The following is a 72,089-nucleotide window of genomic DNA, read 5'->3' as shown; positions in this document are numbered from 1 at the left end:
ATGAGGTAGATTCAGCTGACTGGCTTGGTTTCTGAAAGATTTGATGGGACCAATGCACAACTCTCAAAGCCTGGACTGCGTACTCTTAATTCTGGGGGACTTGGATTGGGTCCCGACTTTGTTCTCTGGCTCCTTGAGATTAGGAATACACTGCACTGGGATGCAAGGTGCAGTAGCTGTGGCAGAGTTCTAGCAGGTTCCAGGGTACCTGCCTCCCTGCAGGCATTCAATACAGTGGCAGAAGCAAGGCAGCTAGGGAAGGGACAGGGAGCTACTGCTGGCAACTGTGTGAGCAGTGTGCTGAAGGTGGTGTTGGCTCAGCTGTGGGGTGCTGAGCCAGTCTGGATGCTTTCTTTGTACCCTGCAAGCAGGAGTGATCACTCAGGGTGGGAGATGATCTGCTCTTCTCTGTGCAGTGTTAGCACAAGGGTGGGGTGCTGGTGGGGGAAGGGCTAGCTGGCTCTTTGGCCAGGGGTGGGGGGCTGGACTGTACTCCTGCACATTAGCCAGACAAGAAAAGCAAAACTCGCCCATGCAAACAGGTGCCAGCAAAGTGATGTGGGGAGTTGCTGTGGTCATGGGGGAAGCTGCTGTATGGGGAGGGAGTAGGTGGGCTGTTGTGTGCCTGTAGGGGCTGCCCTGCTGGAGTTGGAGCTCTCCACCAGTCAGGCATGGTCCACCAGTGCAGAAGCTATTGTGTGGGCCCCCACAGCACCCGAGACTGCACGCAAGCTGGAATGGCCAGGCTGGGGTCCCAGGAGAGGCCAGCAAACCAAGGGGTGCTCAGGTCAGACCAGACTTGTCTGATGGGCAAGACCACCCTGCAGAGTTCAGGTCTGACAGTTCCCCTAGGTCTAGAGTTTCCTATAGGAAGCAATTCAAGCTTAGGGTAATGGCCATCTCTGGCCACACTCTGCTACAGACACTTCCGCACCAAACCCTGTGAGCTCCACGTCTTCTAGTTTGCTGCCCCTACCACTTCTCTATTAGCTTTCCCTGCTAACTCTAGTGTCTCTGGTGGTTGAAGGGTCTCCTCCCGCTGGGTTCCAGAGGCCCGTGGTGAAAGTGGGTTGCTCCTTGCCAGTTCAACTCACCCAATTCCCCTCAAGCCATTGTGGGCCAGGAATGAGTCCCAGTGAGGGGTAGTCCCATGTAGGGTTCCCAGCTTTCTCCCCCTTCAGCCCAGCTTCTCTGTCTTCCCTCCATCCACTCTCAGTGCCTTCCCTCTGAAGATCTGTTAGGAGCACACCAATCATCTGGGTCCCTCAGTGGGAGCCGTTCCACCTGGCTGCATCCAGTTGGCCATCTTGCCCTCCTCACCTCTTTTCTTTATAAATTACTCAGTCTCAGGTATTCTTTTATAGCAACATGAGACAGATTAAGACACCAAGTAAAAAGTTTCACCTGAAAGTTTGTTGAAGCTTTATTTGTGATACCCCTAAACTGGAAATAACATAACTGCCCATTAACTGACGAATGGTTAGTTGTGGCATAGTCATACTATGGAATATTAGTAATAAGAATGAAGGAAGTATTGATACATGCAATATGGATAAATCTCAGAATAATTATCTGAGTGAAAGAAGCAAGAAATAAATACATAGTGTATCTGATTCCATTTACATAAAACTCTAGGAAGTGCAAATTAATAAGAAAATAACAGAAGTCAGTTCAATGGTTGCATGGGTTTAAGGAGTGGTGGGCAGAGTGTTAAGTATGAATTACAAAGGGTCAAAAGAAAAACTTTTAGGGGTAATGAATACATTCATTGTCTTGAATGTATGGATGGTTTTACAAATCTATACGTATGTCAAAACTTCAAATTGTACAATTTTAACACACAAGACTTCTTATATGACAATTATATCACAAAAAAAGCTGTTAAAAATGGCCATGAGGGAAAATTTATGGATAACAAAAGTATTCTTGAACTGGATTGTTGTGATGTATATGCAACTGTAAACATTTCCTAATAAGTTATCTCAATTTAGGGTTACAATGGATGATCCTTTTGGTATATTAACTATAATGTAGTAAAACAATTTAAAAATTACTAGATATTTTCCCTTTCCTTGGTGATTTGGTAGGCAGGATTTTATGCTGTGATTGGGTATGGTGAGAGATAAAAGGTGAGAGGACTGGTCTGATGAGAAGTAAGAGATTTTGAAAAGGCTGTGTGCAGAATGAGAGCGAGTACTTACTGAAGAAATACGGAAAGCTTTTCAGGCAGCACATATGGCCCAGGTAAAGCACATATTAAGTACTCCAAAATACCAATTAAAGGAGAAAATAATGCATAAAGTTACTTATACAACTAATATTTATTGAGCACCCACCATGTAACAGGCAGTCTGTTAGAGACAATGTTTAATTTCAATCACTAATTTCTGCTTCATTCACTTAATATACTACAATGTTCACTTTGTAAGACCCCAATGGCTTTTCTAGTATTAATTACTGCTAAAGTGAGTATCTCTTTTTATTTAAGTATCTGCCTACAAACAAATGGAAGAACATTCCATGCTCATGGGTAGGAAGAATCAATATCAAGAAAATGGCCATACTGCCCAAGGTAATTTATAGATTCAATGCCATCCCCATCAAGCTACCAATGACTTTCTTCACAGAATTGGAAAAAACTACTTTAAAGTTCATATGGAACCAACAAAGAGCCCACATTGCCAAGTCAATCCTAAGCCAAAAGAACAAAGCTGGAGGCATCACGCTACCTGACTTCAAACTATACTACAAGGCTACAGTAACCAAAACAGCATGGTACTGGTACCAAAACAGAGATATAGACCAATGGAACAGAACAGAGCCCTCAGAAATAATGCCACATATCTACAACCATCTGGTCTTTGACAAACCTGACAAAAACAAGAAATGGGGAAACGATTCCCTATTTAATAAATGGTGCTGGGAAAACTGGCTAGACATATGTAGAAAGCTGAAACTGGATCCCTTCCTTACACCTTATACAAAAATTAATTCAAGATGGATTAAAGACTTAAATGTTAGACCTAAAACCGTAAAAACCCTAGAAGAAAACCTAGGCAATACCATTCAGGACCTAGGCATAGACAAAGACTTCATGTCTAAAACACCAAAAGCAATGGCAACAAAAGCCAAAATTGACAAATGGGATCTAATTAAACTAAAGAGCTTCTGCACAGCAAAAGAAACTACCATCAGAGTGAACAGGCAACCTACAGAATGGGAGAAAATTTTCACAACCTACTCATCTGACAAAGGGCTAATATCCAGAATCTACAATGAACTCAAACAAATTTACAAGAAAAAAACAAACAACCCCATCAAAAAGTGGGCAAAGGATATGAACAGACACTTCTCAAAAGAAGACATTTATGCAGCCAAAAGACACATGAAAAAATGTTCATCATCACGGGCCATCAGAGAAATGCAAATCAAAACCATAATGAGATACCATATCACACCAGTTAGAATGGCGATCATTAAAAAGTCAGGAAACAACAGGTGCTGGAGAGGATGTGGAGAAATAGGAACACTTTTACACTGTTGGTGGGACTGGAAACTAGTTCAACCATTTTGGAAGTTAGTGTGGCGATTCTTCAGGGATCTAGAACTAGAAATATCATTTGACCCAGCCATCCCATTACTGGGTATATACCCAAAGGATTATAAATCATGCTGCTATAAAGACACATGCACACGTATGTTGACTGCGGCACTATTCACAATAGCAAAGACTTGGAACCAACCCAAATGTCCAACAATGATAGACTGGATTAAGAAAATGTGGCACATATACACCTGGAATACTATACAGCCATAAAAAAATGATGAGTTCATGTCCTTCATAGGGACATGGATGAAGCTGGAAACCATCATTCTCAGCAAACTATCGCAAGGACAAAAAACCAAATACTGCATGTTCTCACTCATAGGTGGGAATTAAACAATGAGAACACATGGACACAGGAAGGGGAACATCACACACTGGGGGCTGTTGTGGGGTGGGGGGAGGGGGGAAGGATAGCATTAGCAGATATACCTAATGTTAACGAGTTAATGGGTGCAGCACACCAACATGGCACATGTATACATATGTAACAAACCTGCACGTTGTGCACATGTACCCTAAAAGTATAATAATAAAATTTTAAAAGTACAGCTCAAATAAAAAGAATTCTATAAATGCTATGCTAAGTAATTTTCATAACTGCCTTGTAAATGTTGACCACTCAACTCATCTTGGTCACTACCAGTTGCCTGTTTCTGATTCTGGAAGCACAAAGTTGTGAAAAAGAACAAGGGTTTTGAAATTTGACAGACTGGACATGGGCTTCAATCCTAATACCTGGAATCTATTGCTATCCAACCTTATAAAATATAAAAACCCTAACTACTTTTCATTGCAGTGGATGAAATTAACATGGAAAGCAACTAGCATACTGCCTAACAGCAAGCCTTCAAAAGTACCAGCTGCTATTATTGTTCAGTAAATGAGCTGAATAACATTAATGTTTTCAGATTTGAGCTTTACACTACATTTTTACACATGAACTCAGATGTCTGAATCCTTGTTTTCCAAGTAAAAACACTTAGTCTCAAAGTTAAGTGGCTCATTTTCTTGTGGATTCTACTTTCTAATTTCTCACTTCAACTCCCAGCCTATATCCTGTTCTAACTCCAGACACAACAAACTCCTCCAGGTCCTCTGAACTTAGCAACCCTCCTCTCACCTCCATATCCACTCTCTCCTCCAAACATACGCATGCTGTATAATTTTCTATTTGTTAATCAAGCTTTACTTTCTTTAGCATCTTAAGTTTTCTGTATCCCCTTATTTTCTGTCTCTGTGCACCAGAATGGAATATCAATGAGAGGAGGTTATCCATCTGATGTACTCACTGATGTATCTCCAGAACCTATAAGGCCTATAGCAAGTGATCAATAAATAGTTGTTGAATTCATTACTGAACGCTTGAACCAGTCTTGCATACATAGTTTGGCACATATGGGACTCCCATAGGACTCTGGGAAACATGGAAATTGGACAAGTTAATCTTACTGGGAAGGCTCAGCATCTAGAGAGACCAATACACCCAAAGCTACTAGAGTCAGATCAGGATGGAATTCTACCTCACTCTCTCTTACTATAATAGTTGTATAACCTTGGGCACGCTTCCTTACTTCTCTGGGTCTCAGTTTCCTTCTCTCACTAATTATCCTCATGAGACATTTGAAATTATTCAATACTTTCATTCATCCCTTCAGCAAACATTTATTGAATGTCTCTTATCTGACAGGCACCATTTCAGGCATTGGGGTAAGTTGGTAAATAAGTCACATCTATCAGCCCTCAGTCTAATGGAGGACACAGACAAATAATTGTTTATAGAACACTGGATTTGTTGCTATGATAGGGGAAATACAGGGTTCTGGTAGCAAGGGTTGTAGGAGTAGTTGCTGCTCTTTGCTTAATCTTTTTTATTTCCTCATGAATACTGGTGAAGTCTCACCAGTCATCAAGGCCTAAGGCCTGCCTGCTTCTGGAATCATTCCTCCATATTTGTACTTTCACAAGCTCTGTGATTCTGTGGATCTTACTTTGGCTTGACAAGGCTGTAAGTGTCAACTTGAAATTTTTCACAGGGCAAAACTTATTCACTGACAAGAGTATTTGACAGTAACAAAATGATGATAAAATAGCTACCACTTATTTTCAAATGGCCTTATGGATTCTGGTTTTATTCACTGGGTCACAACCCATTATTATTATTATTATTATTACTCATTCTAATGTTCAAATCATCAAATTACAAAAATTACTTTTGTGCCATGTTCTTTGCTAAATGCTTTCAATAACTTATTTTAAATCTCACAACACACCTAGACAAAAATCCTATTTTTATGTGCATTTACATATTGGGTAAATAGAATCAAGGAAAGTTTGGAGGGTTTCAAAGTCATAATGTCAGTAGATAGGTGATTTAGAGTGCAGACTTGCTTGTAAAAATCATTCCACACTAAAACAAACAGAGGCGCTTTAGAGAAATGTCTGACTCAAGGGCTGGAACAGGGAAAGTACAAACAGCCAGGAACATCTTGTTGCACTAGAAGGTAAAGAAAGTGTTCCAGCTAAGATAAAGATAGGACAAAAACATACAGGAAGTTTCAAGCTTTGACTAGCCCAATCTGGGCCAATTTGAGTATCAAAATAAATTTTGATGATAATCTATTAGTACCCAGTGATTAAATATACACCCATGAGCTCATAATGATGTAAGTAAATACATAAGTAAGTTAATAAATGAGGAAGATGTGTGTGATATTGAGTGTGAACTTGATTGGATAGAAGGATGCAAAGTATTGTTCCTGGGTGTGTCTGTGAGGGTGTTGCCAAAGGCGATTAACATTTGAGTCAGTGGGCTGGGAAAGGCAGACCCACCCTCAATCTGGGTGGGCACCATCTAGTCAGCTGCCAGTATGGCTATAATAAAGCAGGCAGGAGAAGATGCAAGAGCAGACTTGCTGAGTCTTCCGGCCTTCATCTTTCTCTCGTGCTGGAAGCTTCCTGCCCTGGAACGTCAAACTCCAAGTTCTTCAGCTTTTGGACTCTTGGACTTACACCTGTCATCTTACACCAGTCGTCTGCCAGGGGCTCTCCGGCCTTTGGCCACAAACTGAAGGCTGCATTGTTGGCTTCCCTACCTTTGAGGTTTTGGGACTCAGACTGATCCACCAGTGGCCTCCTAGCTCCTCAGCTTGCAGACGGCCCATCATGGGACTTTACATTGTGATCGTGTGAGTCAATTCTCCTTATAAACTCCCTTTCATATAGGCATATATCCTATTAGTTCCGTCCCTCTAGAGAACCCTGACTAATGTGATGGGAAAGCTCTTCATGACAGTACAATGCCAACTTATTAAATGTTGAAAGGCTCTTGTCACTCCCATGTTCATTGCAGTACTATTGAAAACAGTTAAGATATGGAATCAAACTAAGTGTCCATCAGCAGATGAATGAATCAAGAAAATGTAGGAGATAATGGAATTCTATTGAGCCTTAAAAAAGAAGGAACTCCTGCCTGAGCACGGTGATGCATGCAACTACTCACAGCACTTTGGGAGGCTGAGGCGGGAGGATTGCTTGAGCCCAGGAATTTGAGAACAGCCTGGGCCACATAGTGAGATCCTGTCTCTACAAAAAAATAAAAAATCATGTGGCATGGTGGCATATGCCTGTTGTCCCAGCTACTCAGGAGGTTGAGTTGAGACAATCCCTTGGGTCCCAGAGGTCAAGGATACAGTGAGCCATGATCGCATCACTGCACTCCAGGCTGGGTGACAGAGTGAGACCCTGTCTCTAAAAAACAAAAACAAAAGACATCCTGTCATTTGCGACAACCTGGATGACATTGTGTAAACGGAATAACCCAGGCAGGGAAATACAAAGACTGCAGGATCTTATTTATGTGTGGAATCTAAAACGGTTGAACTCGTGGAAGGAGAGAGTAGAATCCTAGCTACCAGGAAATTGAAAGGAGGTGGTTGGTGAGCAGTTCATCAAGGATCCAAATTTTCAGTTAGATAGGAGGAATAAGTTCAAGAGACCCACTGTACGTTATGGTGACTACGGTTAATAACACTGTATTGTATTCTCGAAAATCACTGAGAGTAGATTTTGTGTTTTCCCCACAAGAAATGTTAAGTATGACAGGTAGTAATGTACATGTTAATGAGCTCGATTTAGCCATTCCACAATAAATACATACTTCTGAATTCAAAGTTTTTGACCTGTAAGAAAGGATAATCATTGAGCTTACCTACCTCCTAGGGCCATGGTAAGGATTAAACAAGATGATGCACATATGTTTTCAGCAATATCTCGGACAGGGTGAGTACACAGTAAAAGTTAACTCACATTGATTTTTTTATTACTTTTGGTTTTTAGAGGATAACATTTGATTAGACAGTTCTGGTTCCAAGGACTCAGATCTAACCATGTCTCTGAGGTGCCTACCAGAGATAAGATTCTAAGTTTTGAGAGTCATATAATTAATTACTCAACAAAGGATACCTTTCATCCTTATTAAAATTATTGGCCCAAACATTTCTGATCTTAATATCTAGTCTCTTACCATTCCACTTAGCTGCCTATGTGTGTTCCTGGAGCCAAATATCTTCACTTTAACATTTAGTGTGTACTAAGGTCCCTAGGCTTCTATATGTGCTACTTGTATGTTCAGTGGGAATGTAACTATTTTCAGCCTTCCTTCTGACTAGCCCAATGTTCCATAGTAAAAATATCTGCCATTCATTTACAGCCTAAATATACCATGCACAAAAATTCTGGGGAGCAGATTTTAAATCTATCTCCTTTTTCAAAGTGAATACACAGGCTCAGAGAGGTGGAGAGACTTTCCCAGAGTCACAGACCAATAAGATGTGGTACATGGAATGCCTCACTGCAATACCAAGGGCCTTGCTGCATAACTGAGCTGTATTCAGTTCTAACACCATACACTATTATTAGGCACTATCTTCTCAACTAGATTCTAATCTCAGTGAAGGTAGACAGCACAATTTAGCTCTCCTGGATACCCCGGTACCTTCTTCACGCCTAAGCACACAGTAGGTATCCAAGGAATATCTGTTGTCTCTTTAATGTGGAAAAGACGGCTTGCTTTTAAATATTTCTAAAAGCCTCTATAACCAAGTTCAATAAGGTTACTCTTTAAGTGTATTCTAAAAACTCTGAGCAGAAATGTGATTCTGTAAAAATTGCTACAAACTAAACAAGATAGTTTAGAGTTGTTTATACAGGTGGGAAAGCTATAATAAGCAGCAAAGTGGAGATTCTAAACAATGAGCAGGATGGTGGGAACGTCCATTGAGGAAATAGACAGTCGTGGCAGGGAAAGGGACATAAGGGGTTCTAGGGTTTTATCAATATTTCATTTCACTGTTTTGGGTTGTAGTTGCACAGGTTTTTGCTTTATAACTATTCATTATTTATCTTTGTATATCCGTTTTATGTACTTTAAGCTGAAATCAAGAAAAAAGAATAAGATTGATTCTACGTCAAAGAAACACCAAGATTTGAATAAAGGTATTAATATGGCTACATGAAGAATGTATCAGTCAGAAGGGGGTTTGTCAGCCATCCATGAAAGGAAATACTAGAAACGCCCATATAGGCATTGTGTGGGAAAAACAAGTCTCTACATGATTTCTGGTCCCACTGTCAAAGCATTACCTAGTATGAGATGGAAATATTGAATGATGCTAGCCTCATACCATTAACAGACAAAATGCATCCATGCAAGGTGTCAGCTCTTTCCCCATCTTAATTACCTTAATTAAACCGATTAATAACCTTAATGCATTTCTTTTCATTTTGTAACACTTGTGTACCAGAAATTACCTCTTTCTCAGGCTCATAGACACACATACACACACACACATCCAATCACACCAGGGCACTGATGTATTTCAGTGGACATTGTCATTGACTCCCCAACATCCATTCTGTCTCCTGTTTATCTAAGCCAGTCATGGCAATTCCAATATTCTTGACATTCACTGGTTTTCAAACAGGCATGTGACCTAATTCAGTCCCATATGTTGGAGTTGATTGTGGGGATATCTTCTGGAAAATACTATGTCACGGGTCTTGTCTCTTTGAAAGGCCACATTGGAAGATATATTCCTTTCTGTCTGTAAACATTACCATGTCGAAATCAGAGACCTAAAAGTGCTTCAGCCACATTGAGACCAGTACATTAAGGGCACTGAGAGTGGCACAGAAGAGAGGAAAAAAATCTGAACCCTTCAAGGCATCCTTGAGCTGGAGTTCCCCATGTATGGAATCCACCTACTTTTGACCTCATGTCTATTTTGGAAATAGAACAAATATTTAATGAAGAATAACTAACTGCCAGGTACTATGTGGGCTCTAAAAATACTACAGCAAACAAAGCAGACAACTGTGTCTGGCCTCATGAAACTCACATTTTCATGTAATTATGCAAACAGTAAATAAAACAATTACATCCTACCGTATGTCATAAGATTATAATGGTATGGAAAAATTAGAGGAAGTTAAAGATCTGGAAGGCAGAGAAGTTGGATAGGGCTGAGAAGTTGGAGAGGATAGGGCTCTCTCTCAATGTGACATTTGAGCAAAATCTAATGAAGTTGATGAAATGAACCATTAAATATGTGGAGGAAGAATATTTCAGGCAGAGAGAACAGCCAGTAAAAAGCCTTTAGTTGAAAGTACGACTATTGTAGGTAGGGTTGATGTAGTGGGATCTAATGGGGGAGTTGTTGGATTTTAGAGAAGTAACAGAGTATCAGATCTTGCAGTCCCTGCAAATGCTTTGATATTTGTTTTCTCTCAATGAGACCGAGAACAATGACAGAGGAGTGACAGAGGAGTGGCATGATCTGACCCAGGTTTCAAAAGGATACCTCTGGCTGCTGGGATGAGACTAATCATTAGAAACAAAGGTATAGGGAAATGAACCAGTAAAAATGTTATTGCCATAATCCAGGCAAGAAATTGTAGTGGCTTTCAATGAAGTGGTACAGTGGAGGGGGGCAGAATTGCTCACATTCTCAATATATTTAGAATGCAGGCCCAACAGTATTTTCGGATAAATTTAATGCCAAGATTGACACCACTGTTTCTAAGCGAGCATCTAAAAAGATAAGGTTAACTTTAACTGAGATGAGGAAGAATCAAAGTAGATGAAATCAGAGGAATGAAATAAGATATCCAATTTTTACACAGTTAAAATCAAAATGTTTGTTTAACATGCACGTGGACTTGCCAAGTGGGCAACTGGAAATAGACTGTGGAGTTTAGGTCAGCTATCTAAACTGGACAGAGATGAGAGTGTAGATCACATAGGACATCACAATACTGGAAAAGATCACCAAGGTAATCAATGTAGGCAGAGAAGAGAAGGAGACCGAGGACTGACTTCTGAGGCACTTCAATTTCAAGAGATCACGATGAAAGGAGGAGAATCAGCCAAGGAGACTCAGGAGTTACAGCTTAACGAGGTCACAGAAAAACCAAGAGAGTATTGTACTGGAACTCAGGAAAGAACTTCCGGGTAGACGGATTGATCAACTCTATCCAATATATAATATATATATATATATATATATTTTTTTTTTTTGAGACGGGGTTTCACTCTTGTTGCCCAGGCTGGAGTGCAATGGTGCAGTCTCCACTCACTGCAACCTCCACCTCCTGGGTTCAAGTGATTTTTCTGCCTCAGCCTCCCGCACAGCTGGGATTACAGGCCTGTGCCACCACACCCAGCTAATTTTTGTATTTTTAGTAGACACAGGGTTTTCCCATGTTGGCCAGGCTGGTCTCGAACTCCTGACCTCAGGTGATCCACTTTCCTTGGCCTCCCAAAGTGCTGAGATTACAGGCGCACGCCACCACCCACACTAACTCTATGCAAAAGTATAAATAGGTCAATTAAGGAGAAGACTGCGAAATAGCCATTCGATTTAGAAATATTGGTGTCATGGTTACCTTGACAAGAACAGTTTGTTTAGTGGAAGGTGCGTAGGCCTGGCTGAAGTATGATTAAGACAGAATAGGAGGAGAGAAATGGGACACAGTGACCATAGACAATGCTCTGTGGGAAGCCTGCAATTGGGGAACAGATAAATGGCACTAAGCAAGTAAAAGGAGTGAGGTAAACAGGTTTTTGGTGTTTGCATTTTTTTAACTTGGGAAAAATAACACCAGTATGTATGTTGACAGGAATAACATAGTAGAGGGAGAAAAAGTCATGTCACGAGGATGTTACAAATGCTGTGAGATTATGAACTTGCTTTTTGATTTAGCCAATCTAAGTAAGATTTTTCTGTTATGTGTAAGCAAAAAAAAAAAAAAACTGTCACATAGTGAGCAATTGGCTTGATATGTCTGACTTTTTGCCTTGTGCCAATTGTGGAGGCATAATTTTAATATTGCTCTCTTCCACGTGTCTGAATGATAAATTATATGGTCACAATAATTGGATAGGAGGACTGGTTCTACAGTCATAGATTCCAATCCTGGGCCTGCCACCTAAAAGATGTCATTTAGGATAAATTACTTAGCTTCTGTGTGTCATACAAAATGTCTTCCTATGAACATAGGGATAATAAAGGTACTTATGAATCAAATGAGGTAAAGCATTTAAAGAGCTTGTAGAAGAACTTGCTATGTGGTAAAAATTTCATAACTATTAAAAGTCTGCATGCCACATGGTAAAAGTTCCCTTTTGCAATAAAGAACATCAACTGCCTGATTAACTGTTTTGCCTATTCACAGATATAACCTTAAAATTAATAAACATGCAACTAACAAAGTAAAATTATTCATAGCTCCATTTTATAGGTATGAAAACAGGGAAATAGATCATTTAAGATAAAAAGGGAATTAAAATATAATGGTTAATTTACAAGCTGTGTCAAGACGCTTGTTGTTAATTTTATGTGTCAACATGACTGAGCCACGGGGTACCCAGACATTTGAGCAAACATGATCCTGGGTGTGTCTGTGACAGTGACAAGTTGATTTCAGCCTTGCAAGGTCCTAAACGGACAACACAGTTGATCCATGGCAGACTTATGGAAACGGTGAAATGATAAATGTGTGCTGTTTTAAGCCACTAAGTGGGTGGTAATTTTTTATGAAGCAATAGAAAACTAATATACAGGTATTTAAGTTATTACTATATGGAATCTGTTGTGGTTAAAGTGATGCACTGCGTTATCTAAACCACTGCGGAGATGAGGACTAGTATCTGGCTCAGCCATAACCAGAAAAGCTATTTGATCAAAGGAAAAGCTATTTGATCAAAGCTAAAGGGAAAGAATCTAAGAATGTGATGGCTGTTCACTCATAGGATATACTACTGTAGTGTAGGAAAACTGCTAACAGAACTACTGATTTTCAAACTTGCCTCGAAATAAATAACCTGGAAAAAGATTGAAAAGAGGAAAGGGAAGCCTCATATTTTTCCATCTTGCACTCCCAGAGAATGGCTGGCCCAGAGCCCACAGTCAGAAACGCTCTATCATGGTGGAAATCTCTCTAGAACTGGCTGAGTTCATTGGTGGTATGAGATGTTTTACCATGGAACAGGGAATGCAGCCATCTTCCGGATCACAATTTTGATACCAAACATGCATGTGTCTTGTTGCCTTTCTCTAATGAATCGGTGAAGTTTAGAACAGCTTGGTGACCTTGGAAAGCCTGTTCTGCTTCTGACGAAACTGGCCTGAGCCTGTGGGTACACAGTGTCATTGATAAGTAAACTATCTTCCTCGTGGGCTGGCCTGATGTCTTTGTGGAGGGGAAGGCATCCTTCCAAGACCAGAATTCTCTCACACAGGGACTAGCTGTGCATAAAAGACCCTCTTCCAGATCCAGCCTCATCAAAACCTTGAAGCAGCTGTAAGTACCAATCATTTTGTCCCTTCACAAGGACTTGAAACAAACTCCATTCCTCTACCTCTGCAGAAATTAGTGTTGAATTTTCCAGCACTTGGCCAAAGGAGCAGGAGAACAACCTCTAAGATGAGGAGCTTCTGAAAGTGTTAGGAGATGGGAGGAAAATGTTGCAGAGATGTGTGCATGAGAAACGGTGAGGGGAGCAGAGAGAACTCCAGGGGCAAGTTAAGTGGTGGGGGTCTGCCTACACTGCCATCTTTGTGGGGTGTTCTCATCAATGAGCCTGGAAGATTCCATCTCATTCAGATACCTCCTAGCTGTTAGATACTGGGCAAGTTACATAAGGCCTTAGATTTCAATCTTCTCTCTTTTGAAAATGGGAATGACAACATTGTGATTGAAGGGTTTTCATTAGGGTTAAATAAAAAAGGTACATGAACTGCCTACTGTAGCCCATCCATTGTTATGTATCCTATTACAAAACAATAGCTTCTACTTTGTTTTCAACTTTTTTGTAACATCATTCTGCTTGGTGTTTAATTATATAATTATGTTTCTTTCTGAAAGCCACTGTCTTGTGAAAATAAAATGTAATATGTAAATCATAGTATATGTCCTGCCCAGATAAAACCAAAATAATTTAGGCGATGAATGACCGAAATCTGAAAACACCACCTCAAGTCATGCTGTGTGGTAGGAACTGTGCTACTCTGTGAAGATGTCACGGAAAATGAATCAGACTTCTGGTCTTCAGGTATCCTATGGCTGCCTTTCTATGGCATTTGGTACCTATATGGTGCCAGATTCTGCCTATGACATCTGGTACCTGTATGGTGCCGAAACAAATGGCAACTACTGGAATAGCTGCAGACTACAGAGAGAATGTTTTCCCTATAAGTGTCATTTTCAAAAGATTAATTAATTCAACGACTATTCAGTACTGCCCTTCTGGTTGTATCAGAGAGTGTGGATGGTGGGTTCACAAAGACCAACAAAACATGGCCCTTTCCCTCACAAGTCTCCCATCTAGCACAGGACACAAACACATTTACTACATCCACAGGTATTTTCTGAGTGACTCCAGTGTATGCTCATCAGAGATCTGGGCTGCTTGGGATATACCAGTGAGCAAGAGACAAAGATCCCTACCATCAGGAGCTAATACTCTAGCAGGAGGCATCACTGGCTAGCAAAGAAAACAGCAATAATCATCAATAAGTAATTAAGTAGTCTGTTAGATGCAAAATGCTATAACAGAAAGGACACTTGGGCCAAGGAAAAGGGGATCAGAAGTATCAGCCACAGGGTGGCAAGGAAGAGTGGGTTTAGCAGTCCATCATCAGGTGGCCTGGGTAGGCCGCATCCAGAAGGTGAGAAGTGATCAAGGCCTCAAGGTGGGTAAGGAAGTTATCCTTGCAGACAAGGGAGAGGAACATTCCAAGCAGAGGGAATGGCTAGAGCAAAGGCCCTGAGGAGGGAAGGAGCCTGCCTGACACAACCCAGAAGCTGCAGAGTCCAGGTCCACTAGAGATGTGTGGCCCATGGGGAGTGGTAGGGGCAACTTTGAGGAGGAAATGGGCCAGATGTTGTAGGGCCTTGTAGGTTTTGGAAGCATTTAACATTTTACTCTGATGCATAAACACAGGGCCACTAGAAAGGGTTTGGTTTCTGAATTAGAAGTCTCTGCAGTGTAGACAAAAGGGAAAAGGAGGGTGACAGCAGTGAGGCAGGATCAGGTAGTGAGCAAAGAAGCGGAAGAAATCAAGGTGTGCTGCATCTTTATGAGAGAGGCAGCGCTCACTTGGACTTCACAATTCCATTGATCACTGGGACCACATCCATGATCTGTGCACATCTATACCATTACTCGCAAAATCACAAAAGTAGCAGTTCTGTGTGCATCCTGTCATTTGTCTGGGAAACAAAACAATAAGGGAGGTTATTTTGTATTCCATTCATTTTGTATTTAAGACCTTTCTAGGGAACTAGCTAGTATAGACCCAAAATGAAACCGCCTTTGTGTTTGAACAAGAGTGTCCTAGGTACATGAAGGAAGAAAAAATTGGGGAACATATGAAGGTTGATGTGAAAGATACAACTTACCCCACCTTCCCCGGTCCTAGGTTCATTCATATTTCATTTAATATCACTATTAAATAGTTAACAGGTAAAATAACAACTATCCTTTGTGATCCATGTAGATCCTCTCATCATTTCTCATTCAATCAATTTGTTTTAAATCCCTACTGGACACCATATCCCGGGCACTGTCTTGACTCAGAGGGGAACAGACATGTTTCAGGCTGGTTCCCAGTCCTCAAATTTCTCACAAGCTTGCAGAAAGATCATTACAGAACTCCTTAATTAGAGCTATGACAGAATTAAAGTCAAGGAAGCCTGGAAAAACAGAGGGGGGTACCTTAATCCCAATGTAAAGGATGGGCCAGCACATGGTCAGGAAAGCTTTCTTGGGAGAGGTGAAGTTCTGAGTAGGTAATTATCCCTCTTTACACCTGAGAAATACTAAGGTCAAAGATATTAACTTGCCTAAGGCTGCATAGCTACTGAGAGAGCAGGACTTAAATTTTATTTCATTTGCATTTTAAAACACCATATTTTTTTTCTCATGGACTACTATCAAAATCACTTCCCCGACTCTGCGTCCGTTAAGTATCCTGAAAGTTTCTCAGGTATGTTGCAGTCCCTCTTCTGACAGCTGGGTCCAGCTGTGAGTACAGTCAGGCTCTGAGAAGGTCTTTAACATTCCCAATCCCAGGTAACAGCTGTTTTTCAGAGCTCCTCTCTTAGGACTGTACTTCACTTAAAACTCAGTTAGAAATGTCACTTTCCATGGCTTTCTAAGTAAAGCAGCCAACTTCCCCGAGGATGCTTCTACTATTCCTGTCAATTGCCCATCTGCCTGCCCCTTCCTAATTCTGAAAAAAAAGGCAGAAATGTGTATCCTAGATTTGTTGGTTTCAGGGTAGATCCTCTCTACTTTCATCCTAGGGATTCTGGAAATTTACATGGAAGCTCCATTCTCTTGGGTGCCTGGATCTTCCAGGCAGAAAAAAGCTAGAAAGGAGGAAGACCATACCAAACGGAATGACATGCACTGTCTATGTCAGCACCTCTTAACATAAGGGAAACATGCCATAGTGAATGCAAGATGATTACATCTGGACTCAAGACAGACCAGGGTGTGGATCCCAGCTCCACCACTTCCCGGCTTGCTCACTTTAACCCATCTCAGTCTGTTAATCTGTTAAAGGGGATTTTGACACTTTTCAGGTTTGCTTGTACAAAAATATTAAGTGCATATAAGAAAGCAGGCCATCCATAAATCAACATCATGGCCTAGTGTGATGACAGCATAGAATTTCTTTTTTTCTGAATCACTTCATTGCATTTTATCTTGCAGGGGAAATCAAAGCCTCAAATCATGAAGAAACATGTGGAGGTGACACAACAATTATTTGCTGGGAGTGAGAGAAGTACTCACATGCTCTTTTCATATATTGTTGAGAAGAAGAACAACATGATGGAAAAATACCTTTCACTGGAGTCAGTGAATATTAACTACTGAATACCTTACCCAAGAAGTCAATGCTGAATGTCATCAACGAAGGCTGCAACAACCATAGCTGTGGATAAGAAGAATCCTTCTCTTAAGACATGTTGATTTTTTGAGTGTGCAGGGTACGGAGACATGAAGGCTTAAACTCGAATACAAACTCCACTCTAAGTCCTCATTTTCTCTTCTGTAAAATGGACATATGAACTGCCTCCCTCCCTATGAATTAATGAGATAACAGTTAAATAGGATACAGGGCATAACACAGGACCTCTCACAGGGACTGTACTCAACACGTTAGATGTCTTAACTTCATCCCTTTCTGACTCCAGGGAAAGTGAAATGCCAGCATCTTTAAGTAGACGTTACATTTCTACAGCGAACAATCTTGTCTTTCTCTGATTGTTTTTGGTTGATTTTTATAGATCATGTCAATGGTTGGAGCAGCTAGTTTTTAATGCATAACAAAGTGCAGCCAAATTTTATGCTTTAAACAGTAAACTATTTTATTCACAATTCTGCAGGTCAATAATTTCAGCTGGTCCCATCTGAGTGGGTTTTTTTGTGTGTTTTTTGTTTGTTTGTTTGTTTGTTTGTTTGTTTTGCTGTTCATGGCTAGGCTTAGTTATGCATCTTCAGCTAGTGCCCTCTTATGAACTAAGTAGTTTTGCCTGTGGGCGAATGGTCTAGGATGGCCTCACCCATATGTTGGGCAACGGTTTCACCGTCAGCTGGGGTGAAAGGGAAGAATCGGCCATGGGTATCTCAACATCCAGCTAGCCCGGCCAGTCTTCCTCACATTGCTGTGACAATGTTTCAAGAGCGAAAAGAGAGGGGACACCCCAGTGTGCAAACACCTTTCAGTTTTCTGCTGACTTCTGTTCACATTTGTTATTGTCCCACTGGACACAACAAATTACATGGCCAAGACCAGAGACAACAATGTGGAAGGAGATACAGGCTTCCACGAACAAATTGCGGTTTCACTGTAACAGTCCACTACTACAGTGATTCCTGAATTACACTCTTCATCATTGGAGAAATAAATATGCAAAACCAGACAGTGGAACGCTGTTCTCTTAAAAAGGATTTTTACTATCATTACAAAAGTCTAAGCTTTTCTTGCCCTTTTACTATATTATAGATGAATAATAAAGTTATTAGGCCATTCTCACATTGCTATAAAGAAATACCTGAGACTAGGTAATTTATAAAGAAAACAGGTTTAATTGGCTCATGGCTCTGCAGGTTTTACAGGAAGCATGGTGCCAACAGCTGCTCAGCTTCTGGGGTGGCCTCAGGAAGCTTACAATGGTGGCAGAAGGCAGAGGGGGAGTAGGTGCATCACATAGTGAAAGCATGAGCAAGACAGGGGAAGGTGCCACTTGCTTTTAAGTCACCAGATCTTGTGAGCACTCACTATCACACAGACAGCACCAAGCCATGAGGGATCCGCACTCATGATCCAAACATCTCCCACCAGGCCCCACTTCCACCACTGGGGATTACAATTTAACATGAGATTTGGGCAAGGACAAGTATCCAAACTATGTCAGCTGTGAAAGTTTGGGGAAAAGGTAATTAAAAAATTGCCTTGCTATTGTATTAAGCCTGTTTTAAGTTGTGGATCTCCATATCCAGACTTTTCCAGTAGGGTTTCAGTCTGTGCCTCTTTCCATATTATAATGTCCTATTCCTCTTCCCTGCCACAAGTATGCCCCCGGAAGGGACGTATTGCAGAGGCACAGTGTGATGTAGAACTGATACTGATGGAATTGACTAGAAAATGGCACCTCTTTCTTGTGAGACAAAGGAGATAGCACCTGGCAATTGTGAAGCAGCCCTGCCCTGTGGCCGGAGCCTGGATTGGGCCCTCTCAACCCCAGACACCCCACTAGTCTGCTAGTTTTGCTAGAGTGTCTTGTGATTCATTCAAATCATGTTTCAAAACTCTGAGTAGAAGTTCAACCATTTTGTACTACTAAGTCCTAACCATATTTTTAGGGCCCCTTAGTATTTTATTTGTTTTGTGGTGGTTAATAATACACTTTGGGAGGCCGAGGCGGGCGGATCGCGAGATTAGGAGTTCAAGAGCAGCCTGACCAACATGGTGAAACCCATCTCTTCTAAAACTACAAAAATTAGCCAGGCGTGGTGGCATCCCAGCTACTCAGGAGGCTGATGCAGGGAGGATCGCTTGAACCCAGGAGGCGAAGGTTGCAGTGAGCCAAAATCGTGTCACGGCACTCCAGCCTGGGCGACAGAGCGACAGAGCGAGACTCTGTCTCAAAAAATAAAATAAAATTGTGAAATACGACGGGATCTCCATGTGCATGGTTTCCCAAACACCAAGTGGTGCTTATCAAAGAGAAAGACAGACAAGGGTGGAGTGTGTGGAGAATAGGAGAATGTCTCTGGGCTTTAACGCAGGACTACTAGATGGGTGGTGCTCTGGTCTTTAAGGTGTACTTGCATCGAAGTGCAAATGGCTGCAACAAGGAGGCGAGGAATGTACCCATGAGGAAACTGAGGTGCAGGGAGGTCAGGCAGGTTGTGAACAGGGGTTTAAGAAAAGCGTTAAATTACTGGCTGCGCGAAGATGCTCTGCAAGGTGGGAACCTGTTGAAGAAATAAAACTGCATCATGTGATTCAGCAAAGATGCCCGGCTACTGTGCCAAGAATCCCGTGGGTTGTTCTGACAACACCAGGGCCCAGGTCCCACGAGTAAGCCAGAATGGTTGATAGTGGGGGAGGATGATGACGATGCTGCCTTTGCCCCTGTCTTGTGTAAAACAACTGCGTGTGGGTTTCCTGCAGCGCAGTGGGGAGTGAGAGGAGAAACGTCCTGCCACGCCACAGTGCGTTTGGGTCAAAGGCACACGTGGAGGCAGTCTTGGCCAAAGTCACAATGCGGTGAATTTCGCTGTGCGCCAAGGAGGTTCCCGGCTCCAGGAGTGTAAAGCGCCTGCGCAGTGGGCCCCAGGCATCGCGCGCTGCGGAAGCCAGGAGACCCCCGCCCCTCGCCCCTCGCCCCTCGCCCCTCGCCCCTCGCCCCTCGCCCCTCGCCCCTCGCCCCTCGCCCCTCGCCCCACGCCCTCCCCTGCGAACGCGCACGTGAACGGGAGCGCGGACGCGCCCGAGAATGCGCTTCACCTCGCAGAAGCGGGTGGGCTCTGTGGAGAGGCGCGGACTCGCGGGCGGCAGCACCTCCTCCACTCCGGCGGGCCCGGGTTCGGCCGGCCGCCCATCAGACTGGCCGACTGGCTGACTGACACGCCTCGCTTGCCCCCGCCTCCGCCCGTGCCCCGCCCAGCTTCATCTTTCCCTCCGCTCCCCGGGCTCGCGGGCAGACAGTAGACGGAGGCGCCTCTCTCTCCCCGCCCCTCGCCTCGGCCCTTTCTCTTCCCAGCACCTCGGCTGCTCCCCGGCAGCGGCAGCAGCTGCGTCGGCGGCCCACACAGCAGCGAGCAGAGAAGCAGCGAGAGGAGGCTGCCTCGAGGATGAAGTGCAAACCCAACCAGACGCGGACCTACGACCCCGAGGGGTTCAAGAAGCGGGCGGCGTGCCTGTGCTTCCGGAGCGAGCGCGAGGACGAGGTCCTGTTAGTGAGTAGCAGCCGGTACCCGGACCGCTGGATCGTGCCGGGCGGGGGCATGGAGCCCGAGGAGGAGCCGGGCGGTGCGGCGGTCCGAGAGGTGTACGAAGAGGCGGGAGTCAAGGGGAAGTTAGGCCGGCTCCTGGGCGTCTTCGAACAGAACCAGGACCCCAAGCACAGAACATACGTATACGTACTGACTGTCACGGAGCTGCTGGAAGATTGGGAAGATTCGGTTAGCATTGGGAGGAAGCGAGAGTGGTTCAAAGTCGAAGATGCCATCAAGGTTCTCCAGTGCCACAAGCCCGTGCACGCCGAATATCTGGAGAAACTAAAGCTGGGCGGTTCCCCAACCAATGGAAACTCCATGGCCCCATCCTCGCCAGATAGCGATCCCTAGTATGTACCGCTCGCGCGCCCGCACAGACTTCTGTTTGTCTGCCTTGCTTAAAATGCATCCCGCCTGGAGCACCTCTCGTGCCATGTGCGGTCTCATGGGGAGGAGGGAGGCTTTTGTTTCCTTGGCAGACCCTCTGAATCACACTTGCAAACTGTTGCCAGGCCCTGTTTTCAGTTTGCACGTTTCTCAGTTGCTTCCAAAATCGCTTCTTGGTTACACTATAAAATGTTTTCGGGGAAGCCTATGCCGCTTGGGGTTTTAGGTGCTGTAACTGTTCACCCTGCTTTTCGGCGGGGGGGGGGGGGGGGGGGGGCGAGGGGTGGGTGGGGAGTGTGTGTGTCTGCCTGTGCGCCCTGTGATGTTTTTGGTTCTTTTATATTTCACACATATTCGTGGGTGAGCGTGCGTGCGCATTTTTGATACCAGCCTTGTGGTTTGTTTGGTAGTGGAGGCCTTTAAAGTCTGACCAGCTTGGTTGTGTGGCATCTTTTAGTGTTTTTTTCCCTTGAGTTGTTTTCTCCTTCACAGCGTTCGCCCTTGTTGTCAGGGAGGCCTTCTGTGGTGGGAGTTGGTTTAAAAAATCAGTTTTGAATTTGTAAAAACATTAGGAAATTCTACATCTTGTGCTCTTTCTGCACTCGACAGTCACTCCAGCCTCTGAAATGGGATCTCATTTGCCCCTTTCAGAAATTTCTTTTTCTATTTCTATGTAGATCATTTGGTTTTCAAAAAATTTTCACAAGTAATTTTTCACTGCTGACTTCAAATGGCTATTTCCCATGTAGATTAACCTTATTGAATAGATGCTGCTGGGGATCTGCTAGCCAAACACATCTTATCAGAAAAACTGTATTCACAGAATTTGGTTTCCCATACTCAACTTCCAACTCCCATTGCCCCTTACTGGATACCATAGAAGAACCATGGTTCTCTGGATTTAAGTTTGTTTTTGAAAGAAAGTGGTTTCCATTCCATATTTGAATGTAGTGACATTCCGCTTAACCTCCCTGACTCCCAGTAACCACAGGAGTGGAATCTTTTGTGGCGATTACATCCCAACTGAGTTAGCTCTAGTGATGTTCAGCTGGTACAGAATTGTCAAACTATTAGGATTCCTGAACAATCTCTCAATGATGGAGAGTAATTGTTTTGTCTCACAGTACCACCTTTTCTGGGTGCCAAATTAAAAGCTCTCACGTTTGCCTCAATACTTGCTTGAAATCAGGAATCCCATCTAGAATAGCTAAATCTCTCTTCTGGACCTTCCTGTGTTCCCCCAGCCATGTCTGACATTAGGTAGAAGGAAAGCCTAGTTTGTGAAGAGGGTATTCGAATGAAAAGATCATTCCTAATTTCTAGAGCAACCTAGACTATGTCATATCTCTTAAACATTACTGACAGGTATTTGGAGTCCCTTAACTTTTTTTTTTTTTTTTGAGACGGAGTCTTGTTCTATGGGTCACTGTTATGCACTTTCTATTAAGAAATTTTGGGTTTTGCTATGTAAATTCTAGGTTCCTCTTCTGGATCTCATCTCCCATAACAGTTGAGGAAACGTCTAGTTTTTGAAGAGAGTATGGGTGGGGGCTGGGGGGCCGGGCGCGGTGGCTCACGCCTGTAATCCCAACACTTTGGAAGGCCAAGGCGGGCAGATAACGAGGTCAGGAGATCGAGACCAGCCTGGCCAGCATGGTGAAACCCCGTCTCTACTAAAAATACAAAAATTAGCTGGGCATGGTGGTGCGCGCCTGTAATCCCAGCTACTCGGGAGGCTGAGGTAGGAGAATTGCTTGATCCCGGGAGGCAGAGGTTGCAGCGAGCCGAGATCGTGCCACTGCACTCCAGCCTGGGCGACCGTCTCAAAAAAAAAAAAAAAAAGACTAATTTTCCCCCTCGTCCCTGTCCCCCACTGGACAAGTGCCTACTTTTTCTTATTCTAAAAAAATTTGAAGATGACATGTTGGAGTAAAGGTAAGTTTGGTTGCTTGATACAGAATTTGCTCTGGATGGTTGACATATTTTCTAAGAAACCTGTGTTCTATTGATCAGGTCACCTTTGAAAGAAGTAACCCTGAAAGGGGTGAAAGGTGGCTATAAATATTTTTAAGTCCTGTATATAGTTTCATTTGAGAGAACCATTGTAAAGATTTCAACATTTTTGTATTTAGAAAATCGATAAAAATTGAAGTGTGTATGTGTAAGAGCTTGTAAAGAAACAGCAACATTAGAGGGCCCTTGTGGGATAGATGGTTTAAAGGGCTCTGATGCTGGAGCTGCTCCTTGTCTCACTTGCCTTTAAGTGGAGTTCAATTGTAAGAAAAAGCATGTCTTCCCTCCATAGTTGTTGACTGGGAAAAGGGAGGTTAGAGCTTACAGCACGACCAGCTGGCCAGAGTTTTCTTTTTCAGAGTTCCTTTTGTGGAAGCACCAGTCAAAACAAATATTCTCAGCATCATTCTCGTATTGCAATCATCTTTCTGAATGACTGTTGGCCTATTAGAATATGAACTTTTCGAGGACTAGGACCCCGACTGAATCCTCCCCCATATCCTCAGAGCCTAGAACAGTGCCTGGAATTTGGAGACATTTGTCATTGATCCACAGATTACAAATGTCTACTACAAGTGTATTCTCAATTTCTCAGCTTCATAATGTACCTGGGACAATCTGTTATTCCCTCAGGCTCTCATCTGGCCTCACAGTGAAACTGCATTCGATAATTCACTGAAGGCTTTTCCAATTCAAAATGGTTGATGAGCCACAGTAGGTGCTCAATAAGTATTTGTTGATGAGAGGAATGGATGAACCAATAAAACCCTATTAATAAGAATTTTTTTTTTAGGTGAATGGCATAGATGTTGTTCAGATTTACTTTGAAAGAATCAAGTATGTGAATGGATGGATGAATGGAATTGTGAAGCACAGATGAGCTCTTTCACACTCCAAGGACACAGCTCATCCTATGCTTTTGGACACTTCTTCCCTGTTTATTACAATGACTATTCTCCAGGTTGTTGCACTACCGCTGTATCTGTACAGAATTCTGACTTGGCACCTGTGGCCTTTTTTGTGCTTTTATGATTATGTGTCTGTATTTCCCAGCAGATTATATGCCCTTGAATGCAAGGAACTTGTTTCCTTAGTCTTTTTTATATACCTAGCATATAAGATATTGCTTAGAATATGGTAGACATCACTGAAGATTTGTTTCAGTAGTTCATATTTTGTAATGATACTGAATGGTTAAACAATCCCTTTCTAATCTGTCTAGCATATATGTGACTTTTGTTTATCAAGTGTCACACAACTGCTTCAAGGCAGCTGTGAGATACTAGAAAGCAAAAATTCTTACTCCTATGTCTGTGTCATCCCAGATGTGTGCCTCCAGATGGCAGTATACTACACTATCTGTAAAATATATTTGCAAAGCCAGGCACAGTGTTATGCATCTTACTCAGGAGGCTGAGGAAGAAGAATAGCTTGAGCCCAGGAGCTTTAGTCTAGCCTGAGGAATATAATGAGACTCCATCTCTTAAAATATTTGCCCAAACATTGAACCTAAATTTGACCATGCCCCTAGAAATAATTTCTAATCTTTAGAAAATAGAGAGGGCAGAGAAACATTATTTTACACCATGGAGATGAGATCAGCAGAATCCAGACTATACGAAACTACAGGACACAGACACATGACCTAGTTTCTTCTGTAAATAACTTGCAAGGATGAAAGATGGAGGATGAACCTATAGATTTAAAGAGACTTAAGAGACATAATTAACAAATTGTATGGATCTTATTTGAATTGTGATTTGACCGAACTGTAAAACGAATACATTTATGGGACAATGGGGGTAATTTGAACATTGGTGGGGTATTTGGTATTAGAATAATCGTTTTATCATTATGTTAGAAAGAAGGGTCCTCATCTACATTCTCAAACATTTGTGGCTGATATGATTCTTGGAATTCGCTTCAAAATAATAAGTCTGGATGTTAAGTGCATTGGAAATATTGATGAAACGAAATTGGCCTTGATAATTGTTGAAGCTGGGTAATGGCTAAAATGATGGTTCATTATATATGTTCATCTCTATTTTTGTATGTTTGGCATTTTCCGTAATAAAGTTTATAAAAATAATTACTGGAGTTATTCTTATTAAGCCTAATATATGGTAGAAAAAAAGGAAAAAAATTAGATTGTTTAAAAAAGGTTGGCTGTGGCATACTGCTTCTGGCCCAAGAGGTCGAATGCCCAAAAAGAAAAGGGAGAAATACCCTGGAGTGGCTAGCAGTTCCCTTGATGTAGACCAATGTTAGCAGTTTTTTCTTTTAATTTGGCCCACTGAAATAGGAAAAGCTAAATTCTTATTTATTCATACTAGAAAATAAGAATGGATTCTTATATGCTGTTGAGCAGGGGTTTTGATAACACCTACATACCAGTTCATACAAATGTGAAAAATCAAAGAGGTGGAGTCTCCAAGGAGAAAGTTTATGGAATTTTATAAAAACCTACATAAGCCACTTTTTGAATAGTTTTTAGGGGAACAATAGCTGTAAACTTGTTAGTTGCACATAATTAAGTTTAAAGTTATATTTGAAGGTAGGTAAAACAGGAAATTAAGCAGTTAACATTCCTGACTTCAGTGGACCATTCTGCATTTCACAGATTGCAGATACTCCTTCAGTTCTGGACTGTGCTTAAAATTCTGCAAAGGCTAAAATTCTGTAAAGGCTGTGCTTACATCAACAAACATGGTGTCTGTCCTGATGTTTTTGTGAGTCAAGAAGGAACAGGCAGAAAGTGAGAAGAGTATTAAAGGTCCCTCCTAGGGAAGATGAATTCCTTCCTAAGTGTGAAGTACTGAAGCTGAAGCTGCCCCTTCTACTTCTGTTCTTTAGTGTGTTCCAATCCCAAGAGCAAGCAACTCCCCAGAACCAACTGTTACTGGGAAAAGGGGAGGTGAAAAGTTTACCTTAGAGCCCTTTACCAGTCATAGCCAGACAGAGCTTTCAGTTCCAAGATTCCCCTGTGAGAAGGCACCATGATATACCAGAAAAACTTTCATCAAGTTTTCCCTGGAAATTGTTTTCTAATTTAAGTCTACTCTGATTGTAGCAGATTTTTTTTTTTTTTGGGACGGAGTCTCGCTCTGTCACCCAGGCTAGAGTGCAGTGGCATGGTCTCGGCTCACTGCAAGCTCCGCCTCCCGGGTTCACGCCATTCTCCTGCCTCAGCTTCCGGAGTAGCTGGGACTACAGGCGCCCACCACCATGCCCGGCTAATTTTTTGTATTTTTAGTAGAGACGGGGTTTCACGGTGTTAGCCAGGATGGTCTCGATCTCCTGACCTCATGATCCACCCGTCTCGGCCTCCCAAAGTCGTGAGCCACCGCGCCCGGCCAGCAGATTTTTTTTTTAAGTTTAGAGGGAAGCAGAGCCAGGGAAGCTGTAGTTTGGTGGATGTAAATTAAAACAATTTAGTGATTCGGAATCCAACAAGCTATAGCTCAAAACTGTCTTGACCAGAGGCTGTATGGCCTCTGCCAGATTAGTTTACCTCTCTAATTTTCAATTTTCTCATCTGTAAATTTGCGGTAATTACAGGCCCTACTTTTGTAAATCACTGCTTCTGAGAAGCCCTTCTTGATATTTTTTGAAAAAGTTCTTTTTTCATAGAGATGGGATCTTGCTCTGTTGCCCTAACAGGAGTGCAGTGGCATGATCATAGCTCATTGCAGCCTCAAATTCCTGGGCTCGAGAGATCCTCCTGCCTTAGCCTCTAGAGTAACTGGGACTACAGATGTGTACCACGACACTGGCTTTTTTTTTAGTTTTTGTAGAGTTGGAGTCTCGCCATGTTGCCCAGGCTGGTCTCAAACTCTGGGGCTCTAGCCATCTGCTGGGCTTGGCCTCCCAAAGTGCTGGGATTATAGGTGTGAGCTACCATACCCAGCCCTGTTTTGTCATAGTTCTTATCAAAAGTATACTTATTAGCCTGAATGTCTCTGTCTTCTTAATTCTGAGGTCCGCTAGCTCTGAGACCCCAGACTGGGTTGTCTCTGTGTCCTGAGTCAGGCACAGAGCCTGGAATATGGCATCCCACAGATGTTCCTAACACGTTTATTATATAAATGGTTGTCACACCTCCTACTTGTGAAAAACACATAGCTATTATTTTGCCAGGTATTTGTTTACCTGAAAATATGAAAAATGAGATACCATAAGACTGTGATCTCTGATCAAGTTTCTCTTTAAGTTTCCCTTTATTGGGAAGAATATTTCATCTATAAACCATGCCTTTATTTTTCAGGATTTTCCAGTACCAATATATTCCTGACTTCTTAGCTTCATAAAGGACTGTGTGATATTCCCTTAGGTGCTAAATTGGCCCACAGCTGCATTTGATAATTCACTGAAGGCTTAAAGCTTCCCAAATACAAATGATTTAAGAACATGGTAATCCTTCGGTATTTATTTAATGTAAGAACCTTTGAATGAACACAAGTATCCTAATTATTTTAATTTACAGGTAAAAAACATAGACAGCAATTAGGATTATATGGTAACAAGCTCATATAGACAAGGCTAAAGCCTGACTGATTTGACTGGTAAAGAAACAAGGAACCACTTTTAGATTGAGACAGTTTAGTACTTACATAAACAGTACAAAGAACGAACCAAAGAGGCCAACTCCCCAGGTCCTTGTCTCATATGCCTAAAAGACAACAAAGAAACAAAAGGGGCTAGATGACTATAATGCAAGTTGAGGGATAGTCCCTGGCTGAGGAGCCAAATCTATACTGCGGCTGAGTGGCTATATATTCTGCAGCTCTATTCTAAAAGGCACAGGACAGAAAGTTCCACACCTCATCAGAATCTGGTAAGTGATGAGAAATTCATTCAAGACAGCCTCTCAGGAGAGAGAGGGAAGTGACTGGGAGAAGGCCTTATAGCAGCTCCTTACAGCCTCTGATCTTCTCATGTTCTGGGAGGATCACAAAGCATTTAACCAAAACTCAGATTAGCTGCAGTTCAAGCCTATATGGATATATGCAAGGGTGCCAGGCCATCATGGAGGAGCCATTCCCCTACAACTCCACTATCCTTTCATATATCCACCTAAGGATTCTTTTTACAAACATAAGCCACCTGTTGTGGCCACTCTGAAGATACAGAATGGACCCCATGCAAAATTTGGTTTAGACACCAAGAGCGATAATGCCGTATACACATCAACAGGGTATTCAAAGGTTTATTACTCGCATAATGAGGCTCTTTTGGGAGAGCAAGGAAGGCTTCCAAAGCTGATCTGAAAATGTCTTGATAGAGCTAGGAAAGGAGACTAGCTTACAGTTTTTATGGTGGTTAGGGGTGCTGGGGTGAGGGTTCCAATGTGCAGCTGGGGACTTGCATAGTTTGAAACTCCTTTCAACAACAAAGGAGAGAGCACCCAGGAATTTCATTAGCTTGTCCAAATGCAGGGCTTAAGGAGAACCGAGGTGAGGCTTAGATGCTGTCAGCAAACATCCAAAAAAAAAAAAAAGAGAGAGAGACAGCTTCCTTATTACAATTTACTCCTGATGTTCGAGAAATAAAATGTACTATGTTTTTGTAATTGAATTTAAACAGATTTAAATAATCCATTATGGTGCTCTATGAGGTCTGTAGCCTGATACCTGTAAGAAAGATGAAAGTTCCATCAACTGTCTCATTCTAGAGCTCAGCATTGTGTATTCTGGGAAGTGAAATGAATGTCTTGGTTGCAATAAATGGCGTCTGGAACTCTGACGGCAGTAACGAGTGTCTTAATGAGGCCTTGTATTATAGTTTTATTATATGTAAGGGCATGTGTGGTATTGACTTATATTTTGGTATCTGTGAGGCAAGAGATTCCCAGAGTTCCATACCCCAAAAGAGACACTGGATAAGGAATTTATGTTGCTGCCATTGTCCAAACCAGACAGCCATATAATTGGCAATAACCTAAGGGTCTAAATATTTACAGAGGGGGTCAATTAGTGACCCAGGCATCCACTGCTAAGATAATAGCCTGAACTTTGGCCAATTGTACTGATCCTTGGGTCCAGTTCTTTATCAGAGACATCCTAACTAAGGGATAAAAAAAAAAAAAACAGCAACAATCCACGGAGCTCCATTATGTGTGATTATGACAGTGTATCCATAAAGTGGACAAACCCCCATTATTCTTCATTCAGTTGATTCTACAGGGGTCCCCAAGTAGCCAAAGGGTCTGGTAAAGGGGTAGCCTCATCCAGCACCATGGCATCTGGCAAAGGACTGAGGACAGGGGAGGCCATCCCCATCTGTAAGTGTGATACACCAGAGGGCCCAGGTTTGGTTCCTTCCTGTAACAAAGAGACTTTGGTGGCTGTGATGAGTTTGTAGGGTGCTGCTTCCAAGACCCAAGGCATAATTAGCTGGAAATGGAAGGTCATGAGCTGAGTGCCTATGAAAGCCTCTATTTCCACAAGACCCCAGTATGTATCCAGCAGTTGCCACTCTAACAATATACAGCATAAGACCTAAGAAGGCAGTTTCTTGCATCAGAAGGTCATGGACAACTCATGGCCATCATGGATGGTACAAAGACTCCAAGAGGCATTAGAGGAGGATGCTAAAGCCTCTACAGTGAAGAAGTCTCAGGGTGGGCATGGCACTAATATGGTTGAAAAAATTCTAGAATATTTTGCTGGGAGGGGGTCCCACTCAAGGTGGGCCTATTTTGCAAGTAATGGCATAAATGGGCCAAAGTAAAATTTGTAAGTGAGGAAAATGTTACCTCCAGTACTCACAAAGGCCTAAATATGTTGGGCAAGCTTTAATGTTGACAGGCATGGAACACCCTCAGTTTACCAATATTCAGGAATTTAAACAAGGTAGCAAGGCTTTCTGCCCTGTGTGGGGCAATAGTCCGTCCCCTTTTTGTGAGCTCCTTCTTAGAATATTTGTATGTCCTGAATGAGTTTTCTAAAGAATTCTCTTAGAAAAGGATGCCATCAATGTGGTGTCACATCTGTGCTCCTGGAGAAAGTTAGATGCAGTTAAGGTCTTGCCTGGAAAGACTCTGTGAGATAGCAGAGCTGTTGAGGTACCCTCTAAGTAGCCAGGTAAAGGTGTACCATTTCACTTTGGAGGGGAAGGAAAATGGGCCGAGAGGCTATTGAAACACACACTAAACAATGTATTAGCCAAATATACAATAGCAAAACATTTATCAGTTGCTGATTGGATGGAGTCAATAATTTCCATTGTAATCATAATTAGGGGGTCTAATTGCTGGGACCACAGCATAAAGGCTGTGGTAATTCATCAAGAAGTCTCATTCATTCTTTCCAAGGTTAGGAACGGGCCAAATTAAGCTGTTAACTGGAGAAGCACTGGATATAATCACCCTCCCTCTTCTCTAAATAGGCCTTGTAAAATGGGTTGCAATCCTTTGAAGGCTCTGTCTTGAGCTAAGAGCCATTGTCTTGTCAATGTCTAATTGACACTGGGCTCCCTTAGCTCTGTACATTGTGGGGGAGTTTTTCATGGACTCCATGCCCACTATTCGATATTTTAGAGCAATGGGTGCTATAACCATGGGGAATTTAGTCAAGACAACAATTATGATGGTTAAATGGAGGCATACATGTTTGTCCTCTATTTTATATTCAGTAACTACCCTAAGATTACAGGGCTACCATGTGTATTAGGGTTCTCCAGGGAAACAGAACCAATAGGATGTGTATACATATATAGAAGCAGATTTATTATAAGGACTTGGTTCATGAAATTATGGAGGCTGGGGTTAGTCCCAAATCTGCTATGTGGACTAGCAGCCTTGAGACCCAGGAGAGTTCATGGTACAGATGAAGTCCAAAGGCAGTCTGTTAGAGTATTCCCCCTTGCTCAGGGAGGTCAGCCATTTTATTCTATTCAGGCCTTCAGTTGATTGGCTGAGGCTCACTCATATTGTGGAGAGCCATCTGCTTAGTCAGAGTTCACTGATTTAAATATTAATCTCATCCCAAAACACCCTCCAAGTTGACATATAACATTAACCATCACGAGTCCACCCCTCGTCAAACTGGCACCCATACACATCTTAAACCATACTTTATCCCCCCAAAAAGACAATAACAAGGCCATACTTTTTACTTAACATGATACAACTCTCCTGCATGCAATGAAAAGTGAATAACCTTTTCCCCAGGAGAAGATGCAAAGTCTTTGCATTTAATCTCTTTGATATCTCATAAGTTAAATACTATGGTAAAAAGTTCATACATCTTGTGTTACATGAAAAGGAGATAAGATAGAGAAGAAAAAGATATTTGCTACACACACACACACGCATGCAAACACAAACATATAACAAAATAAGGTGGAAATACTCATAGTGATTGCCATCTTCATTTCTGTAACTGGTCACACAGTAGTAGCTGGTATTTATAATTACCTTCTTCCACTACTGATTATGTATTCCCTTTGCCTTCAGCAGACACCTCACCTGGTCATAGTTCTTTATCTGGTAGGGTGACCCAAACCTTCATTCCTAAGGACATTACTAGTCTTACTTGAATTAGGTTGCTGTAGTTTACCATTGATTTTAATTACAAGACATGGTAATACTAAGAGATGCCCTGGCGGATCCTCCTATATTGCAGACATACTCTTCCTTACCTCCTTTGAGGAACAGCAATCTGATTTCCTTAGTAGTCAGAATTACTCCAGCTATCAGAGTAAGTCTTTTCTTTACCTGTTGATTCAAAGGCATGAGGATCCCAAAGTGGCCAGGTGGCAATCTTAACTTCCAGATCAATGGAATAATTGTATCTTCTGGTAGAAGCATTCCTTCCTTTGGGCATAAGACCTCTAGGCCAGCAGAGTATAAGGTTGTGGGGAAAGGAAGCAAAAATTTTGCTAGTGGGTCACAAGGCTTGTTACTGAGTGGTGTCACTCCCGTTTCCCTTCCTTGATTACTAGACCTGTGAATCCTGGCTGTTGGAGAAACAGCACCATATATTGGACACTGATTCAGTGCATATATATCCTCCTAGAGAACCTTCCTCTAGCCCTGCAAGGTATTGTCACTTAGCTTGCAATCTTCAAAATGTCACTCCACTGTTCTGTCAAGCAAGGTACTTCAAGATGATGGGGAACTTGGTAAGAGCAGTGAATTTCATGAGCATGAGCTCATTTCAGCACTGCATTTGCTGTGAACTTAGTTTCTTGATTAGAAGCAATACTGTATGGAATGCCATGACAGTGAATAAGGCATCCTTTAAGTCCACGGATGGTAGTTTTGCAGAAGCATTGTAGGTAGTGAAGACAAACCAGTATCCAGAGTAAATGTCTATTCCAGTAAGAATAAAATTCTGCCTTTTCATAATGGAAGTTGCTATGGTTTCAATGTCTCTCCAAAATTAATGTTGAAACTTAATCCCCAATGTGGCAGTATTGAGAGATGGGGCCTTTAAAAGACAGAGCCCTCATGAATGGATTAATTATTCATTCATGGATTAATGGATTAATAGGCTATCATGAGAGTGAAACTGGCAGCTTTATAAGAAGAGGAAGAGAGACCTGAGCTCCATGTGAGCACACTCCTCAGCTGCCTCAACATGTGATGCCCTGCACCACCTTAGGCATACAAAAATAACCTCTACGAGAGTCCTCACCAGCAAGAAGGCTTGCACCAGATGCAACCCCTTGACCTTGAACTTCTCAGCCTCCATAACTGTAAGAAATAAATTTCTTTTCTTTATATATTACCAAGTTTCAGGTATTCTGTTGTAAACAACAACAAAAATAGTCCTAACACAGAAGTAGTCCAATGTAACCAACCTGCCATCAGGTAGACAGCTGATCACCCTAGGAAATAGTGCCATATTGGCAACTTGGTGTTGGTCTCTGATGCTGGTAGTTTGGGCACTCAGCCGCAGCTGTAGCCAGGTCAGCCTTTGTGAGTGGAAATCCATGTTGCTGAGCCCGTGCATAACCTCTATCCCTGCTGCCATGGCCACTTTGTTCACAAGCCCATTGCATGATGATGGAGTGACTGGGAAAAAAGGCTGACTGGTATCCACAGAACGGGTCATCCTATCCACTTGATTATGAAGATCCTTCTATACTAAGGTCGCCCTTTGTGAGCATTCACGTGAGATGAAATATCTTCACATTTTTCACCCAGAGAAGTCTATCCACATAGCTCTTTCCCAACCTTGCTTATCACCAGTTTTCCAATCATGTTCCCTCCAAGTCCCTGACCATCTGGCCAAAGCATTGGCTACGGCCTGTGAATCAGGATGTAATCCCATGTCTGGACATTTCTCTTTCCAAGAAAAGTGAGCAAAAAGTTGTATTCCTTGTAGTTCTGCCCACCGGGTAATTTTCCTTCACTAATGTCCTTCAGGGATGTTCCAGGAAGGGGACGTAGCACTATAGCTGTCCATTTTTGGGTGACGCCTGCATATCACGCATAATCATCTGTAAACCAGGTCCAAGCCTTCTCTTCCTCTGCCAGCTGATCATAGGGTATTTGTGTCTCCAGGGCCTGGCTGGGCATGATTTTATTTACACACACGCACACACACACACACCACTTCCACTTCATGGAGTGCTGCTGTGCACACCCAACTTGATGACCTAGTGGATCAAATAACACTCATGAATAGCAATTCAGGTCCCATGGTAACATGGGGGCCCATGGTTAATTGTTTAGTCTCTACTAAGGCCCGGTAGCAGGCCAAGAGCTATTTCTCAAAAGGAGAGTAGTTATATGCAGAGCATGGCAGGGATCCTCTCCAAAATCCTAAGGGCCTGCACTGTGATTCACCTATAGGGGCCTACCAAGGGCTCTGTAGTAGTTCATTTTCATGCTGCTGATAAAGACATACCCAAGACTGGGCAATTTACAAAAGACAGAGGGTTATTGGACTTACAATTCCATGTGACTGGGGAGGCCTCAAAATCACGGTAGAAGGTGAAAGGCATATCTCACATGGTGGCAGACAAGAGAAGAGAGCTTGTGAAGGGAGACTTCCATTTTAAAAACCATCAGATCTCATGAGACTTATTCACTATCATGGGAACAGCATGGGAAAGACCTGTCCCCATAATTCAGTTACCTCCTACCGGGTCCTTCCCACAACATATGGGAATACAAGATGAGATTTGGGTGGGGACACAGCCAAACCATATCAGGTTCCAAACAGGATCTCTATCTGCCACTGTCACTTCAAGCACCATTGGATCTGCTGGATCATATGGCCCAAGTGGCAGAGTAGCTTGCTGAGCAGCCTGGACTTGTTGTAGAACCCTGAGTTCCACAGTCAAGCAAATTAACATGCCCATCATCTCAATTTTGTTGTTGTTGTAATAAAGGTACCTAAAATCTACTTTCTTCGCAAATTACCAGTATATGATACAATATTATTAACTATAGTCCTCATGTTGTACACTAGATGTGTAGACATTCATCCTACATACCATAACTTTCTATTACTTGGCCTACATCTTCTCTATGTTTCTCTTTTTTCATTGCTGGAGGGGCCAGATGCCACAACTTATCCTTCACCTTAGAAGGGATATCTTGACATGTTCCACGCCACTGGACCCCTAGAAATTTCACTAAAGAAGGCCCCTGAACTTTTCTCAGATTTATTTCACATCCCCTGGCATATTAATGTGTTACCAATAAGTCTAGAGTGGTTGCTACTTCTCATGCACTAGGTCCAATCAGCATAATATAGTCAATGTAATGTACCAGTGTGATTTCTTGTGGAAGGGAAAGATGATCAAGATCCCCACAAACTAAATTATGACATAGGGTAGGACAGTCGATACACCCCTGATGTAGGACAGTGAAGGTATATTCCTGGCCTTGACAGCTGCAAGAAAACTGCTTCTGGTGGGCCTTACAGACAGGTATGAAGAAAAAGGCATGTGCCAGATCAATAGCTGCATATCAGATGAGATGTGTTAATTTGCTCAAACAATGAAACCACACTGAAACAGCAGCTGCAATTGGAGTCACCCCCTGATTAAGCTTATGATAATCCACTGCCATTCTCCAAATTCCATCTGTCTTCTGCACAGGTAAGATATTTGAGTTGAATGGGGATGTGGTGAGAATCACCACCCCTGCATTTTTTCAAGTCCTTGATGGTGGCACTAATCTCTGCAATCCTTCCAGGAACATGGTATTGCTTTTGGTTTACTATTTTCCTAGTGTATTAGTCCATTCTCATGCTGGCCAAGCATGAACTGCCCAAGACTGGGTAATTTATAAAGGAAAGAAGTTTAATTGTTCACAGTTCCACATGGCTGGGGAGGCCTCAGGAAACTTACAATCATGGCAGAAGGGGAAGCAAACACGCCCTTCCTCACATGGTGGCAGGAGACAGAAGTGCCAGCAGGGGATATGCCAGATGCTTATAAAACCATCAGATCTTGTGAGAACTATCACGAGAACAGCATGGGGGAAACCACCCCCATGATCCAATCACTTCCTACCAGGTCCCTCCCATGATATGTGGGGATTATGGGAACTACAATTCAAGATGAGATTTGGGTGGGGGCATAGCCAAACCATATCACCTAGGTAGAGGAAGTTCTAGCAGCTTCCACTTGTCCTTTTCCACCATAATAGCCCTTACTGCAAAAGTCATTCTTTGGGATTCTGCCAGTTGCTGAGTATATCTACACTAATTATTCATTCTTAAAATGGGAAAATAATCATAGGATGGACTCAGGGACCCACTGGGCCCACTGTGAGGTGGACCTGAGCTAAAACTCCATTGTTCACCTGACCTCCATAAAACCTTACTCTGACAATGATGTTTTAGGCCTCCTGGAATTAGTGTCAGAGCCAATAGTAGTCCCTGAAAGGTCTGATTATTTTCTTTTCTCCTATGCACAGTTACCCTGGCATAAGGCTGTAGGTTCCTTTGGGAAAGGTTGGGAGACAGGTTAATAATATTCATTTTTTGGCAGTGTTTCAGGGTCCTTCCTCAAGGGGATCTGGCCTCCTTTTCAATTCAAGAGTTTCTGTGTCTGTGAACTGGCTCATATCTGAGAATTGATTGAGGAGCTGTGACACTCTTTTTATGATTCAGGTTACACGTTTATTAATTTGACCTGAAGTTTTCTGCTTATACAGATCAAACATAACTTTAGTAGACTTCTGTCTTTGTCCACTCAGACTGCTCTGATAAAATACCATAGACTGGGTTGTTTTAACAACAGACATTTATTTTTCATAATTCTGGAGTCAGACTCTTTATTATATGACCCTATCAGATATTCCAATTACTTGTACTGATTATACCAAATCTGTTCTGTTTGCCTTAGGCAACATTGAAGTAGAGTGACCATGACTATAACTCATGGTAGGATGATTGAACCCATCTGCAGGATAGACTTCAGCCACTTGTAGTCAAGGCAGTTAAATATATAAAAGCATAGAAAAGAGCCCAACAATAACAAGATGAGGCTAAAGGGAATCATATCAGTGTACAAAATATTAGTCTTATTATTGTTTCAAGTGGAGGCTATTTCTGGATTTAGTGGATGTTAGGAGGTTTCTGAGAATTCTTAGATTGGGATTTCTTCTTGGCCAGAAATTAAGTTGAGAACGGTGGGAACATGAAATTGGCCAGATGCCCTGTGAACAAGAGCTGAGAGAGAGGTTAATGGTCTCCCTTCCAACTCTTGACCATTCAGGGTCAACGGTGTTTTCTCCCCACCATTCATGGTTGTTCTCTTTCCACAGCCACAAGACTGATGTGACTTGTTTCTGCTGTAGTCACTTCACTGTTTTTCCAGTCTTCCAATGTCTTACCCACTCCATATCTCTGACCTCATCCCTATGTGGTTTGGAAGTTTCTTCTTTGTATTTCTTATACCGTCTAGATTATCTCACACTCCCTGACATGTGGGTCATGCCAAGATCACCTTAGGAGTGGTCATTTCATATTTATGATCAGTACCATCAATGTCCATAATTGCCCAAATATAGCCAGATGGCAAAAGAAGCATTAGGTTAGTCTCCCACCCCCACAACTTACAAGTTCTAGCAGCTTGATTTCCCAGGAGTAGGTGTAGGAGTGAAAAAGTAGAGTGAGAGGAGAAAATTATGGTTTGTATTTTCTTACTGCCAGCCTGGACTTCCTTTCCCACTCTTCAGCCTCATAATTAAACATTTTATTTAAATAGGAGTTACCCTTCTGAAGAATTACCACATTTAGAGCCCAAACTGCCTGTCTTAAGTGTGTGCTCCACTGGGATCTGAGCCTTGGTTAACCAGTTGTCTTTTTCATTTTCTCCTTTAAGAGCCCACTTTATCTTTCAGTGGCACCTGCTGCCTGGAAATGATATGGAGCATAAAATATCCAGAGAATATCTATATGGCTGCCCACTGTTTGTTACTTTTTGCTATAAAGGCAATACCAGTGTCTGACCAGATGTGTTCAGGGAATCCAAATATGTAACATAGTCCATCTTAGAGTCACTGAATAGTATGGCCCCCATTTGCTAAGTTGATAAGAATAGCAATGCCATGCCTGAAAAGTTGTCTATGAAAGTCAATGTCCAGTGGTAGCCTCAAGAGGAGGATAGGATGTACATATTTTCCAGGATTGGCCAGGTCTGGTACCTCTGGCTATGTGTCCCAAAACTCCCTTTGCCACTTGGTTGTATAGCTTTCAGTCTGAATACATCTGCCAGGCTTCAAGTCTTATGTTCTGGAATCACTAGGTCTTGTTTTTATTTTGGCCCAGTCCTGAATTGTAAATAGATTACTGTACCCCATGTGATGTTATATTCAGGTGGATGCCCTACCCAGGTGTCCTTTTATGGGTAGTACAGATTTGATCATCTTGCTGTTGCCATTGATGTTCATCTTCAAAGGGTCCTTTGTCGTGGGCATACCTGTTAGTCATTAACAGAGGTTGTGGTCCTGTGCAATTTGCTGCTATGTTGTTTGTCTCTGCCGGGACTGAGAATTGATCATCTAGTCATCCTACTGCCAGTTACTACACTGCCAGACTCTTGACTCCTGCTCATAAGTCAATGAAAAATATAACAGGGTGCATTCTGAGGGATGTTTTCCAGGGAAAACATCATGAAAATATATCACTAAACAGACATCCCTTTTCCACGAGCAGTTACAGTACACAGTTTTATTTGGAGATGCAATGCAGCAGTGGCCCAGCACATCTCACTGGTTTTGAACTTAGCTGAACCATCTGTAAACCAGGCCCAGGTGTCCTCAGGAACCTCAGTGTACTGAAGCACTCAAGAAGCTGAAGGTGCTGGCACAGACCCCACATCTAAGACAGCCTCATCTAAAACATGACCAGCCAATATTTCATGTAACTGTGAGGCTCCATAATGCCAAGCTTACTTTTTCCTGGATATACAACTTCCACTTAATAATCGATGCTTGTTGGGTGCTATAGTTTGAATATTTTTTTCCCCTTCAAATTTCATATTAAAACTTAATCTGCAATGCAACAGTATTGAGAGATGTGGCCTTTGGGTGGTGATTGAGTCATGAGGGTAGAGCTGTTATAGGATTAGGTGCCATTATAAAAGAGCTAGATAGAGGGAGCTCATCCCTTTTTTGCACTTCCACCTTTTGCCACGTGAAGACATAGAGTTCCTCCCCTTCAGAGGATGCAACACTTACCAGACAACCAAACATGCCACCACCTTGATGTTGGACTTTCCAACCTCCAGAACTGTGAGAGAATAAATTTCTATTCCTTATGAATTACCCAGTCTATGGTATTTTGTTATAACAGCACAAACGAAGACATTGGGCAACATCTACTTTGTTGATGTTCTCCTTTCTGACCCACCTCACAGTAGAAATGTCAGGGTGTCACAACACCTGCTGCTGCTTTGTTAGTCTCTCAGAGTCCACCAGCAACCAATAACAACCAGTAATAGGCTGACAAATGGACTATGCCAGGTGGTCATGCCAGCCAAGTGCTGTGTCCAAAACCCCAGGAAGCACCATTGCCTAGTGTATTAGTCTGTTCTCATGCTGCTGGTAAACACATACTTGAGATTGGGCAATTTATGAAAGAAAGAGGTTTCAGTGGACTCAGAGTTCCACATGACTGGGGAGGCCTCACAATCATGGCAGAAGTCAAGGAGGAGCAAGTCACATCTTACATGGATGGCAGCAGGCAAAAGAGAACTTGTGCAAGGGAACTCTTCTTTATAAAACTGTCATGTCTTGTGAAATTTATACACTATCATGGAACAGCATGGTAAAGACTTGCCCCCATGATTCAGTTACCTCCCGTCCCTCCCACAACACATGGGAATTCAAGAAGAGATTTGGGTAGGGACACAGCGAAACCATATCACCTAGTGACCACATTGTTTTGTCATAAGCTCCTGTCTGTGTAATTGTCAATTACTGACACTTGTAGCTCAAAGGGCTTTTTAGAACTGACTGGCCTGAGTGGTAAGTCTGTACAGATTCAAAGGACAGATATAAAATTACGTAATTTCTTTAGTCACTTCTGCCTCCATTAGTCCTTGGTTAGTATAGTGACATCCATTTCCCACTGCAATATTTTTATTGCTTTGCAGTTACTACATGACCAGACTGGGGAAGTCTGGAAGTCTGGCAGGCTTCTAGTTGTGCACTCACACTACTAGCACGGTTCTAATTGTGTCATTTCCCCACAGGGAATATCCATTGCAACCATGAAATGTTACAACCACTTGAGTGTATATTGGTCTCAAAGGACCCATATGTAAGATTTTATAAGTTCATTGTCCAATCTGAGATTTCCAAATCTAGTTAAAGTAATTTTGAGGCTATGTTAATTTCCTATTGCTGCTACAACAAATTAGTACCAACTCAGTGGCTCAAAAAATATATACATTTGTTCTATTACAATTCTGGAGATCAGAAGCCTTAAATTAAGGTGTTTGTAGGGCTGCATTTCTTCTGGAGGCTTCTGGGGATAATCTATGTCCTTGCCTTCTCAATCTTCTAGAGGCCACCTGCATTCCTTGGCTTGTGGCCCCTAACTCCATCTTCAAAGCCAGCAGCATAGTATTTTCTCTCCTCTCTGACTTCCTGACTCCCTAAGAATTATAATGCCTCTTGTGATTACATTGGGCCAGCATGGATAATCCAGCATTATTTTCCCATCTCAAAATTTGTAACATAATCACATCTACTAAGTTCCTTTTGCCATGTAACATATTCATAGTTTCTGGGGATTAGGATGTGAACATTTTGGGGGGGACAGCATCATTCCACCTGCCACACTAGCCATGACTATGGATGCTAGCTAGCCAGCATCACAATGGCTTGTATCCCAGTGTTCAAAAGAGTTGAAAAGGTTTGGTAACCTTGGTTGCTGTCAAGTCAGTAACACACCTTGACCAGTGTATAAGGCCTCCAGTCCCACTTACAGAAGTAGGGACCTTGGCCTCTGCCCTAGTTGTTCTTTTCTTGAAGCAGGGCAGGACCTGGGTTAAGAGGTAGTGTTGAAGGTGTTGGGTCAACACTAGCTTGAACAGCACAAATTTCATCAAGGATTCTAGGTCCTTTTGGTGCTCCTCCTGTTTGTCCACAGTAAATACCAAAGCTAGCTAAGGATTCTTCCCTCCTACAGCCAGGATCTTTAAATTTTGTGGTCCTCTTGTGGCCTGATAGTGAGAGAGAACTTCTCTCATGGGAATATTATCAATCTCTTGGGGGACCCCGGCATAATAGCCAGGTCTACAAGGTACTATTGTCTGGATCTTCAGTTGGTTTCTTTTTCCCCTCCTTAGCCTGAAGGACATTTTCCTAGTCCTGTGTTCTGTAGCATTTTGTTTCCCAGGAGCTGAGGAGTTTTCTGGAGGCTATGTCTGGGACACAAGAGAAGATTTTTATTGCCGCTGATAGCCTGGTGGTGCCAACTGAACAAACCAGTGAATCTGACCCTGTATGACTATCTCATCACCTAAGAACTCTTGTTCTCCATTATAAATCCAGGCTTAGGTTACTTTAGCTCTAAGGAAAGTTATAGCTGCCCCTGCTCTCACCCATAGGTGTTTATCAAATGACAGAAACTCATCTCAGGTTGGTCACTGTTTCATTATGAATGTAAAGACCTACTGCAACAATTCCTCACTGGTCTCAACATACTCTTCTATGTCAACGTTATCAGCCGATGTGTATGTGGCCAGGCTGGCTTGGAGCATGGGGCCAGTCTTTAGATGACTGAGTGATTTTCATTCCTTCTCATTTATAAAAACTGGAATGGCTATCTCATCTGCTAGGCGGATAAGCCAAGCCCCTGTACTCTTATTGGGATCTGTTCAAAGCTTTCTCCAATTTACCTAATTTCTAGCTCATTGTAAGAGTGGACCACGGCACATGTATGAGTAACTGACTGCCCTTGATTATCAGGGCACATGTTATCTGCGGTTATGGCCACAGATTAGAGGGAAACAGTTTTGCTTTCCCAATGGGACAGAAGGGTAGATAATAACCACGGAATACTTCTTTTTGGCTTTATGAAGTCCCTATCTCTTATCTCTAACTACCAATGCAAGTCATCAGGGGTCTCAGGGATGATGGTCAAGGACCACTTGTCCCCCTTTATTGCCAAACGCTTCAGTAACCAGGTCTGCGCTACCACTCACCAATGTTCCATACCTGGCTACCCAGCTTGTGGGGTCACAGCTGTCTTTTTTTCCAAAAAGGTGTTGTGACTTTATAGGCCTCCAGGAACAGAGGATTAAAAATTGGAATGGAGTCAATCTGTCAGGGTAAGGCCAAAGTCCCCTATAGTGTGGCCTCTTTTACTATATACAAATGGCCAAATTTTGTAGGAGGTACAGTTTTTCTATTAGGAACATACTGTTATTTAGTTTGCAAAACACAGCAGTTTTTCTTTGATGCCAGAGGAATTCAGTGTTGTGAAGCAACCTACATTGTTTCAAGAAATTTTATTTGTGCCATTCTGTAGGTTGCCTGTTCAGTATGATGGTAGTTTCTTTTGCTGTACAGAAGCTCTTGAGTTTAATTAGATCCCATTTATCAATTTTGGCTTTTGTTGCCATTGCTTTTGGTGTTTTAGACATGAAGTCCTTGCCCATGCCTATGTCCTGAATGGTAATGCCTAGGTTTTCTTCTAGGGTTTTTATGGTTTTAGGTCTAACATTTAAGTCTTTCATCCATCTTGAATTAATTTTTGTATAAGGTGTAAAGAAGGGATCCAGTTTCAGCTTTCTACATATGTCTAGCCAGTTTTCCCAGCACCATTTATTAAATAGGGAATCCTTTTCCCATTGCTTTTGTCAGGTCTGTCAAAGATCAGATAGTTGTAGATATGCGGCATTATTTCTGAGGGCTCTGTTCTGTTCCATTGGTCTATATCTCTGTTTTGGTACCAGTACCATGCTGTTTTGGTTACTGTAGCCTTGTAGTATAGTTTGAAGTCAGGTAGCGTGATGCCTCCAGCTTTGTTCCTTTGGCTTAGGATTGACTTGGCGATGCGGGCTCTTTTTTGGTTCCATATGAACTTTAAAGTAGTTTTTTCCAATTCTGTGAAGAAAGTCATTGGTAGCTTGATGGGGATGGCATTGAATCTATAAATTACCTTGGGCAGTATGGCCATTTTCACGATATTGATTCTTCCTACCCATGAGCATGGAATGTTCTTCCATTTGTTTGTATCCTCTTTTATTTCATTGAGCAGTGATTTGTAGTTCGCCTTGAAGAGGTCCTTCACATCCCTTGTAAGTTGGATTCCTAGGTATTTTATTCTCTTTGAAGCAATTGTGAATGGGAGTTCACTCGTGATTTGGCTCTCTGTTTGTCTGTTATTGGTGTATAAGAATGCTTGTGATTTTTGCACATTGATTTTGTATCCTGAGACTTTGCTGAAGTAATTTTTGCAACCTACTCATCTGACAAAGGGCTAATATCCAGAATCTATAATGAACTCAAACAAATTTACAAGAAAAAAACAAACAACCCCATCAAAAAGTGGGCAAAGTATATGGACAGACACTTCTCAAAAGAAGACATTTATGCAGCCAAAAAATAAATGAAAAAATGCTCATCATCACTGGCCATCAGAGAAATGCAAATCAAAACCACAATGAGATACCATCTCACACCAGTTAGAATGGCAATCATTAAAAAGTCAGGAAACAACAGGTGCTGGAGAGGATGTGGAGAAATAGGAACACTTCTACACTGTTAGTGGGACTGGAAACTAGTTCAACCATTGTGGAAGTTAGTGTGGTGATTCCTCAGGGATCTAGAGCTAGAAATACCATTTGACCCAGCCATCCCATTACTGGGTATATACCCAAAGGACTATAAATCATGCTGCTATAAAGACACATGCACATGTATTTTTATAGCGGCACTATTCACAGTAGCAAAGACTTGGAACCAACCCAAATGTCCAACAATGATAGACTGGATTAAGAAAATGTGGCACATATACACCATGGAATACTATGCAGCCATAAAAAATGATGAGTTCGTGTCCTTTGTAGGGACATGGATGAAACTGGAAACCATCATTCTCAGCAAACTATTGCAAGGACAAAAAACCAAACACTGCATGTTCTCACTCATAGGTGGGAATTGAACAGTGAGAACACATGGACACAGGAAGGGGAACATCACACACTGGGGCCTGTTGTGGGGTGGGGGGAGGGGTGAGGGATAGCATTAGGAGATATACCTAATCTAATTAATGGGTGCAGCACACCAACATGGCACATGTATACATATGTAACGAACCTGCATGTTGTGCACATGTACCCTAAAACTTAAAGTATAATAATAATAATAATAAAAAGAAATTTTATTTGAAAAGCAGGCCTTGAATTTTGGGGGAGCTTATCAGTTTTTCCTGTAGCTGGGCAGCCAAGGCTGCTGATAATGAAACTTTAATTTGTTAACCAACAAGACATCACTTATACAGTGAAAACTCTGGACATCAGAGGAATTTCCTAACACCGTATAAACATTCAAGATTCAAGTATGTAACCTATTTTAAACCAATTACATATTTTTACAACTATATACACAATGGATCTTCTCAAGCCTCACTCAAGTTACTTTTTTTCTGTCTCCATAGCAAGTTTTGCCCAAACTCTACTAGGCATCTTTTTTTTTCACAGAAACATAGAACAAGAAGCACCTCCAGAGTTACAGGGTAGCTGGAAGCTCAGAGAATAGGGGAATAGGGTGGCACAGGGTGAGCAACTCACACCAATAAGTGCATCTTTGCACTTACTTTTTTGTGGTTGTAAGTGGCCATTCATTGGGCTTCAACAAATGTACTCTTAATAACATCAAAGTATCAGTTGAACAGCTGGTTTCAATCTTACTTCTAGCCACCTGACCTCCAAATGTTTATCAGCAGGTAACAAGGTAACACTATGGGATCCCTGGGAGTCCTGTCCCTTAACAGGGCTCATACAGACCCTGTGCGAGGACCCTTACTTCTCCTCCCTCACCTACCTCTTAGGCAAGGGCTATGTTACCAGATCCTGGGAGTCTTATCCTTCCTAATATGGCCTATGTAATCCCTTAATAGGAGGACCCTCCTTTACCTTTTGCCCACCACATAGGCAAAAGCATGTGCAACCAGATGCCAAGGAATCTATCTTTTCACTTAACCAGGACTGTGCAGCTCCATGTTTTCTAAAAGGACATTATAAATTTACTGGCTTCACATTGACACAAAATTTGTCAGGCTCACAAATAATAATAAGGCAAAGCCAAGGCCTGACTGATTTGACTAGTAAAAATTCAACAAGCTGCTTTTAGATTTAGGCAGTTTAGTACTTACATAGACAGTGAAAGAAAGATTAGCCAAAGGTGCCAGATCCCTGTGATCCTTGTCTCACACACCAAAAAGGATGACACCAAAACAAAAGGGACTAGGAGACTACAACACAATTTGTACAGTACTTTGTTAATGAGGAGCTAAATCTAGATAGCAGTTAAGTAATTTTATATTTTGCAGCCCTATTTTGAAGAGGATGGGACAGAAAGCCTCTTATCTCCTCAGAACCAGGAAGTAGATGGGAAACTGTCTCATGACAGCCTCCTGGGGAGCTAGGAAGGTAAGAGATCGCCTTATAGCAGCTTGTTATACGCTTCCCATTCTCTTGTGTTCCAGGAGGATCATAAGGCACTCTTCTAAAACCCAGGTTAGGTGTGGTTCAAGCCTTTGCCAATGTGGATACAAACAGGGCACAAGGGCACCATGACAGAACCATTCTCCTTTGGGTGAAAACCATAGATGTGAATCCAGTGATCCATAGAATTACTAAGTCTGTTTAGGCCTTTCACATTTATAATGAGGGATACCTCATTTTCCTCCTCCTCATTTAGCCATTCATTCTCAATCTACTTTGCTGTCTCTTCTATTTTTCCCCTCCCTGCTCAACATTTTACTCTATACAAACTTCAAATTGAGAACCTATACTCCTTTAGTGTACTTTTGTTTGTGTTTGCTCCCTGTCTAGATTCTGAAACGTTTGTGGGGAAATATTCCATTTCATTGCCTTTTCCATATCCAGTAGATATCACACTGAATGAAATATGGTAGGCTATTTGTTGAATTAAAATTAATTTTAGCATTGACACTAATTGGAAAAAGATCACATCCAATCTGGAATTAGTAGATGATTTCTCTGTATGTGCTGTATGTGTCTTGTTTGTGATTTTAGTGCATCAAGTGCTATATAAATTCTGTTAGGCAAGTGAGGTATTTGAGGACTAGAAATTGGACTCCATTTTCTGTGTCTGTCCTCACAGTGACTAGCTCAGTTCTCAATACAAAATATGTTAAGCATCATTTCTATCACTTTAGTAACTCATGTCTTCCCTACGGTTTTTGTCTCATCTACACATGGCCTGTATTTAATATTTTTAAAATTAAATTAACTCCAAAAAATGAATCCTCTGGGTACTGAACAATATTATTAAATAAAAATAAATTTAAATGTTAATATATCCAAAGATACTCCCATCCTCAGAATCCTCTCCCAGAATATACCCTCCATCCCTATGGATGCTTCAAGGGTTCACCCACCAGTTCCAGGGGTTGGTATTTCCAGTCACAGAACCTCCTTAGGAGATGTGATGACCCTGAGTTAGGGCCACCATAGAAACCAGAGAAAGAGCTGTTCCTGAAGCTAGAGAAAAGGAAAGTACTTACAATCTGAACCCAAAGGAATCTTGTACTTCCCATATCATGATCTCAGAACTTTTTTGAACCAGTGAGGCAGAGCAGATGGCAGACCAGAAAGAAAAAAAAATGAGCTCACCTTGGCTTATTCTCCTTGAAGGGGAAGATATTCTAGCTTCATGCCTCTGAGGTTCTAGGAGAGATCACAGCCCCACAGCCGCTCCTAGAAAAAGAGGCACCTGCAAATCAAACAACTCTGAAGAAAATCTGCCAAATTCCAAACTTACCCTGTCCCACACATTCCCCAGAGAAACTCCCCAACAAGGCCCTCAATAATAAAGTGGTAACACCAAGAGGGTATATGTCAAAAGAAATATAGATCCAAGATTATTTTCTAGGTTTTAAGAAAGGCAATAGCAACAAAACCCAAAATAGACAAATGGGATCTAATTAAACTAAAGAGCTTCTGCACAGCAAAAGAAACTACCATCAGAGTGAACAGGCAACCTACAGAATGGGACAAAATTTTTGCAATCTACTCATCTGACAAAGGGCTAATATCCAGAATCTACAAAGAACTTAAACAAATTTACAAGAAAAAAAAACCATCAAAAAGTGGGTGAAGGATATGAACAGACACTTCTCAAAAGAAGACATTTATGCAGCCAGCAGACATATGAAAAAATGCTCATCTTCACTGGTCATCAGAGAAATGCAAATCAAAACCACAATGAGATACCATCTCACACCAGTTACAATGGCGATCATCAAAAAGTCAGGAAACAACAGATGCTGGAGAGGATGTGGAGAAATAGGAACACTTTTACACTGTTGGTGGGAGTGTAAATTAGTTCAACCATTGTGGAAGACAGTGTGGTGATTCCTCAAGGATCTAGAACTAGAAATACCATTTGACCCAGCAATCCCATTACTGGGTATATACCCAAAGGATTACAAATCATGCTACTATAAAGACACATGCACACATATGTTTTTTGTGGCACTATTCACAATAGCAAAGACTTGGAACCAACTCAAATGTCCATCAATGAAAGACTGGATTAAGAAAATGTGGCATATATACACCAGGGAATATTATGCAGCCATAAAAAAGGATGATTTCTTGTCCTTTGCGGGGACATGGATGATGCTGGAAACCATCATTCTAAGCAAACTATCAGAAGGACAGAAAACCAAACACTGCATGTTCTCACTCATAAGTGGGAGTTCAACAATGAGAACACACATGGACACAGGGCAGGGAACATCACACACCAGGGCCTGTCGGGGGGTGGTGGGCTAGGGGAGGGATAGCAGTAGGAGAAATATCTAATGTAAATAACGAGTTGATGGGTGTAGCAAACAAACATGGCACATGTATACCTATGTAAAAAACCTGCATGTTGTGCACATGTACCCTAGAACTTGAAGTATAACAATAATAATAATAATAGTAAATGGTCTCTAAAAACTTAACATTAACAGGAGGAGGACTGGAGACCATGAGAAAGAAGAAAACTTAGGGGCAGAACATGAATCAGATAATAGAGACCTTTTATTTATTTGTCTTTTATAAATATGAAAATAGGGCTCATCAATCTAAAATAATCAAAAAGATGAGATTCTAGTTTAAAGAGAGTTTTATTCATGAGCAAAAGTTGAGGACAGGCTGCCCAAGAAAGCACAAGCTCCAAAGAATGGAAGTCAGTATTCCAAAGTGTAGAAGTTTGGGATCGTTTATATAGACAAAGTTCAGGAAAGTTTCACAGAATTTCAGTATCTTTCTATGTAAAGTTTAAGGCACAGTTACAATGATCTGATTAGTTAAGGAGGTCCTTTTATTTCATGAAAGGTATATTTAACATTCCACAGTGAAGATGAAACTGTCATGGGGTTCCTATTCAGGTGCCATCTTGTCTGAGTTAGGTACAGGACAATAAAGGAAGCAGTTAATCTGTAACAAAGTTCAGTGATTGGAGGGGGAGGGCTTGTCTCTGGTCTTTCCTAGTCATTTACAGAACAATAACAATGAGGACAAGAGTTAAGCTATAGTCTATCTGTGAAGTAGAGTTATAATCATGCTAGGTGACTCAGATTACAGTCACATCTTGCTCAAGGCTTAAAATGTTTTGGGGATTCCAATGGCTTTTTTAAAATTCCAATGGCTTTTAAATCTTATTCATTTTTCACATTTCCCTCTTTTTAATCAATATCTTTCAAAGATTAGAAGGAGCAAGATTATGTGAAAAAAAAGATATTTCAAAGAAAGCATCATAGATGAGCACAACAATAGCTTTGCCTCCTTTTATGTTCAGGAGTATAGTCCCATGTCACTAGGAAGGTTCTTTCCTAGAATGTCATGTGCCATGATAAAGGGAAATTGGACAAGCCATAAAGTTGATGGAGTATAGGCCAAATTTAAAGAAACATGAAAAAAGTGATTTTGCGACCTGTGTTAGGCTAAACAGATATACCTTCAATTAATGCAGTTCTTTGGGCAATCATTATTCTAATCTTTTTAGTCATGCATTGACTCTATTGCAAACAAATGCCATAACAGCAGTGTAGACAAAAACTGGACAAAACTCAACATATGATTATAATTCCCAGGATAAATAACAGATTTTGCCACCAAATTCCCCAAAATCCAAACAAGCTGCTTAGCCAATTGCTTGGAGAGGGTTTTGGATCTGAAAAGTTGGTTAGTTGGGTTTTCATGCCATTGTTTAATTTAGTGATATTATTTGATTCATCTGGGATATAGACACAACGTTCAGTTTTTATGATAGTGCAGGTTCCCCCCATATTCAGCAGCACTGAATATGTTTAAAGCCATGCAGTTCTATAATATACCATTTCTCACAAGAGTAATTTCATTATTTAATAACAAAATACCCATGCAGCTATCATTTAGTGCTTTTTGTGTATAATTGGTTAGGGTCTCTACATGGCAAAATGACATGCTCAATACCTAGTTGTGGTGTGAAGATGGAAGCTAAATGGTCATACCAATGGGACACAACAAATCCATCAAGATTGTAAATGAGGAAAATTTGAAGGTTTTGACAAGGTATGAACTACTTAACCTTGCACCCAACCATAACCAAGGGAACATTGTCCTAACCTTCCTGGGGGTAACCATGGCCATAGGTTAGTGCCACATAGCCAAGACATTCTATTTGGAGCTAACTAATAAATACATGGTCATTGTGCCTATTCAGTGTTATGTCAATCAGTACTTTTTAACATAATGTTGTCGATACAATATTCTTTGGGTATCCATCCCATATCTCCAGTGCTACTGGGCCAGGTATCTTTAGTGTGATTTCTCTGTTCCCAATATAAAGGGCCAAGCTGGCTGAGCTGACCAAAGGAGGGGTTAAACCAGATAAAACCATCCCAAATTTGTTATACGATCCTGAAATAGTATTGTCTTAGGTTTTAATTGGGGCAGTGTTATTGTTTCATATATCAGTTGGGGTAGTGGCAGCGTTAAAGCTAATGAACTAAATTTTTTACTGAGAAGCTTTTCCCATGCCCTTTTTCTGTAAAGTACTAACAGGCCAATGATGAACACTGTTCTTAATTACACTAGTGTCAAGCACCAATGACTGGTTTTGAGAAAGATGGATATATTTCTGACGTTTTATCCACTCTTGTCTGAAGGGAGGAGATACTCACCACAGAAGGCTAGAAATACTGGAAAGGGGCATGAGACTACACACCCATCAAGCACCTTTTTGTTATCTATTACATAATCCTGGTCTCAGTGCAGAAAGAGATTTGCTTCATAAGCAACAGCTGGTGATAGTAGTGCCAACATGGGAGAAACAAGGACAAAAGGAAAGAAGTTTAGTGGGAGTTTGTAAAGGAAAATGTTCCCCATCTATTAATAATTGTATATTAAGTATTCATTTAGATAGAGGCCTAACCCAGAGTCTTGTGTTTTAGCTGTCTAAATCAGATGTCATCTTCTTGAACTGGCATCAACTTATTTTAAGTTGGAGGTCACTTTCTGGGGAAACAGTCTACTCAGGAGATAGAACATTCTTTAGAAGAAAAATGTGGATCTTTGTGTCTATTCCTTCTAATTTAACAGCACAAGGGTTACTAAGAAGCACTTGGTAAGGGGCCCTCCATTTTGGTTGGAGAGAGTCTTTTCAAAGATGCTGGGGAGGGGGCGGGGCCAAGATTGCCTACTAGAAGCAGTGGCGTTCTGAGGCTCACATGGAAAACGACAACAACAAAAACAAAGAAACAAACAAACAAAACACATAATAAGCGTGTGAATCCTTTACCGGCAACCAAGGTATCCAGATTCTATCATCAAAACTGACTAGAAGGCTGGTGTGACCCACGGAGAAGGAAGAGCAATGTGGTGCAGTGGCCCACCTGAGAGCCACAAGAGCCACACAGGGAAGGGGAACCCCCTCCCCCCAGCCAAGAGAGGTGGTAGATGAGCGTGCTACCCAGCCAGAGAAACCGTGCTTTTCCCAAGTAACTGTGCAACCCACGGATCAGAATATCCCACTCATGAATCCATGCCACCGGGGCCTAGCATCCCAACCCCAGAACACACAGATTCTTACAGCCTCTCAGCTAGAATCTGCTTAAGCCTACAGAACTCCTGGGGGGAGGGGTAATGAGCACTGGCTGCTGCTGCCTGCTGTCTAAGCCCTTTGAGCTCTTTGGGGGTGGGGCAGCAGCCATCACTGGGACTCACAACTGCCTAACATACTAAGCTCCCTGGGCAGGGGAAGGGCAGCACCCATCTCTATAGCCCCAGGCTGCGCTTTTCCCCTGCTGGAGCCAGGGAGGCTGGATGGCTTGGTCCCAAGACTTGTCCCCCACAGCCCAACACACAGGCTGTGGTAGTCTGAGGCCAGAGGGCCTCTTCAGGCCTGAATCTGACCCATCCCTCCTCATTGGGTGTGGCTTCCCTGCAGGAACTCCAATAACTCTAGCCAGAGGCTCAGGGACAGAACCCGGATCTCCCTGGGCCTAAGTCCCTAGGGGGAGAGGTAGGCCCAGTCTCTGTGGACCAACAGACTTAGCCTTTCCTCCTGATAGTTCTGAGGAATATGGGCAGCCCAGATGAGTGGATTTTCCCCCAGTGAAGCACATCCCCCTCCACCAAGGGACAAAGTGCTTCGTTACATTGGTCCTGTCCCCCATGCCACCCAACTGGGTGAGACCCTCCAACAGAGGTTGTCAGACACCCTATACAGGAGTGATCCTACTGGCATCAGGTTGGTGCCCCTTGAGGTCAGAGGTCCCAGAAAAAGAAGCAGGCACCCATGCCATCTGTGCTGTTCTCCAGCCTCCTCGAGTGACATCTCTAGGTGTGGGAGTGAATCAGATGAATAGGGTGTGAAGTGAACCCCCAGCAAACGGCAGCAGCCCTACAGAAGAGGGACCTGACCACTGACCGAAAAACAAACAAGTGGAAAGCAACAACAACAGCAACAAAAAGCCCCCATAAAAACCCCATCCAAGGGTCAGAACAAAAAGCAAAGCTAGACAAACTCACGAACATGAGAAAGAATCAGTGAAAAATTGCTGAAAGCCCAAAAGGCCAGAGTGCCTTTTCTCTTCCAAGTGGTCTCAATATCTGTCCATCAAGGGCACAGAACTGGACAGAGGATCAGATGGACGAATTGACAGAAGTAGGCTTCAGAAGATGGGTAACAAAAAACAAAGATGAGCTAAAGGAACATGTTCTAACCCAATGCAAAGAAGCTAAGAAGATTGGTAAAAGGTTAGAGGAATAGGCTGGGCACGGTGGCTCATGCCTGTAAGCCCAGCACTCTGGGAGGCCGAGGCAGGTGGATCACGAGGTCAGGAGATCAAGACCATCCTGGCTAACATGGTGAAACCCCATCTCCACTAAAAATACACACACAAAAAAATTAGCCAGGCATGGTGGTGGGCACCAGTAGTCCCAGCTACTCAGGAGGCTGAGGCAGGAGAATGGCATGAACCTGGGAGGTAGAGCTTGCAGTGAGCTGTGATCGCGCCACCACACTCCAGCCTGGGTGACGGAGCGAGACTCTGTCTAAAAAAAAATAAAAGGTTAGAGGAATTGCTAACTAGAATAACCAGTTTAGAGAGGAAGATAAACGACCTGATGGAGCTGAAAAACACAGCATGAGAACTTCGGGAAGCATACGCAAGTATCAACAGCTGAATCAACAGAGTGGAAGAAAGGATATAACAGTGTGAAGACCACCTTACTGAAATAAGCCATGCAGACAAGACTTGAAAAAAAAATGAAAAGGAATGAACAAAGCCTCCAAGAAATATAGGACTTCATAAAACACCAAACCTACAATTGATTGAAGTACCAGAAACAGACGGGGAGAATGTAAACAAGCTGGAAAATACACTTCAAGATATCATCCAGGAGAACTTCCCCAACCTAGCAAGACAGGCCAACATGCAAATTCAGGAAATACAGAGAACACCATTAAGATACTCAACAAGAATATCAACCCAAGACAAATAATCATCAGATTCTCCAATGTTGAAATGAATAAAAAAATGTTAAGGGCAGTGAGAGAGAAAGACCAGGTCACCTACAAAGGAAAGCCCATCAGACTAACAGCAGAACTCTCACCAGAAACTCTACAAGCCAGAAGAGACTGGGGGCCAATATTCAACATTCTTAAAGAAAAGAATTTCCAACCCAGAATCTCATACCCAGCCAAGCTAAGCTTTGTAAGCAAAGGAGAAGTAAAATCCTTTCCAGACAAGCAAATGCTGACGCATATTGTTACCACCAGGCCTGCCCTGCAAAAGCTCCTGAAAGGAGCACTAAATATTGAAAGGAAACACCAGTACCAGCCACTGCAAAAACACACCAAAATATAAAGACCAATGACACTACGAAGAAACTGCATCAACTAGGTGTGCAAAATAACCAAATAGCATCATGATGACAGGATCAAATTCACACATAAGAATACTAACTTTAAATGTAAATGGGTTAAATGCCACAATTAAAATACACAGACTGAAAAATTGGATATGGAGTCAAGACCCATAGGTGTGCTATATTCAGGAGACCCATCTTACATGCAAAGACACACACAGGCTCAAAATAAAGGGATGGAGGAAAATTTACCAAGTAAATGGAAAGCAAAAAAAGAAAAAGCAGGGGTTGCAATCCTAATCTCTGACAAAACAGACTTTGAACCAGCAAAGATCAAAAAAGACAAAGAACAGCATTACATAATGGTAAAGGGAACAATTCAACAAGAAGAGCTAACTATTCTGAATATATATGCACCCAACACAGGAGCACCCAGATTCATAAAACAAGTTCTTAGAGAGCAACAAAGAGACTAGGAATCCCACACAATAATAGTGGGAGACTTTGACACCATACTGTCAGTATTAGACAGATCAACAAGACAGAAAATTAACAAGGATATTCAGGACTTGAACTCAGCTCTGGATCAAGTGGACCTAGTAGATGTCTACAGAAATCTCCTCCCCAAATCAATAGATTGTACATTATTCTCAGTGCCACATGGCACTTATTCTAAAATCAACCACATAATTGGAAGGAAAACACTCCTCAGCAAATGCAAAAGAACGGAAATCATAACAAACAGCCTCTCAGACCACAGTGCAATCAAATTAGAACTCAGGATTAAGAAACTCACTCAAAATCACACAATTTCATGGAGATTGAACAACCTGGTCCTGAATGACTCCTGGGTAAATAATAAGATTAAGGCAAAAATCAAGAAGTTCTTTGAAACCAATGAGAACAAAGAGACAATGTACCAGAATCTCTGGGACACAGCTAAAGCAGTGTTAAGAGGGAAATTTATAGCACTAAAATGCCCATATCAGAAGGCTAGAAAGATCTCAAATCAGCACCCTAACATCACAATTAAAAGAGCTAGAGAGGCAAGAGCAAACTAATCCAAAAGCTAGCAGAAGACAAGAAATAACTAAGAGCAGAGAAGAATTGAAGGAAACAGATACAGGAAAAACCCTCCAAAAAAAATTCAATGAATCCAGGAGCTGGTTTTCTGAAAAAATTAACAAAATAGACAGACCACTAGCTAGACTAATAAGAAGAGAGAGAAGAATCAAACAGATACATTAAAAAATGATTAAGGGGATATCACCACTGAACCCACAGAAATACAAACTACCATCAGAGAATACTATAAACACTTCTACATAAATAAACTAGAAAATTTAGAAGAAATGGATAAATTCCTGGATGCATACACCCTGCTGAGACTAAACCAGGAAGAAGCTGAATCCCTGTATAGACCAATAACAAGCTCTGAAATTGAGGCAGTAATTAATAACCTACCAACCAAAAAAAAAAAAAAAAAGCCCAGGACTAGATAGATGGATTCACAGCTGAATTCTACCAGAAATACATAAAGGTGCTGGTACCATTCCTTCTGAAATTATTCCAAACAATTGAAAAGCAGGGACTCCTCCCTAACTCATTTTATGAAGCCAGCTTCATCCCGATACAAAAACTGGGAAGAGACAACAAAAAAGGAAAACTTCAGGTCAATATCCCTGATGAACATTGATGTGAAAATCCTCAATAAAATGCTGGCAAACTGAATCCAGCAGCACATCAGAAAGCTTATCCACCACGATCAAGTCAGTTTCACCCCTGGGATGCAAGGCTGGTTCAACATATGCAAATCAATAAACATAATCCATCACACAAACAGAACCAAAGAGAAAAACTACACAATTATCTCAATAGATGCAGAAAAGGCCTTTGATAAAATTCAACATTCCTTCATGTTAAAAACTCAGTAAACTAGGTATTGATGGAACATATCTCAATAAGAGCTATTTATGACAAATCACAGCCAATATCATATTGAATGGGCAAAAGCTGGAAGCATTCCCTTTGAAAACTGGTACAAGACAAGGATGTCATCTCTCACCACTCCTATTCCACACTGTATTGCAAGTTCTGGCAAGGGCAATCAGGCAAGAGAAAGAAATAAAGGGTATTCAAATAGGAAGAGAGGAAGTCAAGTTGTTTCTGTTTACAGAAGAATTTATATTATATATATATAATATAAAATCCAAAATGATTTTGTATTAAGAAAACCCAATCATCTTGGCCCAAAAACTTCTTGAACTGATAAGCAACTTCAGCAAAGTCAGAGGATACAAAAATCAATGTGGAAAAATCACAAGCCTTCCTTTATACCAACAATAGGCAAGCAGAGAGCCAAATCATGAATGAACTCTGATTCACAATCGCTACAAAGAGAATAAAATACCTATGAATACAGCTAACAAGGGATGTGAAGGACTTCTTCAAGGAGAACTACAAACCACTGCTCAAGGAAATAAGAGAGAACACAAACAAATGGGAAAATATTCCATCCTCATGGACAGGAAGAATCAATATCGTGAAAATGGCCATACAACCCAAAGTAATTTACAGATTCAGTGTTATTCCCAAACTACCACTGACATTCTTCACAGGATTAGAAAAAACTATTTTAAATTTCGTATCGAATCAAAGAAGACCCTGTATAGACAAGAAAATCCTAAGCAAAAAGAACAAAGCTGGAGACATCACGCTGCCTGACTTCAAACTATACTACAAGGCTATGGCAACCAAAATGGCATGGTACTGGTACCAAAACAGACATATAGACCAATGGAGCAGAACAGAGACCTCAGAAATAATACCACACATCTACAACCATCTGCTCTTCAACAAACCTGACAAAAACAAGCAATGGGGAAAGGATGTCCTATTCAGTAAATGGTGCTGGGAAAACTGGCTAGCCATATGCAGAAAACTGAACCTGGACCCCTTCCTTACACCTTATTCAAAAATTAACTGGATGGATTTAGACTTAAATGTAAAACCCAAAACCATAAAAACCCTAGAAGCAAACCTAGGCAATGTCATTCAGGACATAGGCATGTCCAAAGACTTCATGACAAAAACACCAAAAGCAATGGCAACAAAAGCCAAATTTGAAAATGGGATTTAATTAAACTAAAGAGCTGCTGCACAGCAAAAGAAATTATCATCAGAGTGAACAGGCAACCTACAGAATGAGAGAAAATTTTGGCAGTCTACCGATCTGACAAAGTTCTAATAGCCAGAATTTACAAGGAGCTTAAACACATTAGCAAGAAAAAAACAACCCCATCAAAAAGTGAGCAAATGATATTAACAGACACTTCTCAAAAGAAGACGTTTACATGGCCAACAAACATATGAAAAAAAGCTCAACTTCACTGATCATCAGAGAAATGCAAATCAAAACCACAATGACATACCATCTCACACCAGTCAGAATGGCAATTATTAAAAAGTCAAGAAACAATAGATGCTGCAAGGCTGTGGAGAAATTTGAATGCTTTTACACTGTTGGTGGGAATTTAAATTAGTTCAACCATTGTGGAAGACAGTATGGCAATTCCTCAAGGGTCTAGAACCAGAAATACCATTTGACCCAACAATCCCATTAATGGGTATATACCCAAAGGAATAAAAATCATTCTACTATAAAGTCACATGCACACGTATGTTTATTGCAGCACTATTTACAATAGCAAAGACATGGAACCAACCCAAATGCCCATCAATGATAGACTAAAGAAAATGTGGTACACATACACCATGGAATACTCTGCAGCCATAAAAAGGAATGAGATCATATCTTTTGCAGGGACATGGATGAAGCTGGAAGCCATCATCCTCAGCAAACTAATTCAGTAACAGAAAATGAAACAGCATATGTTCTCGCTCATAAGTGGGAGTTGAACATTGAGAACATACGGACACAGATAGGGGACACACAAGGGCCTGTTGGGGGGCAGGGGGCGAAGGGAGGGAATTTAGAGGACGGGTCAACTGGTGCAGCAAACCTCATGGCACACATATACCTTTGTAACAAATCTGCACGTTCTGTACCTGTATCCCTTTTTTTTCTTAGAAGTAATTTTTTAAAAAATGCTGGGGAGAAGGTGGAGCAAGATGGCTGGACAGAAAGCTGCCTGATTGCTCCCCCACCTTACCCACCACTACCAGCAAGGACACAAGGCTAACAACTATTTACACAGGAAAAAAAAAAAAAAAAAAAAACCACTTTCATAAGAATCGAAAATCAGGTGAGTACATATAGTACCTTGTTTTAACTTCATATCACTGAAAGAGGCACTGAAGAGATAGAAAAAGCAGTCCTGAATCACCAACACTACCCCTCCCCTACTCCAGCAGTGACAGAGTGGTGCAGAGCTTCTCTGGGTGCTGGAAGAGAAACAACACAACAATTTTGAGGCATTGAATTCAGTGCTGTCCTGTTAGAGCAGAATGGAAAATTAGACCAAACAGAGCTGATGCTTCTCCACGGAGGGAGCATTTTAAACCAGTCCTAGCCAGAGGGGAATCACCCATCCCAGAAGTCTGAACTTGAGTACCTACAGACCTCACCACCAAGGGCTACACCACTCTGTGTCTCCAAGTAAACGTGAAAGGCACTCTAGGCCATAAGGAGTGAAACTCTTAGGGGAGAGGCCAGTCCTAGGGCTGAACTAGGGCCAAAAACAGTGGACTAGGAAGTATGGGTGGGGGGACTCGACCTACTGAGACACGAGGAGTTAGGGCAGCCAAGGAGTGCTGACATCACCCCTCCCCTACCCCCAAGCTGCACAGTTCATGGCTACAAAACAGACTCCTTCCTTCATTTGAGAAGAGGAGAGGAAAGCGTGGGTAGGACTTTGTCTTACATCTGGGATACCAGCTCAGCGACAACAGTATAGGGCACCAGTCAGAGCTGTGAGGTCCCCATTCCAGACCCTAGCTCCTGGAGAACATTTATAGACACACCCTGGGCCAGTAAAGAACCCATTGCCTTGAAGAAAAGGACCCAGTCCTGGCAGCATTCATCACCTACTAACTGAAGAGACCTTGGGCCATGAATAACCAGTAGTGATACCCAGGTACCACATCAAAGGCCTTGCGTGAGCCTCTGATATTTGCTGGCTCCAGGTACCAGCACAGCCACAGTGGGGTAGAGCACCAAGTTGGCTCTTGATGTCCCTGATTCCAGGACTTGATGCTTAAATGACATTTCTGGACCTGCCCTGAGCCAGAATGTAGTTCACTTCCCTGAAGGGTGAGTTCCAGGCCAGGCAGCATTCACAACATGCTGACTTACAAGACCTCGGGCCTTAGGGGGACATCAGTGGTAGTCTGGCAGTACTCCTCATGGCCAGAGGTGGTAGTGGCTACATGGTAAGGCTCCTCTGAGGGAAGAAAGGGAAGAATTGTGTCTTGTGGTTGAAGTGCCAGCTCAACTGCAATATAATAGAATACCAGGTAGATGTCTAAGGTTTTTGACTCTAGTCTCTGACTCCCTGACATCACTTATGGACCCTCCCAAAGCCTGGGGGACTTTGATGTCCTGAAGGGAAGGACACACCACACGCCTGGCTGGCTTTGCTACCTGCTGATTGTAGAGCCCCAGAGCCTTGAATAAACAGAGGCAGTAGTCAGGGAGTGGTTATAGCAGGCCTTGAAGACCCAGAACTTTGCTGGCTTCAAGTCTCACCCAGTACAGACCTAGTGGTACTAGTGGCCACAGGGTGCCTGGGTCACTCAACCCCCAGCTTTCGGTGGCACAGAACAGACAGAGACTGTATGTTTGGGAGAAATTAACAGAAGAGAATAGGAGTCTCTGCCTGGTAATCCAGAGAATTCGCTTGGATCTGTGCAAAACCATCAAAGTGATACTTCTATGAGTCTGCAAGAACCACAGTGTTATTGGGCTTGGCATGCACCCCTAAAGCAGATACAGCTTAGATCACAATCCCAAGTTCTTTCAAATATCTAGAAAGCCTTCCCAAGAAGGATGGCTACAAATAAGCCCGGACAGTGAAGATTACGATAAATACCTACTCTTCAATGCCCAGACACTGAAGAATCTTTACTAGCATCAACACCATCCAGGAAAACATGATCTCACCAAATGAACTAAATAAGGCACCAGGGACCAGTCCTAGAGAAAAAGAGATACCTGACCTTTCAGAAAGATAATTCAAAATGACTGTTTGGAGGAAACTTCAAGAAATTCAGATAACACAAAGAATTAATTCAGAATTCTATCTGATACATTTGACAAAGACATTGAAATAATTAAAAAGAAGCAGAAATTCTGGAGCTGAAAAAATGCCATTGTCATACTGAAAAATGCATTAGAATCCTTTAATAGGATGGATCAAGCAGAAGAAAGAATTAGTGAGCTTGAAGATAGGCTATTTGAAAATACATAGAGGAGACAAAAGAAAAAAGAATAAAAAACAATGAAGCATGCCTACAAAATCTAGAAAATAGCATCAAAAGGGAAAATCTAAGAGATATTGCCCCTACAGAAGAGGTAGAGAAAGAAATAAGGGTAGAAAGTTTATTCAAAGAGATAAAACTTCCCAAACCCAGGGAAACATATCAATATCCAAGTACAAGAAGGTTATAGAACACCAAGCAGATGTAACCCAAAGAAGACTACCTTAAGGCATTTAACAATCAAAATCCCAAAGGTCAAGGAAAAAAGAAAGAATCGTAAAAGAAGCAACAGAAAGGAAACAAGTAACATACAATAGAGCTCCAATACATCTGGCAGCAGACTTTTCAGTGAAAACCTTATAGGCCAGGAGAGAGTGACATGCCATATTTAAAGTGCTGAAGAAAAAAATCTTTTACCCTAGAATAGTATATCTGACAAAGATATCTTTGAAACATGAAGGAGAAATAAAGAATTTCCTGGACAAACAAAAGCTGAGGGATTTCATGAACACCAGACATGTCCTATAAGAAATGCTAAAGCAAGGACTTGAATCAGAAAGAAAAGAATATTAATGAGCAATAATCACCTGAAGCTACAAAACTCATTGGTAACAGTAAGTACAGAGAAAAACACAGAATATTATAACATTGTAACTACGGTGTGTAAACTACTCATCCTAAGTAGAAAGACTAAACAATAAACCAATTAAAATAACTACAACAAAGTTTTTCAAGACAGGAAGTACAATAAGATATAAATAGAAACAGCAAGAAGTTAAACAGCAGAGGAACAAAGTTAAGGTGTAAAGTTTTATTAGTTTTTGTTTGATTGTTTATGCAAATAGTGTTAAGTTTTTATCAGTTTAAAATAATGGGTTATAAGATAGTATTTGCAAGCCTCATGATAATCTCAAACCAAAAAGCATACAATGGATACACCAAAAATAAAAAGCAAGAAACTAAATCATATCACCAGAGAAAATCACCTTCACTAGAGGAAGACAGGAAGGAAAGAAGGAAGAAAAGGCCAGAAAACAAATACCAAAATGGCAGAAGTCTTTACTTATCAATAATAACATTGAATATAAATGGACTAAACTCTCACATCAAAAGACATAGACTGGTTGAATGGATGAAAAACAAGACCCATTGATCTGTTATCCTCAAAAAACATACTTCACCTATAAAAACACATATAGACTGCAAATAAAGGGAGAGAAAAAGATATTCCATGCCAATGGAAAACAAGAGCAGGAATAGCTATATTTATATCAGGCAAAATAGATTTCAAGACAAAAACTATTAGAAAAGACAAAGAAGGTCAGCATGTAATGATAAAGGGGTCAATTCAGCTACAGAATATGACAGTCTTAAATATATATGCCCCCAACACTGGAGCATCCAGATATATAAAGGAAAATCTATTAGAGCTAAAGAAAGAGTTCAGCCCCAATGTAATCATACCTGGAGACTTCAGCACCGCACTTTCAGCATTAAACAGATCTTCCAGACAGAAAATCAACAAAGAAACATCAAACTTAATCTGCACTATAGACCAAATGTATACAGTATATATTTACAGGACATTTTATCCAAGAGTTGCAGATCTAATATATATTTATAGAACATTTCATCCAAGAGCTGGAGAATACACCTTCTTTTCCTCAGAACATGGAATATTCTCAAGAATAAACCATATGATAGGTCACAAAACAAGTCTTAAAACATTCAAAAAATTGAAAATATCAAGCATCTTACCAAAATTGAATAAAACTAGAAATTAATAATAGAGAAATTTTGGAAACTATACAAATACATGGAAATTAAACAATATGCTCCTCAATGACTAACGGGTCAATAAAGAAATTAAGAAGGAAATTGAAAAATATCTTGAAACAAATGTTAATGGAAATACAACATACCAAATCTTATGGGATACAGCAAAAGCCGTAGAAAAGGGAAGTTCATAGCTATAAGGGCTACATCAAAAAAGAAGAAAATCTTCAAATGAAGAAAACGATGCATCTTAGAAAATCTAGAAAAGCAAGAGCAAACCAAACCCAAAACTAATACAAGAAAATAAATCAAAAGATCTGAGCAGCAATAAATGAAATTGAAATGAAGAAAACAAGACAAAAGATCAATGAAACAAAAGTTGGTTTTTTGGAAAGTTAAACAAAATTGGCAAACCTTTAGCCAGACAAAGAAAGAAAGAATATACTAATAAATAAAATGAAAAATGAAAAAGAAGACATTATAACTGATACTACAGAAATTAAAGGATCATTAGTGGCTACTATGAACGACTATATACCAATAAATTGGAAAATCTAGAAGAAATGGACAAATTCCTAGATACATACAACCTACCAAGATTAAACCAGGAAAAAATCCAAAACTTGAACAGACCAATAACAAGTAATGAGATCAAGGCTGTAATAAAAAGTCTCCCAGAAAAGAAAAACCCAGGAGCTGCCAGCTTGACTGTTGAATCCAACATTAATACAAATCCTACTTAAACTTTTCTGGAAAATAGAAGATGAAGGAACCCTTCCAAACTCATTCCACAAAGCCAGTATTACCCTGATACCAAAACCAGACAAAGACACATCGAAAAAAGAAAACTACAGGACATCATCTCTGAGGAATATTGATGCAAAAATCTCAACAAAATACTAGCAAACTGAATTCAACAAACATTAGAAAGATCATTCATCATGATCAAGTGGTATTTATCCCTGGGATGCAAGGATGGTTCAACATATGCAAATCAATCAATGTGATACATCATATCAACAGAATGAAGGACAAAAACCATATGATCATTTCAATTGATGCTGAAAAAGCATTTGATAAAATCCAGCATCACTTCATCATAAAAACCCTCAAAAAACTGGTTATAGAGGGAACATATATCAACATAGTAAAAGCCATATATGAAAGACCCACAGCTAGTATCATACTGAATGAGGAAAAACTGAAAGCCTTTCCTCTAAGATCTGGAACACAACAAGGATGCTCAGTGTCACTGCTGTTATTCAGCATAGTACTGGAAGTCCTACCCAGAGCAATCAGACAAGAGAAATAAAGGGCACACAGTTGAAAAGAAAAAAAATCAAATTATCTTTGTTTACAGATTATATGAGCTTATATTTGGAAATACCTAAATACTCCACAAGAAAACTATTAGAACTGATAAACAAATTCAGTGAAGTTGTAGGATACAATAACAACATGCAAAATCAGTATCATTTCCATATGCCCATAGCCACAATAGCCACACATAAAATTAAAAAGCTAGGAATTAAACAGAGAGGAGAAAGATCTCTTTAAAGAAAAGTATAAAACACTGATGAAAGAAATTGAAGAAGTCACCAGAAAATGGAAAAATATTTCATGTTCATAGATTGGAAAAATCAATATTGTCATTGGAAGAATTAATATTGTCCATGCCACTAAAGCAATCTACAGACTCAATGCAATCCCTACCAAACTACCCATGACATTCTTCACAGGAATAGAAAAAGCATTCCTAAAATTTATATGGAACCATAAAAGACCCAGAATAGCCAAAGCTATCCTAAGCAAAAAGAACAAAACTGGAGGAAGCACATTACCTTACTTCAAATTATACTACAGAGATACAGTAACCAAAAAAGTGTGGTACTAGCATAAAGACAGACACATAGACCAATGGAACAGAATAGAGAACCCAGAAACAAGTCCACACATCTACAATGAACTCAGTTTTGATACAGGTGTCAAGAACACACACTGGGGAAAACACAGTCTCTTCAATAAATGGTTCTGGGAAAACTGGATATCCATATGCACAAGAATGAAACTAGACCCTATCTCTCTCTCTCTCCATATACAAAAATCAAGTTAAGATGGATTGAAGACTTAAATCTAAGACCTGGAACTGAAACTACAAGAAAACATTGGGAAAAATCTCCAAGATATTGGTCTGGGCAAAAATTTCTTGAACAATACCCCACAAGCACAGGCAACTAAAGCAAAAATGGACAAATAGGATCACATCAAGTTAAAAAGCTTCTGCACAGCAAATGATACAATCAACAATGTTAAAAGACAACCTGCCGAGTGGGAGAAAATATTTGCAAACTACCCATCTAACAAGGGATTACTAACCAGAACATATAATGAGCTCAAACAACTCTATTGGAAAAAGAAAACTAATAATCCTATCATAAAATGGGGAAAAGATTTGAATAGACACTTCTCAAATGACATACAAATGGCAAACAGGCATATGAAAAGGTCACTGATCATCAGAGAACTGCGAATCAAAACGACAATCAGATATCATCTCACCACAGTTACACTGACTTATATACAAAAGACAGGCAATAACAAATGCTGGCAAGGATGTGGAGAAAAGGGAACCTTTGTACACTGTCGGTGGGAATGTAAATTAGTACAACCAATATGGACAATGGTTTGGAGGTACGTCAAAAACAAAAATTGAGGTACCATATGATCCAGCAATCCCACTGCTGGTATATACCCAAAAGAAAGGAAATCAGTATATGGAAGAGATACCTGTACTCCTATATTTGTTGCAGCACTTTACAATCTCTAAGATTTGGAAGCAACCCAAGTGTTCATCAACAGATGAATGGAAAAAGAAGCTGTGGTACATATACTCAATGGAGTAATATTCAACCATAAAAAAGAATGAGATCCAGTGATTTGCAATAACCTGGATGAAAACTGGAGATCATTGTGATAAATTAAATAAGCCAGACACAGAAAGACCAACATCACATGTTCTCACTTATTTGTGGGATCTAAAAATCAAAACAATTGAACTCATGGAGATAGAGAGTAGAAGGATGGTTACCAGAGGCTGGGAAGGGTAGTGAGGGTCTGGGGGTGGGGATGGTTTATGGGTACAAAAAATAGAAAGAAAGTAGAAGACCTATTTGATAGCACAATAGGGTGACTATAGTCAATATTAATTGTACATTTTAAAATCTTAAAGAGTATACTTGGATAGTTTGTTACTCAAAGGATAAATGCTTGAGGGGATGGATACCCCATTCTCCATGATGTGCTTATTGTATATTGCATGTCTGGATCAAAACATCTCATGTACCCCATAAGTATGTATATCTACTACGTACCCACAAAAGTTTTAAAAAAGATGCCATTTCCAGTAGACAAAATCTCCTGGTTAAAAATTGTGGGTCTTGAATTCTTTATTTCCTGGGAGCCCACTATAAAAATAATCTTTCACTGTTATAATTTTTTAGTTAATTAATAAGGTTAGAATAATAAATATGTCTCCTCTTGCAATTATGGAGTTACAATGTCCTGGGGTAGACACATAGGTCTTCCAGTTGTTATTTCAAATAGGGATAACTGTTGTTTTCCAAAAGGGGCTGACCTTAGGTTAAGCAAAACCAAGGAAAGTGCATTCAGCCATGGAATCTTAAGAACTTCTGTTATTTTTGCCAATTGAGTCTTAATTATTCCATTTGTACATTCCACCAGTCCAGATGATTGGAAATGATATGCACAATAAAAGTGCTTGAGGATGGGTCAAATTTTACATATTGATTGAATTATCTGTCCAGTGAAGTGAGTGCCTCTGTTGCTCTGAAATTCCATTGGAACTCCCCACGTTGGAATAATTTTTTCTAAGAGAATTTTACTTGCCACTAAGTCCGTTTCTTTTCCGAACGGAAATGCTTCTATTCAACAAGAAAACATGCAAATCATCAGTAGAACAGAATTGTATCCTTGTGATAGTGGCAGCTAAATAAAATTTCATTGCCATACTTCAAAGGGGCCTACAAATAAAGGAAAATGTCCTTGGGAATTGTGTAAAAGTTTTCCTGGATTCTATTTTGGGCAGATATGGCAGTGATTGTATGCCTCATGACCTATAGTCAGAGAAAGTTTCCAAAAATATTATTTTCCACAAGCAACCATTTTATCAGGGCTCCAATGAGTGAAATCACGTACATAGGTAAAAATGATGACTACAATTCAGCAGGAAGTATAGGCAAGTTTTTTGACCCCTACTATATCTAATCTTTGGGAGAGTATGTTCCTCCTTCTGTTTTCCAACTTTCCTGTTTGGATTTTGGAGCTCTAGATTTAGTTCATTTTATGTCAAATTCAGGTGCTTTTAAAAAAAGTTATTCTCCTTTTTGGGGTGCTTATTTTAAAGTTAATATAAATTGCTTTTCTTGTTTAGATGCATTTAGAGCATCTCTTAGTGTTACCTTATCAGCTAGCTGATTTCCTTTGCTTTCTGGAGTATCTGATTTGGAATGACCTAGAATTTTAATAATGGCCAGTAATTTGGGTAATAATACGGCTTCTAATCATTGTGAAATAAGATATCAATTTTTTAATGGGCTGACCAGAAGTTAAAAATCCTCTTTGCTTCCATAGCATTCCAAAATTATTAGCTACTCTAAAAGAATATCTGCTGTCTGTATGAATATTAGCATTTTTTTTCACCAATTGACAGGTCCTGATTAATGCTATCAATTCTACTTGTTGAGCTGAGGTGGCTTTTGGAAGGGAAGCACTTTCCATTTCTTCAGTTAAATATTCTCCTGTATAGCCTGCACAGTAAGTCCCAGATTCATCTTTTAACTAAGGTCCATCTATAAACCAAACAACATCAGTGTTAGTAAGGGTAGTCTCCTGCAGGAGTGTTCTAGAAGAGACAAGCTTGTCAGTTAAGATTATGCAATCATGCAGCATCTCATCTGAAGGTAGAGGCAGAAGGGTGGCAGGGTTTATATTATTGCACCTAGAGCTTGTAAGGTGAGGTACAGAAAGAAGAACTACATAAAAAGCTAGTCTGCTGACAGAATAATGTTGAGTGTGGTTTGAATTTAGAACTGCTTCCACAGAATGTGGAATGAAGACAGTGAGGGGAATCCCATCGCTATTTTTTCAGGTTTTTTTTTGTTTTTTTTTTACTAAAAGAGCAGTGGCAGTTACTCTCTTCAGGCAGTGTGGCAATCTTTTAGCCATGGCATCCACTTGCTGACTACAGTATCCTATAAGTCTATTTTGGTCTCATTTTGTGACATAATACCTAAAGCATTTCCCTGATTTTTATGGACAAACAATGAAATGGAATATAGATGCTGGGGTATTTATAAGGCTCTTTGTAATCTCTTCCAAAGTTAATGAATTTTCCTCAGTCCATTCCAGGGGATCCGGCTTGTGTTTCTTTAAAAGAGTATATAGATGTTGAGTTTTTTTTTAAGCTTGGAATCCAATTTTTACAGTATACTGCCAGTCCCCCAAATCCTCTTGGTTGTTTCTTAGTTTGGGGGATAGGAAGACCAATATTTATTTTATTCTATCCTGGTAGATAAAAAGACCTTCCCTTGATATTAGATGACCCAAATATCTTATCTGTTTTTGACAAAACTGAAGTTTTTCCTTTGACACCTTGCATTCCTTTAAGGCTAATTGTTGTAATAAGTGAATCCCATCTTCTACAGAGGCTTCTTTATCCTCTGAACTGAGAAGCAAATCATCTATGTATTGTATTAAAATGGATTTCTTAAGGAAGTCAATATCTGAGAGATCTGCTTCTAATATTTTTTAAAAGTAAGTTGGGCATTCAGTGTATCCCTAAGGCATGAGTTTCCAAATGTGTTGTTTGTCTTCCCAAGTGAAGGCAAAGAGAAATTGAATGTCCTTATCCACAGGAATACTAAATAATGCACTATATAACTTAATCACAGTAATGATTCACATTAGGTAAGGATAGCAGTCAAAAACGTATGGGGCTTTAGAACTACCAGATGGTGAGGAATGATTATATTGTTAATTGCTCTCAGACCCTGTACAAACCTCCATGCTCTAGCATTTGCATTTCTTACAGGAAGAATTGGAGTATTACATGGGTATGTACAGAGAATAATCAGACCCCTTTTTATATAGTCTAGAACTATGAGTCTTATTCCTTCCAAAGCTTCTGGTTTTAAAGGGTATTGTTTAAAGTTTGGATGAGGTTTTTGTGGGTCTATTTGAATTTTTATTGGAGAAGCTAAATCCCTCCATCTTCTAACCCCTATGACTACCAAAAACCTAGAATCTGCATTTTCAAATTATAGACACTGATTCCCATACCCGTGGAGGGGGGAAAGCTGCTCTCTCAACCAAATCTCCAAATAGCACTTGTGGTCTCTCAAATTTATATTCCCAGAATTAAGGATACAAACTTGAAATCAACTAAAATAATCAAAGAGCTAGAATGGGGTGGGTTGGGTATGGAAATTCGGTTTTATCTTAGTAATGCTAAGAGGGAAAATATAGCTATAAATGCTTATATTAAAAAAGAAAAAAGATCTCTCATCTATAACCTAACCTTACACCTTAAAGAACTAGAAAAAGAACAAGCTTAACCAAAGCTAGCAGAAATCAATAAATAATATTAGAGCAGAAATCATTAACATAGAGAATATAAAAAGTAGGGAAAAACAATGAAGCCAATAGTTGGTTCTTTGAAAAGATCAATGTGACTGATGTATATTTAGCTAGATTAAGAAGAAAAGAGACAAGACTCAAATAACTAAAAGCAGAAATGAAAGGACATTACAAATGATTTTGCAGAATTAAAAAGCATTATTAAGACATAGTATGAATAATTGTACACCAATATGATGACCTAAATGAAATGGATAAATTCCTAGAAACAGACAAATTGCCATAACTGAATCCAGAAGAAGTAGAAAATTTGAACAGACTTATAACTACTAAGGGGATTACATCAGTAATAAATAACCAAAACTCCTGGACCAGAATGCTTCACTGCTGAATTCTACCAAACAGTTAAAAGAAGAATTAGTACCATTCCTTCTGAAACTCTTCCATAAAAATTAAAGGAGGGAACACTTCTACAGTCATTCTATGAGACCAGCATTATCCTGATACCAAAGCCAGACAAAGGCACTACCATCAGAAAGAACTACTGCACAATATCTCGGATGAACATTAATGCAAAAATTCTCAACAAAATACTAGCAAAGAGATTTCATCAGTACATTAAAAAGATTATACACCATGACTCAGAGGGATATTTTTCTTGGAATGCAACAATAGTTCAACATGCAAAAATCAAAGTAATATATCACATTATCAGACTGAAGGAAAAAAACCCCACATGATCATCTCAGTTGATGCAGAAAAAGCATTTGACAAAATTCAATAACTTTTCATGGAAAAAACTCTCAACAAACTAGAAATAGAAGGAAATTTCCTAACATAATAAAAACCATATATACAAAGCCCACAGCTAACATCGTATTAAATGGTGGAAGATTGAAATCTTTTCTTCTAATATCAGAAACAAAACAAGGTTTCTTAGTTTCACCACTTCTATTCAATATAATTCTTGAAGTCCTGGCCATAGCAATTAAGCAAAAAAGAAATAAAAGGCATACAAATTAGAAAAAGAGAAGTAAAATTACTTCTATTCACAGATAGCATGATTTCATATGTAGAAAACCCTATAGAGTCCACACCAAAAAAAAAGCTGTTATAATAAACGAATTCAGCAAAGTTGCAGGATACAAAATCCACACACAATCAACACACAAAATCCAGTTGCATTTCTACATACTAACAATGAATAATCTGAAAAGGAAATTGAGAAAACAATTTTATTTGTAAAAGAACCAAAAATAATGAAATACTTAATAACTTTCTCTCTTCAACAAATAGTGTCTGGACAACTTCATATCCACATGCAAAAGAATGAAGTTGAACCCTTGCCTTAACTCACATACAAAAATTAGTTGAAAATATATCAAAAAACTAAACAAGAAAAACAACTAAAACTCACAGAAGAAGACACAGGGGAAAATTTTATGACATTGAATTTGTCAATGACTTCTTATATATGACATCAAAAGCACAGGCAACAAAAGTAAAAAACAGATAAACCGGCCAGGCGCGGTGGCTCACGCCTGTAATCCCAGCACTTTGGGAAGCCGAGGCGGGTGGATCACGAGGTCAGGAGATCGAGACCATCCTGGCTAACACAGTGAAACCCCGTCTCTACTAAAAATACAAAAAATTAGCCGGGCGTGGTGGCTGGCGCCTGTAGTCCCAGATACTCCAGAGGCTGAGGCAGGAGAATGGTGTGAACCTGGGAGACTCCGTCTCAAAAAAAAAAAAATTTAAAAATTAAAAAAAAAACAGAGAAATCAGACTACATTAAAATTTAAAACTTCTGTGCATGAAAAAATATAGTAAATTAAAAGGCAATCCATAGAATGGGCAAATATATTTGCAAATCATGTATCTGATAAGGGGTTAAAAAAGAACTTCTACAACTCAACAACAAAAAGCAATCCAAGTTAAAAATAGGCAAAGGACTTCAATAGACATTTCCCTAAAGATGATATACAAATGGGCAATAAACACATGAAATATGCTCAACATCTTTTTGTATCAGAAAAATGTAAATCAAAACCATGATAATGAGACAGCACCTTACACACATTAGAATGGCTAATACAAAACAAAAAACAAACAGAAAACAATATGTGTTGACAAGATTATTTTTAAAAATCTGAAAATACACTTTGGGTGGGAATGTAAAATGGTGAAGCTGCTGTGGAAAACAATATGGCAGTTCATTTTAAGAATGGAATTACCATATGATCCTGCAATTCTACTTCTGGGTATGTATCCCAAAGGATGTAAGGCAGGATAATCTCTCTTGTATCTAAAAAAAAAACTTGTTTAAAGATTGAATACATAGAAACAGAGTAGAAAAGTGGTTACCAGAGGCAGGGGTAGGGGTGGAGGGAGGAACTGGGAGATGTAGTTCAAAGGGAACAAAGTTGCAGTTACTTAGGATGAATAAGTCTAGAGATCTAACATACAGCATAATGATTATAGTTAATAATATTGCAGTGTATACTGGCAATTTGCTAAGAGAGTAGATTTTAGGTGTTCTTACCCCAATACACAAAAGGTAACTTTGAGAGACTAGGATAGATATGTTAAACGACTTGAACACAGTAATAACTTAACAATATATTTATATCAAAACATGTTGTATGCCTTAAATATATATAATTTTTGAAAAAAAGAATTTCAAGCATGGTCTTAGAGATTTGCACACCCATGTTTATAGCAGCATTATTCACAATAGCCAGGAGGTGGAAGCAACCCAAGTTTCTTTCAGTGAATTAATGGATAAACAAAATGTGGTATATACATTCAAGGAAATATTATCAGCCATTAAAAGGACAGAAATTCTGACATAACATGGATGAAATTTGAAGATATTATGCTAAGTGAAACAAGCCAATCACAAAAAGTGAAATACTATATGATTCCACTTATATGAGGCAACCAGAATAGTCAAACTCATAGAAACAAAAAGTAGAAAGGTGTTTGTTGGGGCTGAGGGAGAAATGAGGTGTTGTTTAATGGGTATAGAGTTTACGTTTTGCAAGATGAAAAATTCCTGGAAACTGATTGCATAACAATGGAAATATACGTAAAACTATTGAACTGTACACTTTAAAATGTTTAAGATGGTAGATGTCATGTGTTTAAAAATTTTTAAACAGCGGTTTCTTATTGCATGTCTGCCATGTGTCAGCCACTATACTCTGTTCTTTTTCATGATTTTTAAAAAGATATCTCTCTCAAGCTCCTCACCTCCTCTTTAACTCATTCTACAAAGCCAGCATACCATGATACCAAAACCTGGCAAAAAAAAAAAAAATGAAAAAAAAAACTGCAAACCAAAATATCCCTGATAAACACAAATGCAAAAATCCTTAACAAAATACTAGCAAACCAAATTCAGCAGCATATCAAAAATCTAATTCACCATGATCAACTAGGCTTCATTCCTGGGATGCAAGTTTGGATCAACATATGCAAATCAATAAATGTGATTCACCACATAAACAGAATTAAAAACAAAAATCATATGATCATCTCAATAGATGGAGAAAAAGCTTTCGATAAAATCCAACATCCCTTCATGATAAAAACCCACAACAACATATTAGACATCAAAGGAACATACTTCAAAATAATAAGAGCCATCTATGCCATACCCACACCAAACATCATACTGAATGGGCTAAAGCTGGAAGCATTCCCCTTAGGAACTGGAAGAAGACAAGGATGCCCACTCTTACCACTCCTATTCAGTATAGTACTGGAAGTCCTAGCCACAGCAAACAGGCAAGAGAAAGAAATAAAAGCCATCCAAATAAGAAAAGAAGAATTCAAACTATCTCTTTTCACTGATAACATGATTCTATACCTAGAAAACCCTAAAGACTCCACCAAAAGGCTCCTAGAACTGATAAGTGACTTCAGTAATGTTTCCGGATACAAAATCAGTGTATAAAAATCAGTAGCATTTCTATACATCGAGACCATTCAAGCTGTGAGCCAAATCAAGAATACAATTGAATTTACAATAGCCACAAAAAATAAAATACCAAGGAATACAGCTAGCCAAGAAAGCAAAAGATCTCTACAAGGATAACTACAAAACGCTGCTGAAAGAAA

At 40.6% G+C, this 72,089-nt stretch overlaps 1 protein-coding gene across 1 annotated transcript; it reads left to right on the top strand.

The window, feature by feature from the left end:
• Positions 1 to 20,136: 20,136 nt before the first annotated feature.
• Positions 20,137 to 25,170, top strand: NUDT10 (nudix hydrolase 10). Its single transcript, XM_030807494.1, has 2 exons — positions 20,137 to 21,031; positions 23,875 to 25,170. Coding segments are annotated over exons 1-2 (495 nt in total). The 5' UTR covers positions 20,137 to 20,537; the 3' UTR covers positions 23,876 to 25,170.
• Positions 25,171 to 72,089: the final 46,919 nt, after the last annotated feature.

Source organism: Nomascus leucogenys, chromosome X (genome assembly GCF_006542625.1).
Source record: "Nomascus leucogenys isolate Asia chromosome X, Asia_NLE_v1, whole genome shotgun sequence".
NCBI lineage: Eukaryota > Metazoa > Chordata > Mammalia > Primates > Hylobatidae > Nomascus > Nomascus leucogenys.
This window is presented reverse-complemented; position numbering and strand designations above follow the sequence as displayed.

Bases quoted from the DNA above. Each gene is read 5' to 3' on its own strand.
- NUDT10 (XM_030807494.1), top strand. From the start codon at position 20,538: ATGAAGTGCAAACCCAACCAGACGCGGACCTACGACCCCGAGGGGTTC.